This window comes from Syngnathus acus, chromosome 1 (genome assembly GCF_901709675.1).
Source record: "Syngnathus acus chromosome 1, fSynAcu1.2, whole genome shotgun sequence".
NCBI lineage: Eukaryota > Metazoa > Chordata > Actinopteri > Syngnathiformes > Syngnathidae > Syngnathus > Syngnathus acus.
The window spans coordinates 9,784,812-9,838,537 of NC_051087.1; the positions used below are offsets into that span (position 1 = coordinate 9,784,812).

A 53,726-nucleotide genomic window follows, 5' to 3' on the forward strand; every position below is an offset into this window, starting at 1 on the left:
TGGCACACCAGTGTGCCACAACACAGTGATTTATGTCAGATTTCCCTCCAATTATTGCGCTCTTCTCATCTCTACGGTGGAGCAGGTCCCTCCTTTCTCGTCGTGTAAAAAAAATAAAAAATAGGACACGTGGTTGTTTCGCGCCCTCTCAGCCTCAAACGTTCCACTGGGGAGCCAAGGAAGAGGAGGAGGGGGAAAGAGGAGGAGGAGAGATGCAGGAGCAGGCAGGAGGAGAGAGGACGTGCTCAGAGGGGTGTCTGCTTTCTAACCACGGACATTGAGCTGCGGAGCATCCTGCGCCCATTTGGAATTAACACTTATGAGCACCTCTCACTTTTTACTTTTCTTTTCATTTAAGAAGAGACTTGCAGGGTGTGGAAGATGAGCCAGTGGAAAGAGAAGCAAAAAGACATGCTGGATGTATTTTTTGACTGTCAAGTCCTAATGTGACATTGCTTCACGATATGCATGTGACTTTTTAGGAGAGTTCACTATACACCAAGATGGATTTCTTGAATTTCTCCTCTTTAGAGGAAGGGATGGAGGCAGACAACATCTCCACTAACAACACCTCTCAGAGCAAGTACACCCCTCTCGCCATCTGGAGTCTGGCTGGACTTGTCAGTTTTCTAATCCTGTTTACGATAGTGGGCAATGTCTTGGTCGTTATCGCCGTTTTAACGAGCAGAGCTCTGAAACCACCCCAGAATCTTTTTCTGGTGTCTCTGGCTAGTGCAGACATCCTGGTGGCCACGCTGGTCATGCCCTTTTCTCTGGCAAACGAACTTATGGGTTACTGGCTTTTTGGTACGATATGGTGCGACATCTATTTGGCTTTGGATGTTTTATTCTGCACCTCCTCTATTGTGCACCTCTGTGCCATTAGTCTGGACCGCTACTGGTCAGTGACACAGGCGGTAGAGTACAACTTGAAGAGAACGCCAAAGAGAGTCAAAGGGATGATTGTGGTGGTGTGGTTGATCTCAGCTGTTATCTCCTTCCCGCCGCTGATATCGATGGACAGGAGCAACAACGAGACAACCCCACAGTGCTTTATAAATGATGACACCTGGTACATCCTCTACTCCAGCATCGGGTCCTTCTTTGCCCCCTGTGTCATCATGATTCTGGTCTATATTCGGATCTACCAAGTGGCAAAGACCAGGACAAGAACCATGTCAGAGAAGAAAAGGGACGTGGATTCACCACAGGAGAACGGTCGAACCGACACGGACAAAGCCGGTTCGTTTAAGTCTGAAAGAGGGGGAAGTGTTAAAGAGCTTGATTGTGAAAACGGCCATTGCAAGGAACACATGGCCAGTTCGTCTGTGACAAACACTTCTAAAAACCGACACCACGACGATTTCGACGACAGCAGTTCCTCTGACGAGAAACCCAAGAAAAGCTCCACGTCGTCCAAACATCACCACGATGACCGAAAAGACAGGAAGTCCAGCAGGAAAAGCAGCTCTGCCTCGAAATTCTCCAGCAGGAAGTCGTGTGCCAGTTCCAAGTCCATGGAGCTGTTCTCATCTCGCCGCAAACGCAGAAGCACAGTCAACAGGAAGAAAGTGTCGGCAGCACGAGAAAAGCGCTTTACGTTCGTCCTGGCTGTGGTCATGGGGGTTTTTGTTTTGTGCTGGTTCCCCTTTTTCTTCTCATACAGCCTGTATGGAGTCTGTAGGGAGAAGTGCAAGATCCCAGAGACTCTCTTCAAGTTCTTCTTTTGGATCGGCTACTGTAACAGCTCTCTCAATCCGGTCATCTACACCATCTTCAACCAAGACTTTCGCAGAGCTTTCCAGAAGATTCTCTGTAAGTCATGGAAACGCTCTTTCTGACGGGCTTTAACAGACATTTCATCGGGCAGATTACCGTTTAAGCGGTTCTTAGTTGTAGAGAAAAGTGGGGAAGTCTTCCCACCTTTTACTGTCAGGGATTGTGCTTGAAATGAAGGGATGGCGACGGATCAAAGGCTAAAGGTGCAGGAAAATGCACCGCTTTTATTCCCAGTCGAAGCTTTCACTGAATGCTAGGCAGCTTTTTACACACAAATATTTGCTTCGACTAAACCACTCACATTGATTTATGCTCCCTTCATCGAAATACAATAAACTGACTCATAACATCCACTGTGATGCACACGCAGGGCGACAATTGCAACTGGATGAACTGCTCAGGAGACGAAGGGTTTATTGAGGAGACACTTTACTCACATGATCATTGAACATAATGCCAAGACCTTGACAATCTCCAATTGTTATACATAGATAAGACAAAAGACAAGACGATATCGTCTATGGCTCTAAATCTGTTTTTCCTTGACCTTTGTTGTACGTTTCACTCAATATGAGGACCAATGGGACGAAGGGGCTCCTTTCTTACTCTTACTGTGTCAAAATGAGGGAAAAACAGAACCACTTATAGAAATCTATACGTGGAATCTCATACAGAAGTAATATATCTGCCTCCGTGAGAGGTTCCTGCCTGTTCATATACTGAGAATGAAGTGCCAACCTCATCAGAATGTGTGACTTTTTATCCCGTACAAATTCTGTGGACTCGGTGAAATGTAAGGCTCTGTGGCACAATGGGAAAGTCATTCCGTGCAGGGCATCTCTCTGGAACTACAATATCTCATGAGTCTGAAACAATAGATGGATGGATCACTGCCTCCCTGCTGCGGCAGATGGACATGGCTCCTACTATGTGTGTGAAAAAAATGTCAAAAAGAGGTGAAAGTGTGGAATGTGGAACTATATTGTTGAACGGTGTTAATCCACACTGCCACTGTGTGTGCGAGTGTGTGTGTGTGTGTGTGTGTGCCCACGTGTGCGTGCATGTGCGTTTGTGTGGTGCAAGCCTGAATTTGGCACCAGGACTGATCCTCTCTGCTCAAGTGTCTTTTTGTCCTCCTTGTCAGGCAGATTTGATGTTTTCCACCACCTCACCAAAGTCAGACACATTAAAAACCTCTTACAAAAATATTGCTCGCTTTTATCATCTGCTGCTGGCACACATAAGAATGCACATTAGACACTCTTCTCATTTACAATATATTCCTCTTGACATGTCAAGCATTTATAGCCAGGAGGTTAAATGATTATTTTCCCTTGTAAATGTGTGGAAACAGTACAGTATTATTGTGCGGTGCTTCATTATCACCCACTTATTGCTATGATCAACAACATGTACTGTTTGCATTATGAACAATGCGCTCATGGATTTTCACGCCACATCAAACAGTCCTTTTGTAATGTTTTAGAAGAGAAACAAGAACAAGTGTTGATTTCTCTGCTTTGTGCTCATTCTAACAGATCAAATAAATCAAATTGAAACTGTGTATTGGTGCATCGGCTGTATTCTTCATTAATGGTAAATGGCTCTGCATGTGTGCCACAATGCCTTTTTTTTTTTAAGTGTTGGTTGGATTTCCAGCAAAAAGTTACATTTTGCAGTTGCCTGCTCAGAGTGGAGTCAAAGGCTATGTGGCTAATTGTGTGACCATGTGCGATAACCATAGAAACAGAAACTTGACTTTACTGAGACATAGGGCTACTAATGGTGTTTCTGAGCAGAAGTAGGGTATTTTTTCTATTTTACAATCAACAACGTTGACTTTCAATTTTTCAAATATCCAGTACTGAAAAGCGTCAGCTGAACATGACACAAGATGACTGCAGATTAACATTTTTGCAGTATTTTTTACATTTTATTACACTCCTTTTGGCCATTATAGCTTCTATGCTTGCGTCGTTATTACATGCATAAACTTATGACTCCTATGACAGTATTAAAAAACAAAATCAAATTATAGCATTGACTTAAGACCGATTGTCAATTTTGCGCCGGTTATGAGGCAAACTCATTAGCCTTTAATGATGTACAGTTACGTATGTATGTGCTTGAAAAGACTAATATAATAGCCTCCGATTCAGTCACAGTTTAGATCATTACCAGTGACCCTGACAAGGTTTAATACATCCCAAACATCCTCCACCTGTCTCATGCCTATTTACTTATTCCCTGAAAGCCGAGTGGCGTCACTTCAGTGACCAAGCAGAATGAATTCTGTCAAAGTGTTCATAGCATGCTGTGTCAGCAGGTCACATTTCCACACCACTGACACTTCTGATAGCTACAGTGCTGCAAATTGGAACGAGATCCCATCAAATGTCCATTTGAATGGCCAGACTGATCACCTCCATAAAAATGGTCCTTGGAACAAGTTAACTATTGTACAATCTTATGATTATGTCAGAGGTCCTATTGCACAACAACCTTGTCGAGTATGTGCAACCATTGATTTTTTGCTAATCCCAGTTGTCATTACTCAGGGCACATACAGAGATAACCAACCAACCATTGACTCAGATTGATGCCATCACTGAGTGGGAGCTGAACCCATGCAGCCTGCAGCGAACCGACTTCAATTCTATTTGTTGTTGTACATCCATGGGCTGTATTTTTCAGACCGTCACTCTTTTTTGGTACTGCGACTCGGTGGTTCTTTGATAAAATGGGCCGGCATTGTGACATGAGAAATGAAATTATAAAATGTCTACAATTTTTTGCAAAATTTGCAACAGATTGGCATATTTTGGGTAATGCGATTGGCTGGCAACCGGTTCAGTGTGTCCCCTGCCTACTGCCAGTAGTCAGCTGGGATAGGCTCCAGCATGTCCACGACTCTCGTGAGAAAAAAGCACTTCAGAAAATGGATGGATTTTTTTGGATCTTCTGAAATGTGATCATTTTGGAGGTGCGAGGATTCCGGCCGGCTAAGCAGCGTTATTTAGAGTAGAGTCAAAGACTGTTCTGCTTGCTTTCTTTGATTCTTGACTACATTTGTACTATAAAATACAACTGTTGAACAAAACACAACATAACTGACTCAGTTTTGCAAGCATCTATTTTATGTTCTTCTCACTGAAACAATTCTCAAATCTTCTCGCTTACAGGTTTAGTTCTTTCCACGACTACCGTACTTCAATATTTGTGAGGCCACGTATAGCTAATCTGGTATATTATTTGAATTTGGCTTTGCAAAGTGAGAACATTACTTAGGATCTCTTCAGCAAGGATCCAGCAAGAAAAACTGATTTCAAAATAGTATACCTCTTTGAGAATCTTCACACCAGTGACTCCTCAAAGTTTGGCTGAACATATATCATATGCCACTACAGGGAGTAAACAAAACTGTGTTAACTAGGTTAATTTAATTATCGTTAGGACATATTTTAGTGTCCTACGTACATCCTAAATCCTCGTTGTGGCTTTTGTATGCTAAAACAGAGATATGTCACACATTGGATGCTGTGGATAGCAGCATTTATATTTATTAATTTTCATCTTCTACTCTGTTTTTGCAATTGGCAAATACCGGCGCATTACCGTTATTGCACTTTTTGGTGCTGTAAATAGTCAATCCTTCTTGTGGCGGATGCAGGATTCTACCGTTGGCCACAATACGAAATGGGATTTTGTTTAAGGTAAGGCATTTTAAACTGAAAGGATAATGATCCCACAATTAGAAGTGGACATTTTGAATCCAACTGGAACTGGCTCGCTGCCATCAAGAATTAAACAACAGGGATTTTGGGTATCTGACCTAGACCTGTCTTGGTCTCTTTTTTTCCAAATATTTGTTTCAAAAATGTGACTAAAAGTACAGTATGATATATCACAATGCAAGTTTGACCGGTGTGACTTGTTCTCTGAAGCATTTTATTCTGTTAAAAAATATATATATTTTGGGGGGACAGAGACTATTCTGAAGATTATTGTTTGACTGGAAGTCATGGACATGATAATAATCATTTTGGGAGGAAAACTAAATGGAAAAATGACAGTGTGGATTCCGATGATCAATCACCCCCAACTATGGGTTAACCCCCAACTATGGGTTAAATAGTACCACTGCCCAATGGGCTCCTCGGGAGAGGAATGGGCTAAGGGAGTCAACCCCTACAGAAAATCAATTTCCCCTTGGGTTGGAGTCAGGAAGGGCATCCGACTGTAAAAGGTTTTGCTCCAAAAATATTCTCAGCCATATCGAGAACCTAGTCCAACCCAGCGGCGCCTGGAAAGCGGACTTTAAACCGATGATGATAAATCACACAAACAATGACGCCCACATCTCATCAGGACAATTGGACAGGGAGGGAAATGTCGGCGCTTGAAGCTATGTGCTCAACAACAAGCTGCAGTAAGATAACGCCTTTTTTCTGTACGGTGAGAGCCATGTAATGACAAAGTGCGACATGCACCAGAATGCTGGCCGAAGTTGGGAGGAGGAGGATCAGGTAATGCTGCCGATGGGTCCAAAATGAACATTAGTTATTGTAGGTTATGGGTCAAGCTGGATGGTAATGCACTACATTTATACTCAAATATCTTTTGGTACAAACTACTTATCAGAGTAGTTATGATGCAACATATTTTTCAGTTTTACTTAAGTATAAATGTCAAGCAGTAACAATATTTTATTCAGTTATATTGAGTTGCTCGCTACCTTTATTTCTATCAATTTAGTAATTTATTTCTTTTGCAATCGACTTTTTTTCCTTTCTGTCAAATAGTCAGGCATCCACATGACCGCACACAGTCTTGATGAAGTGACTCAAGGTGATGAATTTTCAAGAAGAATGTCCCTACACTGACATTAAGGCAATAATGACATTTCAGTTTTTGAAAAACAACTGCTTCATATTGAGCTGTCATTCATCTGCCCAAATGTGGAAATTTCAGCAAACAAAAGCTTGATGTCTATCAAGAGAAACCATGTTGCAGTAAGTTGCAGATATTTCTTTTTTTAACTCGTTTTGGCTGTGCATGGTCATATGTAGCCCAACTGTCAAATATGCATCTTTTGGAGAGCGAGTTGAAAGCAATCTCAAAGGATGGATGGACACCCTCGCTTGGCCATCAATTTACCACATTGCTCCGGGACACATGATCACATTATCATATTTTTGTCATTGAATACTATTTCAGCTCTTAGATCTACCCCCTCTTTGCTTTTGGGTCCACATATAGAGAATTGTAGTCAGCCATAACAGGAGGATAACTCTTTGCTTTAATTTAAGTCAAGTTATTCAGAATTAACAGCAGTGTGAAGTCCAATATTTGGCTAACCCAAACACCTCTGGGTATAATGAGGAAATTATTAGTTAAAGCAACTTTAACAGTGGTGCAATGGTAACGGTAACTGGTGATGGCAACTACAACAGAGCCCGGCATCCTTTTTAAATCCCTCATCTTTGCTGCCTCCCTCACACATGTCAGAAGCGATTTCAGCAGATCTGCATGAGTGCTCAGTGGGCGAGAAGTGGCAAATCAAGTCAGGCTGCATGGCAAAGTATCTCATTTTGTACATTATGTTGCTGTATATATGAAGAAGAGGTTCAGTTTCTCAGATATTATGGAAAATAATTTTCGGGTGCTGGATTGCTGCGTATTTCTATCTTCTTATGGAATAAAATAAAACTGATTTGGATTACTCTCATTTTCCTGAGCTGTCCAATTTCCCAAATGTTTTCTGTTTGTGGTTCTTTATCAGTCAATCAAATCTTTATTTATATTGCACTGTTTATCATATTTCATCTGCAATGGGGTTTGCTGGCATTTTTGGTTGAGCTCAGTTGGCAGTCACATCGGAGGAGGACAATCAACCAGTTGTTTTTTTTTTTATGAGGCAAGCCATCTGCACTACTGTTGGGATGTGGATTCTGCCCCAAGAGACCGGGACACGGATCTTAGGGTATTGTTCACAACTCAAGAAAGGATTCATACCGGCGGGTGTAGAAGCAATGGAGCCAAAGAGCAAAACTCTGATGATTACTTGTCATTTATAAATTCCCACTCTCATTTACGGTCATGAGTATTGGTAATGACCAAAAGAATAAGATAATTTCTTGGTACAAATGGCTGAAATGAATTTCCTCAGCAGGGTGTCCAAGGTCTTTCCAAGTGGTTTTGGCATCTACTTTAGATCCTAGACGCCTCCCACACACTGCGACAGAATGTCCCCTGACTAGCCTGGATCCTTCCGGAAAAGCTCAATGAAATCTGGGATTTCCTGCTGATAAGCAAAAGATCGATTGATTGATGGATGGATGGATGGATGGGATTTCCCATAATGTCTCCTCATTATTATTGTACAGGCAACTAGTACAAATAAAATGAGGTGTCTGTTTGATGGATGATTCTCTTATTTGTCTGATGAGTCATTTGAGCCTGACGCCAAAAAGGATTGCTACTACAGTATTTGTTGAAATGCAGTAGATGCAAATTATGAGATGAAAAATACTTTACGAAACGTTTTAAGGCGAATGTCAAACGCACTTTATGTATGATTATATTTGTATGCTGTAGTTTTAGTCAAGCATAATGAAATAAACCACACTTTGCAATTTTATGTGGCCTTTAGTCCAACAGTTTCCTTGCAAAGAGATGAAGGCAAGGCAGTCCACATTTTTAAAAATCTGCATTTGCGTATAGTCTCCAATTGGATAACTTGTACGGTTAGAAAGTTGAAGTAACCTGACATAGGACTATTGTAACCTCTGATCGCTTGGCAATAAATAAAGCAAACTGAAAATATGGAACTTTTGACTTTTAAGATGAATTGTGAATCATAAATGGTCATCTCTCACCTGTATTTAAGTATTGGTAAAAAACAATGATGGATGGATAAAATAAATGGATAATGCAAGTGATCTATTGTAGACTTACTGCAGTGTTAAAACACAGATGAGGTGGAGACATTGCGCCACTCCATCGCAGTGAAAATCAATTATTTAATCGATCCCTGTGTCCTTTTATTTCTTCTGGCTCTCGACATTCCGTCCAGCAATGATGAGAACGAAAAGGATTCTGTCTCTTTTTGGTCATCTGCCATCACTCTCAGTTCTCATATCAACCTTGGTAGATCGTCCTCCTTCATTCCCTTCCTGTATCTATCAACTGGAGACGTGCCACAAGTCATCTGTGTTATGAACCACCTTCGTCTTGGCGGAAGACCCAGCCTCAAATGTCAACACCACCATTCACTAGTTGAAGTATTGGAATTTGGTTCTCATAAACTATCTCCCAATAAAATATTGGCTGAAGGTGAAAGAAGTCACCCGTGTGGTCTTCAGTCTCAAAGTTGTTTATGAATTTTTACAAGAAAAATCCCAAAAACTTTCCAACAGCGTTGCCAGATGGTCATCTTTCATCATTCGCCCCTTAGTGCTTTTGTATTCATAACAGCTCAATGCTCACAAACTGCAAATAACAAGCCGTGAATTACCTTAAAAATAACACTTCAAAGTCATTAGGGTGCCCGACTGGCTTTCTGTAAGGGGAATAGTGGCTCTGCTGTTGCTATAGAGACCTAAAGAAACCTACCATATAAGGTCTATAACGTTTGGTTGACCAGTCTGGACAACTTTGCATGATATTGTGAGTAACAACACAAAGTTTTAGCATGTTTCTGCTTTGTAACTCCCTCTTTTACACTGTCCATTAAAAAAATGTATGGCTTACACAATGACATCGGGCGAAAAGCAGACTACACCCGAAAAATGGTCGCCAGCCAGTCGCAGGGCACACATCCACATGCACACCGCCACTGAGCTGGAATCGATTCCATGCTATACGTACAAAAGTCAGGCGAGTGTACTATTACACCAGCAGCGACTTTAATATATATCCTTTCAATCAGGTGTATTGCAATAGAGAAACATATATAACACGCAGGACACAAGACCCCAAGGACCGGAATTGGTGACCCCTGCTGTAAACTGTAAATTTTCCAGCAATGTTTTACAGTATTTAAAAAGACATTTCAGAATGCACACAGTAACAACCAGGTATGCTGTGTTCTGATTCAATACTATCTAAATTAAATTGTGTGGTCCTGCTGTAACGTTGAAATGAAATGCAAATAGCAACACTCAAGTTGAACCATAAACTACAAATGAACTCTCTTTTTTCATTTTATATTACAACCTAAAGCATCTAATGCCCAAGTTTATCTTTCAGTCAGTGCCGAGCGCTCACATCAAACAAGAACTTTACATTCAAATAGCCTGATAATGTACAGCTTGGCAGCCCGGGATATTACCAAACAGTAACAAATGATGCATATCTCGTAAATCTGCTGACTGGTGTCATTATAATCAATAAAGCGAGATGAAATTTTGTCTATGAAATCCTTCACTTTACGGATATGTTTACAGTGTGCTTGGAAGTGTGATGCATGAAAACAAAACATTTTTTCAATTTGTAGTCACACTACATTATCTCTTTTTATTAACCAGGCTTTGCATTTTATTCACTCTCTGCTTTATGGGTCTGAGAGTGTTTAAATTGAAGCAGTGAGTCATTAAGCGCAGCAATCTTCATTTATTAGTCAGTTAATCTGTCTAATTAATTTGCATCTTGAGTAAACGGCAGCATATGGATAGTCTCTCTTGAAGGAGCTACACACGTCAAAGCATACACATTTATAAACATGCATTTTCATAAAAGCATTAAATACCTTCTAAAATGTCTTAAGGATTTTGGAGACCAACCAATATATTTTATTTTCTAAATGTTGTATAATATATTTTATTATATTTGTATTTTTTCAGGCTTTTTTTAGTAGATGCGTTCTCAACATGTTTATGATTTTTTTTTTTATTGCATCTTTGAAGATGTTTGAGTCGTCACCAAGCGCTACCCAACTCTGCCTTTGGTTGACTAATGTCTGTTAATTGACTTCCTTTGATTTACACTCTTTATACTATTGTTGGATTAAGACTTTTGATTATAGTGAGGATGAAATACATATAGGGCAGATCTTATCCAGAAATCCGGGTATTTTAAACCATCAAGGTTTCTCTAAAAGAGCAGGAAAAGAAACTTTCCAGGCAAAATTGAGAATCCGAAGAGGGCCCATATCTCAATCTCTGAGCATGCCTCAAATCCCTCTTTAAAGATGTATATCGCGGGTCAAAGGTCAGGGCTCATGAATGAGAAAGAGGTGCTTTAAAACTTCTTATTAGCACTCTATATAACCTGCACGTAAAATCGGAAAACTGACTGCCAAGTGCCAGACCAATAAGGAATTTCAATTCCGGAGAAAAACAAAAACAAAGGCAGTAGTTTTGTCTAGATCACCGACCGTCATGTGGCAGCCGTCAAGACCTTAAAATATGTGTCTAAATCATGTTGGTCTTCTCAATGCACATTAAAAGTTGTTGACAGCCGCTTAACATCATTTGCCTACAGTTTGCAATGGAGCTCACAATCATGAATTTAAAAACATTTATGTATTAGAATACGCCATCAGATCAGCATAAAAATAATTCCTTCCTTGGCAGACAAAAACAACTATCACACTAAAAATTGTGAGTCCTCCTGGAACACTCTCTGCAAATTTGGCAGGTACAGACTTTGATTTAAAGGATGAGACACAAAAATCCACCCATCCATTTTCCACTACTATTTCTGTTCAGGGCTGCAGGAAAGCTGGAGCCAATCGCAGATGACTTTGGACGGGGTACTTTCTAGACTTGTCTCCAATCAATCATCGACGATCAACAACTACTACTACTGTACACCATCAATCACTTTAACTGCAAAATCAATATATAGGAATAATTACATCTGATGGTGCATGTAGAGATGTTTGAATGGTAATTTTCTTGTCCATTCCTTTTCTCTGATTTTCTGTCTTTGCCTCTTGGTTACCATGGTTATCATTTTTTGCTACTTTTTGGAGGGGGGCACTCAAACACTGATGTGGCCACAAATAAGATGCTGTGCAACAGCCTATATAACATTCAATTTCAGGGGTGAAGTTGTATTATACATAAAAAATGTGTAGTCTGTGTGATACGTAATATTTGTATTAAATAAAACTGGATCTTAAAAAAGGCACGTAGCCTTAAGGGAAGCATACTATAGTTTTTCTTGGATGTAGTGTTTCAGGTTGCACAGCACTATTTTTTCCTTCGAAAAACACCTGTGGCTGAAATACGTAGGAGCGTAGCATTATAGATTTGTGACTGTGCACAAGATGGTTGTTTTTTCACATTTCAGGCCCTCTCTGACAGTGTTGACCGTGAAATTGTTATATCTGTACTGTTCATGCAAGTTGAAAGACACAAACCAGACGGCCAAACCTGTGTGGGTGTATGTGTGGGGATAAAGCTGAGACCGTAAAAAAGCAATCAATTCAATTTGAAGTTCAATGGGAATATGAAAATAACATGTCCGTCTATGAAGGGTAGACAATATCATGTCAATGACACATTCTAAATTCCTTCCTTTATTCCATTCTATAAATGACATGAGATGACACTCACTGCACCATCTGACAACATAACATCAGGACAAGCCATCTGTCCAATGCATGCGAGTAGATAAAGCGAGCATTTGTTGAGCCACAGGTGGAGCACATCTGTAAAGTTTTGTTTACAATATGGTGTCAAATTGTTCCGCATGAGCTTCACACATGGTGAGAACCGTAACGTAATATTTTTAGGAGTTTTGATGGAATAGAAGCACATTTCAAATACATCCAACTCTAGCCTGAAAGCAAAATCATATTCCCATTAGATTGTATTGGATTTTGTTGATCAATATTTTTATGTCAGCACTTTTGTCTCACACAAACACTGACCCAAGGCAAATTATCTCGAGCATCTTCTACCCCCTTTAAATTCATTTTCTACGTCTGCGGTGATGTGCTGAAAGGTCCACAGCCGGTCGAATCAAATAATTTAACTGAAGCGCTCCCGCAGTCAGTACAAGGGAGCATCGCAATGGAAATCTCAATTTTTAAACATCAGCAAAATGAAAGGGGTTTGGCGGTGACTAACGGTAGATCAAGAAGAGCCGTGACTATAGAAAGACACCAGCATTGAAAGAGGAGGTCTCCGATTAACAGGAGACAAAAGAACATAATGGGATGTGCAAGTGAATGATGAAAGATACAGTTTTGCTTTCAAGGCTATTCCTTTAAAAATGTAAAAGATTTTTGTGACCCATCAAAGATTTCAGGCATTTAAACTAGTAAATGGAATAAAGAAGTGAGAAACACTATGGCTGTTTTTTTTTTTAATCTTAATTTAATAGCAATGTTTCTTGTTTGCACTTTTTGACTTTGTAATGGTTTCCATCAATACTGTCTCTAAAATAATTTATGCTTGCTCAACACCTCCATCACTCTTTCTACAAACTCCAATCTTGAACAGAGTGCGAATAAATAATCTGCCTAATTATTTTTGCAGAAGTAATGAATCGTTTCATTTAATTAATCGACAGAGTTGGCGCACTGCTCTCAAAAAGCAAACACTCTTCAAGAGTGAGACCTGGAATATTTAGACATAATGAAAATCTAAAATCTTTTTTTAACTTGGCTTGATTTTATTTTTTCTCAAAATGCATCAAATTGATGTGTATAAATATGAAAAAAAGAAACATTTGCTTCCTGGGGAACATGCCTGTAGACCCCCATAGGTCGGTCCTATACTTCTCACCTTTTAAACATCTGACCTGTTTTCCTCCATGGAATGGCCATGATTGGTTTTATTTGAACTTTCTACTGTTTATTTTTAAGCCTCCATTTCCTGCCTTCATACGTATTTTGTGTTTGAAAATCTCTTCATGTTTAGACAAGATATATACAATATATAAAAAGAATCGGTCCAAGATTTGTGCAAAATTTTCATTACTTGACCGCAGTCATTTTAAGCATAAAAGGTTTTCCATCAAATGATTATTTTTTTCTTCAATCCCTGAGTCAGAATCTGAAGACTGAGATGGTCAATGAAGGACCTTGACTCTGCATCTGGTGAGCCATGTCTACAATTTTCAGTATGAGAGTATGCTTTTGCAATAAAAAACAACAACAATTCGTTAATTCAAATCTTTTAACACATCTTAACCAGGGGAGCCAATAATTATTGAGGGAATTATATATGTATTCTCCCATTACATTTCAACTTCAAGGGTGTAAGGAACAACAGGAAACAGCAGTCAGTGTACTGACCACGCCATGTCCACTTCATCCCATGCCTTTGTCACCATACAAATCCCAATTCAAGCACAACCCATCATTTTGTCAATTCATTGTAACTTTAGCTCTCACAATTTATGTCCTTAGGTGTTCACAAACAAAATGAAGGGACATGCCTGCGTTGAATTATGCTCACTTGTTGACACGGGCAGACGTGAGAAGACACGCTGGATCTTAATCAATTAATTGGAGTGTGTGTGCGTGTCGAAGAATGTCCTGTAAATTGAGTAAAGCATGTATTTTTAATGAGAATTCATGCATCTGTATTTGACAGCGAGAGCGTGTGTGTGTGTGTGTGTGTGTGTGTGTGTGTGTGCATGTGTGCATGTGTGCGTGCGTGCGCACCCATGGAGTCGCCTCAGGTATTTTTAATCAGTGATCTCTCATTTCCTCTATCAGCTACATATTCCAGCATGCAAATACACAGGAAATGCATTTTATTCATCTTGATTGAATATTTACTCTAAAATAAATTGCTTATTTACAGCATACATATTTTCAAATTACTCGAGTCCAATTGGGAGTTAATCCCTGCAGGAATGTGACCAAACAAAAGTGCAATTTATTTATTTCAACCACTGTATAAACAAATTCCTACACCGCTTTAAGATTGACCGATAACATAAAACAGCCTCTAATCCAGTCAGAAGTTGTTCGCTCGATTAACAGTTTCCTAATATTATATTAATTATTATATTAATATGATATCTAGTACAGATGGCCGACTGAGTGTACTGTCCATTTTAAACAAAGTTAACAAAAAGTGTGTTCTTCTTAGAGAATTATTACATATCCTCACTTGGGACCGATGTGACAAAATATCTAAATAAACAGAGGCAGTTATTTTTGTTTTGCTCTGGACCCTTAACAATAGAAATATGGTCTGTTCGATTTATTTTCCGTCTCTGCTGGCCTCCGTGAAATGTCTCTGTGGTAGTCTTAACTGCAATAAATGTCCAAAGCCACATATTTGCAGACAAAAACAAATGCGTGCAGAAGGTTGAAAAATACAATGTGGCTGCTAAATCTTTTTAAATGACGGTAAATCAAGCTCATAAATATTTGATGGAAGCTGGCGCTGAAGCAAACATTTTGACTGATTACTTGAAATACTAGCAGAAGTGACATGAATTTGGAAAAGCACATTAAGCATTACAGAGATAGTAATGTAGTTGTTCTGGTATGGATCCTACTTTAAATTGGAATCTGTCCCTCCAGTGAATGTATAAATAGGAAATCTGCCATTGACTGAATTATAATCTGACAGGTGGGCGATACCTTGTCAAATATGAGTTTGATGTTCTCTTCTATTGAGATGAATATTTATTGGACAGTCACACAGTCATACATAAGGGTTGGGGAGGGGGGGGGGGGGCAGGCGGAGAAAAGAGAGAAAAAAAGAACTTTTTACAAGAGATGGATAAAATCTATAGATGAAGAAGAAAGGCAGTGCTACACGCTGTGATCATTCAAAAATGGAACATAATGAGAAAGGGCAGGCTAAGTAGTGATGGGGGTGGCTATGCAAGTGCACATGAAGTGTTTAAAGAATTTCTGCAAACTGTTAAGCCCATTAAAATATTTGATTAAAAATATGCAAATGAATGGGGGAAGTAAAAGATGAGCTGTAATATAGGACAGTATTAAGGTTTACGCAAAGAAAATACAGTCGTACAATCGTGCCAAACCAAACATTTCAAACAAACTAAGCATCAACCCAATTTAGAATTATGGCATCCAAGTTCATTTCCTACCTGTTGACCAGGGACTGAGGAGTCTCTTTGGTTTTTTTTTTTCTTCTTTGCTTTCCCTGTTTAAGCTATTTTTCTTTCACTAACAGGCTTTCCCTTGTTTGTTCCCCCATCTCACATGTTGGTCTGTAGGCAATATGGCCATCCCTGGCATCTGACAGGAAGTTTGGTGAATTGTGATGCGGCTTTTTCTCTGCCCTCTGCAGGGCAGGAGGAGGACTATTGGCTATTTTGCCTCAATGATATTGATTTTTTCTAATACCAATACTGATGCTTTGCGTGTGATTTTTTTTTTTTTAACCCCATGACTCAGAGTGGGGGATCAAACTTTTTCCATTGCACAGCATTCCCTCCCGCTAGACATTAGGCATGACCCATCTTTGAATACTTTAAATCTGTCGAGCTTCTGTATATGGAAGGTGACTTTAGATTTGCAGACTTTAATTTAGACTGTCGAAAGAAGTTGAGTGTCAGCGAACATAACAACAGAACAACGGTCTGCAAGAGCAAAATTGTGAATGCACTTTACACATGTTTATACTCCTAAGGGTGCGATAGTGTCAAGTAGAAGATGAGTGACAGTATGTTTCATTAGGATGCGAGTCGGGTTAGCCAGGCTGAAACGAGCCTGGGGCCGTGTTTTTAGTCAAGGAGCAACAAGGCACAAGTGGGGAGGCAAATATGTGTGAAGACACAGCACTGACTGCTCCTTAGGACAGTGAATCTTCAGGCTCTGGACAATGCCTCAAGAGCCTAATGTATAATATATTGGTTCACCAAGTCAAACGAGGAGAACTCGGAACACACAAGTCGCATGCCATATAATTATCAGGATTCTCCATATAGAGCGCATCTAATAACTGTACAGGCTGTACATAATAAAGAATATTCATAGAGCTCAAATTAACCTTCAGTTTTATTTAACATTATAAAACATCTGCAGCCAATCTCACACTGGCCTGATTGTTATGCACATAAGGCATCATTTTGTCAAGTATGATTTACTTTGTCATTCACCTATTCTTGTTGAGCAGCTATACAAACTAATCCCATTAACTGACTGATGTAATTGAACCTAGTATATGTCAGTGATTGTGTGCAAAGTGAGATTTAATTGAGGACCATAAAGCTGTATAGTTCTCAGTAGCAATCTCCAAATACCTTGTACATGGGAAAACCTGAGAGCAATTTAATTGGAGGCTTAGTAAGTGGTATGACCTTCTGTTGATGCCATGACATCTTGTTTCACTCTGTGATCTTTCTTCCCTGCCAAATAAAAACTCCAATATTTTGTGTTTTAGCAGAGAAAAATTATGTTCCAAGATGAAGTCTTTGCCTTCACCTTTTTATATGTATTAAAAAAGACAATCTGCTAATTTAGGCATGCCACGTGGATGACATCATTTGCGCTTCTTATTTTCTACCACCATTAAAACACATTGTATTCATGTCACTCAGCACCTACCTAATTGTGCTTTCTGTCTTCTGCTTCTGTCTTTTGCCATATTTATTTACCACTGCTTGTGTATTTCCAGCAAGTATCCCACCTAGAAACCTTTAACAATATGTCATCAGTTCCCGAACACTTATTCATCATATCACAACATATCCCTTTTTGTGCTCTTTGAGAATGTACTGTAGGCTTCAAACTATATATTTCCCCCTAAAAAAATAGCATTGATCAGATTATAACATTCAATATCTTAAGTGTACACAATTAAATAAAATTTGAAAAGGATTTGCAGATCATTGTATTCTGTTTATGTTTACATTTTACACAATTTTCAATTGTGACTGAATTTGTGGTATGTAGTACATGCAAACAAAACATTGCATGTGTGCATTCCTATTACAATGCTGATGGTGGCAGAGAAAAAAAATCCGCGCTGAGGTGTTGTGTGGTTGGAGTGACAGCAGACACTTGCTTCACTCTCCATATCTGGTTGTCACGCTTTCCTCTCTTCATTTCATCTGGGAACCCAAACACTACTCAAATTTCAGGGACAAATAGCGTGCTTGTTGCAATTTACTCACCAGGGCAGCAAAGGGGTCATGTTGTGCCTCCACAACCGACACGCACACTTACTGAAGTTGGTGAGACCATTGATTATACTTCCTTGATTAACTTTACAGCATACACAATTAACCTCACCCTTCATCCAGTCAGCATTGAAATAAATTGTTTTTATCCCTGGCTCTGACTTCCAAGCTGTGCTATTTCAAGCTATTAGAATTTCAAAAACAGGACATTTCCATTTTACTTCATGCTGTATTATATCCCATGTCCATTTAGCCAACTATTTTCTATTCCGCTTGTCCTCGTTGGGGTTTCTTATGAGCTGAAGCCTATTCGAGCTGACCTCTGGAAAAAAATAACGGCAAAGATTAATTATATTAGAGACTGGCGAGGTCAAAGTGCCTATTCAATTATTCACCTCGGTCAACAATGAATCTGTAACAGCAATAACATCCGCACAATTTTTCACAGTGATGATATTCAGTATGAAAACAATGTAATATAATAGTGCAAGGGGATAAAAGGGAATATTAGATATTGCCGTGAGTAATATGGTGAAATAGTATTTGCTGCGGTGCCAAACTGATTATCAAATCCTCCTCGCAGCTCAGAGTTCATCTGCAGTTTGTGTGTTTTCCCTGCGTGGGTTTTCTCTGGATACTCCCAATTCCTCCCACATCCTAAAAACATGCATAGTAGGTTAAAGACTCCCAATAATCTGTAGGTGTGAATGGTTGTTCGTCTATGTGCCCTGTAATTGGTTCAGGTCGTTCGTTCCCTGCCTCTCACCTAAAATCAGCTGGAATTGTCTTCAGCACACCCGCGAGCCCCGTGATATCATGAGGCCTTTCGGTTCTTATTAGAAAGTCCCTGTGCCCCCTCACATTACCGGAACTCCCCCTTAGTTCACTTCACACCAGCATCTAGTGTCCCCCGGCTTCCCCAACTCTCCTCTGAAGGAACAGTGACAGATGCTCAGGTGAGAAGACGGTTGGATAAAACACATCATCACCAACACAGGCTGCAGAACCTGATTGCATTAGTGATCGGGGTCATGAAGGTTTGTGCCTATCAGCAGGAGCTGCGGAAAATCGTTTTGTTACTTTGAAAACTTCTTGCACCCGTACCAAAGAAAGCTATTTTATCTTGCCACAGCAAATACAGACCTGTTGCTCTGAAAAATGTCACAAGGTAAAAGAGAGGGTGATACTGGTCCATTTGCAACCACAGATGAAGCATGCTCTGAAGCCTTCAGCAATTTTCCTATCAGCCCCATCTTGGAGAGGATGATGCTGTCACCTATCTGATGCAGCATGTTCATTCACACTTGGATGATAGTGAAGGCACTGTCAGGGTGATGTTTTGTTTTGTTTTTCCGTTGTGGTGCTACAACATTCCTGATCACGGCATCCAACAGGGTGTGGCCTAATTTGACATTTTTATTTAGTGATCCAGGAGACACAAGTTGATGATATACCCATCCGAAGCAGCTTTTAACCCAGCAGAACAGGTTGGATGGTATTGAAAGCACCAATATGGATGCTGTTCACAAGATTGCCGTTTTTTGGTGTTTATTGGTGTGTGTTTTTTTTCTTGCAGGTGTTTTATCAATTTAATATAGGTGCTGAGCTGAACTATGGTCACCTCTGGTTGGAAGCAATTTATGCACACGTAGTGAAATAAATTTCACAAACATTTTAATATACACAAGGTTCTCAAACAATTGGCAATTTGCAAAACACATTTTTGTCTCTTTCTACCTCGGAAATTCTGCGTTTGGTTGATTTAAAAGAATCCATCTGAAAAAAAGTTGATGAAAAGTTTTTTGGGGGAAAAATGTGATCAGACGTGTAGCGGCACTTGTTTGTTTAATACGACAAGCAAATCAGTAATGGGAACTGTTCTGGTGATGCTTTCTCGATGGCACTCTGCTTCCACTTGCAGAGATTAGCAGCTAGCTGCAGTAGCACTCGGAGCTGAGTGAATCTGAAGAGGAGATGGCTACACGTGGGCAGGGAAGGAATGGTGTGATCCAGCGCTCTCATTGTCATTCTAATGGAAGACATGCTCACGACAGGCCCAGCAGTAAAGGGGCGGGATGAGACAGTCCCTCCAAACCGCCACTAACAGGAAAATAACAGACCGGATGTTTTCGTGTAAAAAGTTCGTCGTGCAGGGACAGTTTTTTTTTTTTTTGTAAAGTAGGCTTCTGTAGTTATAATCATGGTGGACTACAATGAGGAAATGTCATCCAGTCACAAAGTTCTAAAATGTCTCAAATGTTCTATCTTTGCTTTTAGGATGTTGTTACAGATGCTTTGATCTTAGAAGGATGAAAGCCATTGGAGTCGGACAGTCACACAGAAGACGATGACCCAAAATACCTGCGACTCCTCTTCCTTTCTTTTATTTCATACGTTTTCATCTTCTGTCTCATATCAAGCATGTTCTTTGCATCTCTTATGGATTTCCTCCATGCTGTTGTTGACATTCTTTCGGTTAAAGCTATTTCTGTCACCGTTGTTCACCTTTAGACTTCTGTTCCTTCTTCTTCTCTGCCACAATCCATTGAACTATAACAATCAGCCAATATGATGTTAACTATTAGAGCCCCAATTGGGTAACTGCCACAACTGCAATGTTAACAGAGCCGCTTCACAAAAGGTGAACTGTTCTAATAAATGAATCATATCCCTGTGTTTGACTTTGTATGATTTGTGAGCATCCTTTCTATTATCTTAATTTCCTCCATTTGGTGCTTTAAACATGACACAAAGCTAAATCACAAGCTGAGAATGGCTACTGAACTCATAAATTAGACTAAATGATGTGTCAACCGTAAAGTCTTTGAATGAGTAATGGACAAGCACTTGACTTGACTTCTCAATAGAGCTACTGTTACATGAAATAAAATACTTAAAAATTCAAGAGTTGAGTCTTGAGATTTTAAGAGTCCATGCATCATTAGCTCAGTTCCTCTCAAACCTTCAATCAAAAGTGACATTTTGCATCAATAATCCATTTGGGCTGCTACACCCATTCTTCTCTTGTGATTACATTCAGAAATAATTTAAAAAAAGACTGACATCTAATTGGTTATCATTTACACAAACCTCTCTGCAGGTCGGTGTGTGAGGTAGGCATGGCAACAGGCCCTGGTAGCTGATGACAATAAAAGTCACAAAAAATTAAGAAAATCATTTATGTGTTGGAGGCAGTGCATCACAGTGAGAAAACATTTCAAATCCAATATTATATTCACGTTGGCTTCACTAAACTCAGTGTGGCATCGCGATTATTCAGTCACATTGAAAAGTAGACTCTTGTACAGTGCCATTTGTTACCAAGTGGCATTCAGTAGCGTGACAATTCATACAGAATCCAAATCTCTGGGCAGCAAAATATTATGAATAATGCAACCACAGCGGTGTGGTCCAAAGAGCGGTTATCCTGGCTGCATGTGTGTGCTCACCATAGAGGGTCTCACAGCAGACGGGGCTACCTGCATGAATCAAAGCTGGGCTGTGATGGTCCGTGGCAGATGGAGCGGTGATGTTGACAGTGATAGATTCGAATATCGACCTGTTTCCGTTGGACATCATTGCTTCCTTCACATGCTAGAAAACACCATTACTGCACTGGACGACAAACTCTCAATGAGCTGCGCTTTCATTATTCCATAGCCTACACGAGGGTTCTACACAAATATTGGCTCGGTCTCCACACTGTATGACATCTGTGGCATTCATATAATGAGGTTCCGCAATAAAATTGTAAAAATTCTATTTGGGATTACGACTAATCGGCCTATTCTTCTATGAGTGGGGCATCTGTGAATGTCAGACTATTTCTCTGTGTGCGACAGTGAGATGAGACTGTCATTGATTGTCCCCTTTGGAGTGATGCTGGATGGAAAGAAGAATTCTTAATCACTTCATTTGTCATCCCAGTGGTGAAAGTAAAACCCAAGCAAGCAAATTAACCGGCATAGCTGTGGGCTGCTAAATCTCTATGGCTGCACAGAACAGCTGCTGTGTTCCAATTGAGATTTACACGTAGCTAGAGTTAAGAGACGACACGCAACTTTAAAAACTACATTACCTTTGTCTGCAGTGCCTCTTTGGAAATGTGACGTTGCATTCTTCAAACACAAGTTGCAGTACTGTTCGCTGTAGTGCATGTGGATTTCACCACACAACACGCCTCACACAAATGAGCTCCTATCTTGAGGCTTGTCTCACCATCTGTAGTTTAACAACACAAAATGGCCACAGCAATATGTCCACCTGCAAGAGGAATGATGTTGCCATGGTATCTTCCAATCTTTAACAGTAGTTACAAAATTGAGTTTAAAATAAGAACATTTCTGCACAGGAATTAGTCCCAAAACCTCCACGCACAAAGTCAGGGTGGTACCAACTGGGCCACAAAGACAGTTAATCAGTTTCGGTTTCTTTGACTTCTGCTCACGTGAGAACACAGGCACATGGCAACCATGCTGACACTTCATCCGTGCATGTTGTGGAAAGTCAAGTTGAGGAAATACAGTATGATATAGTTTTGCGTTATGGATTGCATTTGGACTGGTTCCAATAAAAACAATCCAATAGCAATCCAGCCATTGTGACCTGGATCAGACTCAATACCGATCCAGTGGATCATATCAAACCATCTATTTACGTATGCTTTATATAATACATACTGTAATACATAGTACATAGGGAAATGATGCAATCATAATATAAATTAAAAGACAAATTAAACAATTTTACCTCCATCCATTCATTCAGGTTTGATATTCAAGCTGCTCCAGGCTTCTATTTCCTCAGTTACAAGAAGAAGACATTCCCAAAGAGGGTGGAAATCAATTTGTAGATGTTAGGCCAGAAATGTACACATGCACTATCAGGAACCTGGGGACATTCATTAGGAGATGTCAAGTTAGGTTTGCTGCACACAGCAAGTGTCCAGAACAGTTCCTTACCATTGAGTGTCAAGAAGAGAAACTCAAACTCTTTTCATTTTAAAAGACATTGCGCTGTCAAACTAATTCTCTCGTGCGCATACTGTGAAAACATCTAAAAAAACAAGTGACATCAAAGACGCTGAAATTTTAATTGCCTTTTTGAAATCACTCCAAAATGTGAATCTTAGGTAAAACTGTTTTTCATGCAACCCTCAGGGGGACAAGGCGGCTTGGCATCTGAGCCTTTTAATTGAAAACTGACCCACGTGTGTCTTTACGCATCACTGCAGTGCTCACAAATCATCTTCATAGTTCTCCTCTGAGCTGTTGTGGTACAAATGGTGAATGATTTGAGTCATCTGGAAGAAAGGCAAAAGTGGATTTGGTAGTGCACACACCATTCATCCATCCTAAATATTCTCACCACCTTTCCCATTTATCAGAGCATATGTGTGACCACCTCTATTAATTGCTTGGTCAAACTTCAGAGCACAGAGTTTGACAAACGGCCAAATCTGCTCACTCAGACTGGAGGCAGTTCATCTAATGCAGTGCTGTGTGGTCCCCTTCAAAATAACAGTAATAGGTCTGAAATATCACTGTCTCTTGCAGCCCCAGGGGAAGAAAAAATGATGTAGCGCTTGATGGGCTACCATTCTATTGAATTTCCTCTTTTCTGCAAATCCCCAAAACATTGCCGTATATCAGCATATTTGAAATGCTGCTCGTCATTCAACGCACATGCCGGCATTACCTCTGTGGATTAGGTTAGATTGCAGAATTGGGAGACTGGCTCCAGAAAACAATATTTGTAAATAATGCAAGACCATTTGAATTATTTCTGAAGCTCACAGGGCAAAAGAAGGCTGTTGAGAGAAGTGAGAATGAAGAGTTTCCTTCGAAACCAACCCGTTCAGACGCTCATTAGAAGTGCCATTTTGACGCCTTTGAATGTAATGAGAGTTCAAAGCTGTCATTGGAGGTCACACTCGAGGATTGGGTGAAACGCCGGCTGTCATGATGTGAGACATTTGTGTGTGTGATGACTCATCTGAGTGGACCCAATGCTTCCAGTTAAAATGTCAAATGCTCGCGCAGGGATGTGGAGGATATTCAGTCGGAACTCCTCCTCCTGCTGCCTACAACATGAAAAGAGTGTACTGTCTTTGATACATCTCGAAATAGTTCAAACAATTAGGTTAAACTCCACATAAAATATACTTTTACATTTGTGTATTATATTTGTTTAATATTGTATATTATTATTATTATTATTATAATATTTAGTGTCTTTGGCTAGTGACATACATGTCCATGGTTCATTTTTTTATTAATGTCAAGCAAATATTGATTTTGTTTTTTTTTCTCACAATTCAGACCAATCACACCTTTGTTTCACTGTTTCTGTACTTGCACAATATGCAGGTGCAAAAAAACAAAAAACAACTAGAAATGACCGTTCGATATGTTTCCTCCATCAGTCATGCTGCCTTTACAATTGTAAAATTCATTTTTCCTTATCCTCTATACATTGATTTATGAACTGGGCACATTGTTAGTTACTGGTGCAGAATCGAAAGAGATTCAGGCTGCATAAAAAAAGTTAGAAGTTTACAAAGATAACAATGTCCAGTTTGATTGACGTAACACTATGATTGTAGGTCAGTGTTGAAGAACTCTCTCGCATCATACTGAGGGAGTGTGTAATTTATCTACTACTTTGCCACCTCTACTAACTACAAGCACTATAATAAACATCCCATGAGATGTGCAAATGTAACTATGTCATGCTAATTCACTTTGTTCTGTTTCAATCACCAGCAGCCAGACACGGATCAATATCACTATGTAAGTAATTGGACTGGTGTCATTTTCAAAAGATGCGTTGCATTTACATTCCCTTCGCAGATTAATCAGCCCTAAAATATATCCCAGTAGGACAAAAAGACATCACAAATTACTTTGAACTTCCTTTTTCATATTTGAGATGTGGACATGTAAGAGGACAGCACGATCTGTCAAAGTGAAGTTTGGACCCATTAGCCTTTTCCAAATCCAATCAAAGAGGTGAGAGGGACCTTGGAAAGGGAAACCAGGTAGAGCACGATACAAGAATTATTTCATCATCCCCGTTGCCATGTCAACCAGTGAAAAGAAACCACGAGAGTTGCTTTCTCACAAGTAAGGTGGTTACCTTAAATTTTACTCTGCTACCATCTAATGGTAGGTTTTCACTCACACAAAATTTAAGCAAAACAAAATTTTCAGTTTTTGGCTGCAAAAAAGAAAAACCCAATTATTTAAATATGCACGATTTTAAATAATTGGCAGCCTTCTCGGGAGTAAATTACAAAAGCCTCAACACACAGTGCCTATGTTGTTATTTCACTATTAAAGGAAAAGTAAGAGATTGGCGCCCCCTTGTGATATAGAAAGCGAGAGCGAGAGAGAGAGAGAGAGAGAGAGAGAGAGAGAGAGAGAGAGAGAGAGAGAGAGAGAGAGAGAGAGAGGCCGAGAGAGAGAGAGAGAGAGAGAGAGAGAGAGAGAGAGAGAGAGAGGCCAAAAATGTGTGGAAAATGAATTAATACTAAAATACTGTCACTATAAGGTGCAGTTGACATTCACTTGGCAAGATTCAGTTAGCAATCTAACAACAAATGTTTTTCAAAAGCAATTTTCTGAAAGCATGTTATCCACCCATCCTGAGTGTTTATCCTCAGTAGGTAGGGGTGCAGGCATGAGCTGAAGCTGAACAGGGATAGGCTGAGAGACGGGGTGCACCCTGAAGTGGTCACAAGATAATCACACACCACATATGTAGATGTTTAAAATTACCAACCATTCACACTCACGTTCACATCTATGGACAATTTAAAGTTGCTATTTAACTAAAGAAACGTGTTTGTCACTGCACTATTAATTATGAGAATTGAATACACGGTACTTCATCAAAAGGATAATTTTTTTACCAAATAGCTTGTTGTGGATAGTACAACTATGTTGTTGTTGTTTTTTAAAAGTTGACTTAGTATCATTTAACTACCTATTAGCCACACATAGGGCACATTAAAATAATGTACAGCCAACAAGGAAAATTGAATTAATAAAAGGAAGCATTTTGTTAGAAATGGCCACTTAGACAGCCTAGTGTTTCATTATTCTGGTACATTTTCATGATGGCTGAATGAGTTGGATGAAGACACCAAAGAAACTTAGACTCAGCCAAACTTTGGAGGAGGAAAACAAAAGGCTTTTGTGTAGACAGAAGTTCTGTTTTCACACATTCACTCATCCAATTATAAATCTAACAACACAGTGTTGCAATTGTAATTGACAGATGGCAGCGCCCATGTTTGCTGTGACTGGTTTGTCTCACAGGGTCCATCATCATGATCATCATGATCATCATCATCATGGTCACATCTTAAATGTTAGGCAAGCACCCTTTCTGTCCATTTTTAAAACTGGTTTAAAGGCCTATTTGTATTTGTTGGCTTTCGAATGACTTGCGACTGTTACTCTTCTGCTACTGTATATTCGTTTGTGTGTCAATTTACAGTTTTCACTGTCTTTGTGGTTGTGCCATTGTTGTAGGAAGCGCTTTGTTAGGTTTGCAGCTTTTGTAAAATACGCTCTATAAATGAAGTCTTCGTCATCATGTTAGTGGGCATGTGTTTCATGTATTTTTAAGGATACTGCAAGGTTTGAGAATGTTTATGGGTGAAATGCTAATGAAGTCTTTGGGGAGTATTACTTGTTGTATATTAATGGTTAAAATGACTGTATTATTATCAGCAATTAAAATGAAAGTAGGTCAGAAATTATTTGCAGAAATTTGCTATTTGGGGTCAGGTGCCATCCTTATATCACCAAACTGTACCTCTGGTTTCAAAGAGATGACAGTTACGGCCCCTGTCATTTATAGACATCATTGGCTAGGCAATAAGACCTCAACCTTTGCACATTGAGGGTGGATGATAACCACTGCAGTCATGCACAGATCGAGCTACTGAAAATAGGCCGTGTGTGCAAGTGTGTGCGCAAGTGTGTGAGGGAGACTGTGGAAGCCTCGAAGTGAAAGATGGGCGGAGCTACAAGAAACATTGCGTGACAAGACTGAAGAAACCAGGGTTCTCTGGTATACAACGCGCGCGCGCACAGTAAATCGCATCGACAAATGTGTGCATGTCCAAAATAATTGTATGTATCTTCAGGATGTCTTTACCTGCCTCCTCTTCACTCTGGTCATCTCTCCGGCTTTTCATTTATTTCACTCCAAGTCTTATTTCTGATATTTCTGAGTCTTATTTCTGATGTAAAATGGAGGCAAAATAAATGCTTTAACCAACTAAATACATATTTTAATTAATTAAAAGAATATGTATGTATATATTATGTATTAAATATATATCACACACACACACACAACATTGAAATCGATACATTCTTCCTCAAATATTAGATGTGTTTTAAAGAACGCAATCAACAAGATTACTTTCTGAATAGATTAACTTATTATAACTAGTTTTACTTCGGTCGTTGTAGGTGGCAGACGATCAAACGTATAGTTCTCGTTTAATTTATGCCGCACCGATAATGCGATCCATCTAATTAAAACGTGCACAATCGATTTGTAGTTAAAAAATACACATGCGCGCGCACACACACACGGTGTTATATATTAGAATAAACGATGCGTATTGTTTAAAAAAATACTATACAATATAAAATACTGGAAAAAGAAAGATGAATATGGCTGCTTTAATTTAATCGTCTCAATATATCCACCTACATTACAATGTTTATGACAAATTCCCTTGAACAGTGGTGATTGGTAAAATCGGAAAATTAAAAATTAATACTTGTTTACACCAACAATTATATGGGCAACATAGAGCGGATGGTCAAAACAAAAAACACTTTTAATAATCACGAATGAGACGCAAACGACAACATTCTGCAAAGATGCTTGGAAATAAATAAAATCACGGACCTCAACAGAACAGTGCCATTGTCCCATAATTCACTTGCACGAGTTGCGTTCATAAAAATAAGCCATTTTAATCGTGATGGTATCCTAAATCTTTGTCCCGCTACTTCTCTCTCGCAAGTTTTGCACGTTTGGTGCGATGTAGATGATTATATTTTATTGCAAAACTGTGGAATGTGAATGTTTTTCCGCGAGGGTGCCTGCGTGTCCCCGCAATCAGCGAGTGCCAAATAGACATCCATCATCCATATCCAGCAAAACGGGCATTATTGTAATCCGTGTATTTGATAGAGATACTGCCTTTTTTTAGTATCAATTGATCAAAACGAATCTTTTTGCTGGAAAACATCCAGTAAAATTGGAAACAATTTATATCTAAAAGTATGATGGCAGGGCAAGGAAAGTGGAGAAAAGAGTAGTTTTCGGAGTGTTTGCACTGAGCTGACGAGAAGGTCGTGACAGGGGTTAACGTGCCGTGAAGGGGTTAAACAAACGGACATTCCCCTCACAAATCCTCCGCGCTCATGTGGCCTTATAAGAGGAGCAATTCTATTGAGTTTAACCTGCCACGAACTTTTCTCATTAAATCATTTATACACGTTTAGCTTAATGATTGCTGTACATCCTTCCACGAAAAGCTGATTTGAGTGGTAAACATGGTCTTTATTTACATTTTGGAGGTGATAAGCCTCATATCAATCTCAAAATGAAAGCCTGACCCCCAAGATGATAATCAATGTATCAATAAGTGTCACATTTTATCTATGACATGAGAAAAAAAAAAGATGACAAGCCTGTTTCAATTCAGATGTGTAAAGCAGAATTTTGCAGCAGTTCTAATGAGAACAATGAGCAGCATTAAGACATAAAATGGTGTTCTTCACTGCTTCTAATAACTGTGTCTTGAGATCACAAATTTAACCATAGAAGGAAAAGAATTTTGTCCCATGGTGTTATTTTGCTTCCTGAATACATGACTGTAAATCTGAAAACACTGGAGCGGGTGTAAAAATCCCTAAACCCTCTTAAGTCCTTTGATTTGTGAGTTGAAAATCTCCTCCAAGCATTCCTGCTTTGTGAGCCTTTCGCTGATATGGAGTTAAAACTGTCCTGCTAAGGTCTGGCATTTGTAGGCTATAGAAGTTGTTGACTTGCACTGAGGGGAAAGAGCACGGTAGAGATTATGGGCAATTAAAGCCCACTTTATGCCGGTCCGCTGGCGTCACGGAGTCTGGCTGAGAACGCTCACCTCCGCTAATACTATCAATGAGAACAAACTCTGCGGCATCAACTTATTATGCACAGTGAATTATTAATACCAGAGCAAGCGCATTCCGGCTCGGCTAGCTTGATAAAGGGGCACAAACAAGATTTGGTTACCTACTGAAGAGTATAAGAGTGCATGCTTTGTTAAAACAGATGGAAATGTTCATCGAACAGGTTAAATGTGAAAGGTGGACATCACTTAGATTTCATGAAAACTCAAATACTGGATGTATAGTCAGTGTGTCCATGCGTGTGATTGGTAAGAAACTGTACAAAAAGGAACGTACTGTTCTCCATTCAAACAAGAGTTGACACCATGAACATAAGGATATTTTGCTTGCGAGACCTCTGTTCAAATGTTTGAACCCCCGCAGAGCAACACTTCAAAACAAAGGCGTGGCATGCAGCAATACAATCTGCAAAACATGGCGGACGTGCAGAAATGAAACCTCTGATGTGAAATGAGTTTGGAGTTCTAACATATTCGCCAGGAAAATTACACACACAAAACTTGCAAGTAGAACGGTCATCATGAACAACATTTGCAAATCGAGCTAACTTCAGCAAGTTCCATATTGCTGCTTGGTGCAATGAGGTTGAAGAGAAAACAATGGCTTGAAAAAATATACATCTACAATAAAATAACAGCTAACTACGTAAACCATCAAAGTTACTGCTATGTACATAATTTGAAATTTATATGAACCTATGATTATTTTACACTCATATAACAATTTGGAATGTTAAAGATGAGTAGTTAATGCGACTTAAGCAATCGCCAATCTTCACTTTCATGTCTGCAGTATTATGTAAAACATTGCAATCACAGATTATTTTGCCATAATCTCTAAAAGGTGATTGGGTTATTACTTCTGCATTACTAGTAATGACTTGACATTTTGTCTAAAATCGTACTAAATTCCTACCAAAACAGTTTTGGTGTTTTGCATGGTTTCCGGTGCATTTCACTTTGTTAGCCATCAGAGGGCCCCCAAGAAAGCACAGACAAATATGTTTCACAAGTGTCATTCATTAACCACAAGTTGGAGGCCAATGTTGAGTATTTTTACACAATTTGATGCAATGCTGCTGCTTCATGTCAAACAGGTTAGCTGAGTTCGATGCAGTTGAGTGAATTTGAGTGTTTTCGTGTAAAGAGCTGTGAAAGGCCCAAGAGGAGATTCTCCTGTCTGTGTCTCTCCGCCTCCAGTGGAATTAAGTGGGTCAAACTGTCTCCACTTTCATTGACTGTACGAGTCAAAGAGCAGCAAAGCCCACAGCCATTACAATCACACTCGATTGACTAATGGCTGGTATGAAAGTGTAATTAGACATGTGAGTAAAGGAAAGCTGCAACCCCAAAGAGGAGCGAATGGAAACAGTCGGGGTTGCCAACTTGACTAAATGTTTGACTCTGCTTCAAAGTAAGATTTGCACAAAAATGTCCGGCAGTTTTCAATTTACTCTTGCTGTCGTGCTCAAGACGACTTTGTCGTAGCAGATGCTAATCCACTGTGTCCAACATCAAGAGCTGGTCATCAAAACAAGAGAAACACGCTCAATTTGCTCCCACCGTGTCCCGGAGCAGATGCCGATGATATGATTTTGTGTGACGAAACATGGAGCGCGGATGAGAGCCGATGTCGCGAGCTGTGGCGGCACGGAGGGGTCGTGGCTGCGGAGCGAGCCGGCAGGCCATGAAAAGCAAAGGGCACGTCAAGATGGATGAGGATCAGAGGAAGAAGAGAAAACGAGTGTAGAGAGCAAAGTGAGAGGAGCCTCTGGGTCTGTGGGGCCCCCCCTGTGCAGGCGGCGTTGGCCAGGGAGCAACATCACTCACATGGCCCAATGTACACACAGAAGACTGATCTAATGTGGGCGCTTAACAAGCACACCCAAATAAATTTCACAGATGGCAAATAAAAATGTCCTAAATTTAAGCAGCACTCTGAAAGCTTCTCTTAATTTGTGCATTTGCCAGGAAAAAGAAGAACCTCCACCCTTTTAATTTTTTGTTGTCATTAGATATTTCGGACCCGTTTCAAGAAATGAAGAGACAAAAAAGGGCTACACTTGGGCTCCTCACCGAGAAGACAGGTGGAATACTCAGTTGTTCGGCGCAGGGCTCATGTTACCGATGTCTGCGCCGCGTGCTAGTTTGAAGAGCAACATTACCGCTGATCCTGTGTCAAAGGCTAAGTCTAACCTGCGGGACTGTAGGAGGAGAAGAAAAAGAGACTCAAGTTAAAGGTCATAGCCGCTGACTCCATTGAGGGAAATAAAAAGCTCAAATGTCTTGCCATTTGCACTAAAAGGGTAAAGACGCCCGTCAGCACTTATTTCAATCTTTCAGATGATCAAACGATGAAACACTTATCCGATGAAGTCTTAATAAAGTGATTTTCCTTGGAAACTGTATCTGGGCATATCCAGTAGTTGAATTTATGGACAGCATTTTAAAAATGTAGCCTACTTTAGAAACATATTTATATTGAGTCTTAACTCAGCAGAAAAACCTTTAAAATATTCAAGTTGGCAAGTATGCTAACAACCATCTGACCAAAGAACAGTTTTTTTTAATATACTTTGGTGCAATCTTTTTTTTTTTTTACTTGTTGGGAAGTATTTCCTCAATAGAGGGACTGGGGGTAGAATGCTGTCACTAAATTGTTTTGGGGATGTTGATTTGGAGTCAAACTAACTGTGGCCCAAAATATGTCAACAGGAAGTTGTTGCCAGACTCCTTGGCCCCAATTTAATAGAAAAATCAATACAGAAACTTCATCATATTTATGACTCTGACACTTATGATGTGTACTGTACAAGAGTTAGAACAAAATATTGTAATGCTCAGTATTGACTGACATTGTGAGAGTAGTATTAGTTGAACAGTTATACGATTGGTATTTGCAGGATGAAAAATACACTGCATACTGCTGAAAGATATTTATATCATCTTGTGATCTTATTCAGTGAGTGGGAATATTGAATTATTAGCCACTGCTCTCGATAATAAGTGTCGATTAAAACAAATCATACTTGCGAAGACAGACTTTTTATACGGTTGTTTCACTGGATCTCATTAGATTCTGCAAGTGCAGTCGTCAAACTACACAAATTTGTATAACGACACAGATACAGGTATCAAACTCAAGGCCCCCGGGCTGGATTTGACCCTCAACGTCGTTTTATGTGGCAGGCAGAAACTTTTTAAAAACTACTAATAAAAATGTTAAGAACCAAATTGAGGGCAAATCGTGTAATGTTTTGGGCCAATTAGTGTTCCTACATATTGTTTTATCATCACAAGTGTCACGTGTATACAGTAGGAAGGAATAAAAAGTGTCGAAGGTGCGTAGCCCAGCTTATGCATGGGCAGCACACATCATGACTGGCTGTATATATTATTACAAAAAATGCATCCTACAGTTGTATTTTAAGAGCCTCTTTTAAAGGAGCTAAAGCAACAACCAATGTCAAATGTTTTCATGTCATAATGTGTTATAGTTGCACTTTTCTACACTGCTCACTTTATGAAAAAAAGTCCTGCTGCACTTTCATAAAAAGAAAACAATATCGCTTATGATATTTCATTTTATACTATTGATTTTTTTCAGAATTTTGTTCCATAATTAACTAATATCGCATTCTTACATGCAGCTTTTGCAATTATTATTATTATTTGCGTTCACCATTATAATCGGGTCGGCCATTTCCTTCATGAAAAAGTTAGGTATGAGAACTTGGAATGCAAAAACTCCAACTCCGACCGTTTAAAGATCTCAACGCTGCCTTGTGTACACAATATGTTGGAGAGATGGATGCTTCGTGTGGATCTTCATTCGTGATTTGGATTCTAATTGACCCAAATATGGACTGAGCAGAGCCTGCGGGGGCTTTTACAGTAGCAACAGTCACTGCACAGTGTAACGATACAGCGACTCGCCTTTCCTCGGAAAAGCCCATTTGCTATTGTGCTCGTCCAATCACTGGATGGCCCCCAGTGCACGCCAAGCGCGCGACTGGACCTTTCACTGTACAGTAGTGCTTGTCCGTCGCCCCGTCCCTGCAGCGACTCTCCGTCCCAGCACAGCAGAGATGCTTCACGTGCCTTTTTGGACTTTTTGGACGCTGTTTTAACGCTTAATGGACTCGGGATCGGTTTGATTTTTTGCAAAATTTGGAAAACATGCAGAAGAAGCTGATGGACACCCACACGCCTCTATTGTCATCACCGAGGGCGTCGTCTTTTTTCATTGAGAATCTACTGGCGTCGGGGCCACACGAGCGGGATTCTCCTTCCGAAAGCAGCCGGTATGGAGCTGCGGCGCGCTCGGACTCTGCCAGCCCGGTCTCGCGGCGCGGCGTCATAAGCGCGGAGCCGCTGGTAAACTGGTACCCAAGAGTTTTGACTACCCCGTGCAGTAAGTATCGCTCAAAACGTCGTTTAAGATAAAGAGCAAAATGAATGTAAGGATGGAGGTTGCAAAAAATCGTATTGCACTCACACACGCGCACACACACACACCGCTGATAAATTCTGAAACAGCAAAATAATCGCTCCTTCTTGTACACCTGTCAGAGAGCGTCCCAAAAGATGGAAATCAATACATAACTTCTATCACGTTTGCATCAGAAAAAAACAAGCCAATCAATAGCGTATTTTATAAAGGTGACATTGCACGTTGACTTGATTGCTCATGAATGCATGCATGCGCCAGGGCGAGAGGTGTGCAAATCGTTTCATTTTGGTCTCAGGTCCATCTGTTAACACGAGGTCCGAGGACCACTGCTGCTCGGTGTCGACCAGTGACAGAAGTTCTCCCGCCGTCTCAGAACCGATTACAGACGACAGCTACGAGTCGGACAGGAAATTAGGGGACGGCAACCTGATTGATATCCACGACGAAGCTCAGAGTGGCTTTGATGCGCCCCCTGACTCGAACACCACCAGGAAGAAGAAAACCCGAACTGTGTTCAGCCGAAGCCAAGTGTTTCAACTGGAGTCCACCTTTGACATGAAACGGTACCTGAGCAGCTCGGAGAGGGCCGGCCTGGCCGCATCACTCCACCTGACAGAGACCCAAGTCAAGATCTGGTTCCAGAACCGCAGGAATAAATGGAAGAGACAGCTGGCGGCGGATCTCGAGACTGTACACATTCCCAACCCGAGCCAGAGGGTGATAAGAGTCCCCATTTTGTATCATGACGGACCTCCTGCAATGGCTTTTAATTTGAACGGACATCAGGTCTTCTCGAACTCTATCGCGTATCCCCTGTCCTCCCTGGCCCACTCCATGAGCATACTGAGGTCGCAGATGAGCGGCTTGGTGTAAAGTACAGTATCAAAGTATTATTTCGATATTTCTACGACAATAAGTGCAATAACACGCAATGTCACTGGCAGTCGCAGATAGCATTCGAAGGAATCAATATGACACAAAATGAAGTCATGTTTGTGTGTAAAGTGTGTGTTTGTCTGCTACTGCCAACATAAAATAATAAACCGAGTGCCGTGTACTCTGTTTGATAAGCAACTATTTTTGCCAAGATTTTATATTAAAAAGACATACACGTTTTCAATGTTATCATTTTTTCCACTCAATAAATGGATACAAATACTGACTTGTTTTTACTCTGTGTTTTCACTGCTTAAAACGCAATTTATTAAATAGCAAGGTTTAGGAACTAACTTTCAAGTAAATATTTTATTATTATTATTATTAATTATTATTATTATTACTACTTTACAAAGTCAGAATTATTGTTTTTCAAAAATCTTTTTTGACCGCAGGATCAGAGAAAATTTACAAAACAGGTTACAATTGTACTGCACTGTTTTAATTAGGCTCAAATGGGTATATAAATATATTGCCGTTTCCAATAATTATGTTTATTTAAAGCTGTTGTGTATGAATGGAGTTGCAAATAAAAAAGACCTTTATTACCAAATAAATCAAGCAAATCAGCAAATAACAGTGGCATCTGAATTGGGATTAATTTTTTTCCAAGAAAATCTTACACTACACCCAGTCTGAATAAAAAGTTTAATTATGTCCTAAGGCATGCATCTGCACAACCAAATGGGATAATATGAAAGATCAAATGTCTTTCTGGGATAATTCTGTTTTGAATATCACCATGCAGTAACACATATGACCACGTTTCTAAAATTTTGGGTGCCTTATTTAGCAAAAGTGTTAGAGAGCATCCGTTTTTCAATTTTATATTTGGAAGAGTTGAGCAAGTCACCGATACACGATCGCACGCACAGCACATGTAAATGCATACACTTTAAAATATATATCTATTAAATGGGAAAAAAAATCCCTCCTGAAAAGCGAACAGCAAGTTTTGATGGGGAAGATGTAGCTTGGGCAAAGCGAGGAGGGGAGCTACAGTACAACGCTCTCGTTCTTGTCGCATCCCTTTGCTGTGATTGGTCTACACCGCTTGTGGTTTGGACCAATCGGCGCGAGCCTGTAGTTCGCCCCATCCAACGTGATGTGAGCGCTGACATTACACACTCAGACTCTCCAGCCAAGCAGCGTGTGCTCAGTGGATGCTGCTATGGTGTGTACACCATCGACACCTTAGTGCTTGCGTTTATCGAAGAAGAGAAAGAAACAAAGGGGGAGTTTACGCATTGGAGAATATGAGTAAAGTGGACGCAACATGTCGTCCCAGCGCCTCTCTCAAATTCACCATTGATAACATCCTAAATCTGAAAACAAGCGGGCGCGCCAGTGACAGCTGTCATCCCCACGGAGAGCACGATGTCTCGGCCACGGCGAAGTGTAAAGGCCGCATCCTGCAGAGCAAACTGGAGGGACCCGGAACCCAGCACAGGCAAGATTCGGACGAAAGTGGTAAGTGATTATTTGATTCCGATCACAACAACGCATCACACGTTATACGCACAATTTCGGATGACACAATCGGATAGGAGGTTCAAGTAGTTGTTGTTGTTTTTCTGTAGACTTTTCCCACGAGAATAACCGGGCCAGCGACTCGGCCATCGACAACGGTCGGGCTGCGGAGGCGCGCTTCGAGAGCGGAGACAGCAGCTGCGATGACTGTAGCTCCACCACCACGACCACGGAACCTCTTAAAGCGGACAGTCCCACGAAGAAGAGTAAAATGATCACGAAAAAGAAAACGCGCACCATTTTTTCCAAGAGACAGATCTTCCAGTTGGAGTCTACGTTCGACATGAAGCGCTACTTGAGCAGCGCGGAGCGCGCCTGTCTCGCCAGCTCTCTGCAGCTCACCGAAACGCAGGTGAAAATATGGTTCCAGAACCGTAGGAATAAATTGAAACGGCAAATCTCGAGTGAAATCGACGGACCAGTGAGCGACTTCCCGGAGACGGTGAAGCCCGTGGTGGTGGGTCAGCTCCCCGCCTTGTACAAGGAGAGCAGCCTGCTGGGGAGGTGCCTGATGCCCATGCCATTGCCCGTCGTGTACCCGGGTTCAAACACGCCTTACCTCTGTTTCTCCAACACCAGCAAGTACTTCAGCCTCTATGATGGGGACGTATGACGCTGTCATCAAGCCTGCATGTGTAAACAGACACTTTTGTTAGTGCCAACTTAAGCATTTATGGCGTTAAGCCTACAGTATACAGTTCAAAGGGTCGGACACTGGCCCTTAAGTGTTTAAAAGAAGGCTGTAAGTAGTAGGAACATATCACTTTCAAATGAGCTTCCTTTTTTTTTTTTTTTTGTATTATTTATTTATTAGCCTGGCTTTGGTGTAGGCCTAACACTTAACACCCGAAAAGAGAACATAGCAGGCCTAGCAAATGGTAGCCTGGCCGTGCATGGCCTATACATTTTCTTGTTTACATGATAGTCCACTATCATTGTTATTATCATTATTAATATTATTGTTATCTTTATTATTCTCAACAACAGCCTATGCCACCAAAGAAATTAATATACCTTGCATGCATTTATAATATCATAACGACTTTTGGATTACAGAAATTATATGTATTTAAATGAATGTCATTAACATTTTATTCACGCATGTCCATTTTTTTGTCCTTAAGTATCTTACACTTACGTTATTTTTACATTCGCCTTTAGGCTCATTACAGCATTTACTGCAACTGTAATTAAAAACTCTTTATTCCCCCAAAACATTTACCACTGATTCAGTAATTTCAGGTGACTTGTTGTCTTTAACTCAGCTCTTAGTTTTATTATTTACGTACATCAATTATGTTTTCGATTTCACATAAAGACAGGTGCAAAATATGGTTTTGTTCTCATTTAACAGTAGTGCATGCACACTTATAAACCTGGCATTCAGTGAAGAAGAAAGAAAACGTTGATGTGATTAGGTTTTATTTAAAAACCTGTAAATTAGATCTACCTAAATTTTGGCTAATAGCCAACCATTACTTGCATGTGACACATCTGACCATTTTCTTTCATTTTGATGTATTTGTAAGGAGAAAAAAGGATGAATATTATTACAACTATTTGAAAGAAATGATTGACAATAAGTAATGATCAAAATCCATACATCTGCATTTATAATAATAATAGTAATAATAATAATACATATTGAAAAAACACTTTGCTCTTATTTTGTGTTGAAATAATATGAACAATTTATACCATCAAATGAAGCATCTTGGAAAAGAATTATCCAGGTAATCTTCACAGACATACAGTACACTACCCTTCAAAGATTTTGGGTCACTTAGAAATGTCCTTATTTCTAAAATAAATTCACAAATTTTCAATGAGGATAACATTAAACTAATCAGGAATACACTCATTGTTAGTGTGGTAAATGGCTATTGCAAATGTTTGTTTTTTGATGCAATATCTACATAGGCCCATTTCCAGCAACCATCCCTCAAGTGTTCTAATGGTCCATTGTGTTTGCTAATTGTGTTAGAAGGCAAATGGATGATTAGAAAACTCTTGAAAATCCTTGTGCAATTATGCTAGTTTTCATGGAAAACACTAAATTGTCTGAGTGATCCCAAACTTTTAAACGGTAGTGTATACTGCCCCAAATATTATAAATACGTGACATGGGAGAAGTTGACCTCTAACTCTAATGCAAAGCTATTCTGTAGGAAAACTATGAGCTGTAGCTTTGGAATATCATCAATTTAGCTCAATTAACTAGTGCTTAGCCAACAAGAATTCTGTACACATGAGTATAAGGATACAATTTAAACTATAAATCCTACTCTAGCAAGCTAGTTTGTATAACCTATACAGTAAATTAGCTTTAAAGCACAACATTAAAAGAACTTAATATTCTATCTCTACTTTAAACAACACTCAAGTACTTTTTAATGTTGTTCTTTTTTCCTGAAGACCTCCTGCCTTGACTTGGAAGTGCATCTGACCCCATCAGTGCAGTCCTCTGACCTCCAGTGCACTTTGCCACAACACTTACACTCCACGTGTCATGCTAGCTCCACTCTCTTCGATTGTATATGCAATCAATAGACAACAAGCATGCAAGCAATATAAATGGTGAAATCATTCTATTTATTTTATAAAAAGGAAACATCTTAATGCATTTTAAAGCTATCAAGCACACATAGTATATAATTTGTTGTTGATGCAAATGCATCTAAACACTATTGAAGTGACAGGGAATATTTCTGATTATTTTAACAAATTATAACACAACTTTTATAAAGATGTCGAAGTAAACAAAGCGACAATAACACTCACCAAGGAGTAAAAAAAAAAGTGCCAAATGTGTGCATGTGTGAGGGTGTGTATAAAGTGGAAAAAAGGAGGTCGGCTATGTCCGGCAGGCTGTCTCCAGTTTAAGAGCTTCACTGCTCACTACCCACAGTGCTTTGAGACTATTCACTCAGACAGCAAGAGGGCATATATATATATTTTTTTTTAATAGGAAAACATTACCTCTAAAATATAATATTCAAGCAACTTAAAATATGCATCGCAAGAATTTACTATACCAGGCATGAATGACTATACTCTTCTAATTGCTGGGTAAAATATTACCAAAATGCAATAATGCTTAATATTATACAAGCACATATTTTCATTATTTAGTCATTACATCCTTTTAATCCGAGTTTGTTTTTGTAAAGTGTACTCAGAGCCCTGACTTTATATGTACTGTATGACTCAATGAAAGTTAAAAAAAAAAAAAAAAGTGCATAAGGGAGGGGGAGCTCAGTCAGAACCATTTGATGAGTGTGTGTTTGTGTTGGAAATAGTACGATCACGTTTGTATTTCTACACGGGTCTGCGCCTCTGTAAAGATGAAGTCTGGCTTCTCAGAGGCAAGGAAGTGCTGTTCCTAATGGTTGCAGAGTGTATCCAAGAGTGACCAATTGAGTGTGTGTGGGTGCGTGTGTGTGTGTGAGTGTGGACATTATGCCCGTGTAAAAGTTTCTGGCAGCCTCTTTCTGCATGACTAGAGGGGGGGGCCCTCCTCTCTCTCAGCTCGGCCGTTTCTTTAACCTCTGTTGACCTCTTCTAGTCATCTGACAAAGGTCGTCACCCAAGACTAATGGAAAGACTGTCCCCTCAACATATGTTTGAGAGACAATAATATTCTCACCACAATCTTACAATGGTCTACACAAAGCAAGCAAAGCCTAACCTTTTCCATACACTTCACAACAATGGCAAGTCTTGTTGCAACACACTGTACAAACATGGTGGACATGCTGCAGTGAAAACATTTGGTTTAACCTCTGACGTCAAACACAGTCTCTTTCGGCATGCTACTTGAACCTCATAATTAGAATCCAATTTTCTCAATAGAACTAAGGGAAAATAAAATAAAAGGTTCCAGGGTACATTGGGATGTTTGTCACCCACCAAAGTCAAACACCATATGTTCAGTTACATGGTTGACTTCCAAGTTGTTGTAGGACAGTGTTTCCCAACCTTTCGTGAGCCAAACTACACATTGTACATGACATGTCACTATACATCGCTGACATAGAGAGACGGATATATAAAGCAAACAACTCATATTTGATTAATCAATTGGCTAGGTATTTTTAAAACAGACCCGCAGGTTACTCATGTGGTCCTTTGAGGCTACTTGGTGCCCAGCCACCAAGTCAATGATCCACGTTCTACGGCAGGGGTGTCAAACTCTTTTTTTTGGCGGGCCGCATTGTAGTCATAGCTTCTTTCGGAGGGCCATTATGACTGTCAACCCAAATAAATGTATGAGCACCACATATTATATACAGTAAAAGCTACAAAACAAACTGACAAATAACTAATTCCCAAATCAGACGAGTAAAAACTGGTCAAATATTTAAAAAATATATATTTAAATATTTTAAAAAATATATATTAAAAGTGAAGACAATTTGCAATTCTAGTAAAGACACACGAATTTGATGCACAATTTGTCTTCGCGGGCCACATAAAATGATGTGGCGGGCCGTATCTGGCCCCCCGGGCCTTGAGTTTGACACCTGTGTTCTACGGTAATGTTGATTTGTCTCCACATTGAAAAAAAAAACATTTTGGTTTGATTGAATTCAGACATGTACATCGGTTTTGTATTACTGATGATGTATGAGGAAAAGAATAGAAAATTACGTCCGTTGACCACATTTTAAACGTGCAACTGAAAGCTAAGTACTTAATTCTTCTGTGTAATTGAGACAATAATCAGTTACCGCTGGCTGGAAAAATGCACAAAGCAATCCTCTCAAAAAACAGTAAACTAGTTGCCCGCTAAACTCAATTTTTTTATGTGTAGGGTGAAGTTTAGTCAACCCCTTACCTGCTTCACTCTCAGTTCTTGACTCACAAATCGATCAGCAACTGTGTTAGATTTGTGATTGACATCCAGCAGAATTAACTGGATAAAATAGCTATGAATGAACTAAACATGACATCAAAATTAGCGGAATGTGTTGCAAAATGAGTGTAACAAAAAACAATTTAAATCGGAAAATCAGTTTTAATTTAATAAGAAGCGAGTGCATCAAATTGCACCAAATCACATGAATTGAACCAAATCATTCTGATTTAATCTCTGGAGCTCCCACATTGAAGTCTCGATCGGTAAAGAGAGCAATATTGTAAAGTTAAAACAAGGACATGAGTTAAATATTCAGCTGGCTATCATTACACAGTTCCTCTTTGCCTGGTAGTCATTCATACTAACCAATAAGTCACTGATCAAACAAATTTGTCTGTTTTGTTGAAAACGTCAAAGCAAAACAAAATTCCATTATACATGCTTTGGATGCGCTCACAAGAATCCGGCTAAATGCATGAAAGGAATTTGACTTGTGGAAGCAGCTTTTTCTATAAAAATGTGATAAAGAATTGAATTGTATGACTTCAGGAGCATTTATATTTGCAGGTTTTACCGTACTATCTGGGCTAGACAATGTTATTCTCAAAAATGTACATCAGGTGGATTGTCTTCTAATTATAGTGCACAGGATATATCCTGCAAACGAAAAAGAAACATATCTGAAATAAGTGATTTGGTCTATGTGCTCTTTATCAGACATGCTATGGATTCTCTGGTGTGACCCAATACACCAGAGGGCAACCCGAGAACGAAACGACATGACACAGCATATAGTAAAGTAAACAACAAGGCTATTAGTTAGAGGCGGAAACCTGACACAGGAGCTCTGCGTATGTGTCACACTTAAAGACTGTTTGATGGCCTATTGATCTGCTGATTTAGGAGAACCCCCCCCCCCCCCCCCCACACACACACACACACATGCCCCCGTCCCCCTTCTCCATAATGCAAATTGCTTGAGGAAATTGAAAGATAGCAGACGGAATGGATTTGGATGAAAGCAAAGTGATACAGAGGGGGATTTGGACCATGGCCAAATGCTAATTGCTGAGCAAGCTAAGTGAGAAAAGAAAAATAAATAAATATAAATGCTTTTAGAACTGAATGCAGTTGTTGAATTATAATAAATATGATAGATCATGGATGTAATTAACAAAGTGTGGGTTACGCAAATGTTTGGCAGACATAAGGCAAAGTGAAACATCCAATTTCACAGTAAACCATCCCAAGTGTAAATTCACACTTCAGTGAAGTCACAGGATCGACAGGGTCCATCTTCTGGGAACAAAGTGCATGTCATGACAACCACTGTGCTCCTGCACCCCTATGCACCTGCCCGGTGACCCCTTCTATTAAAGTTTTAATAATAATAATAATAATAATAATAAAATATAGGTAGTATAAACTAAAATTGAATTCAAGTTTTGTTTCCCAAATTAAAATGATGTTTTTCTATTTCATTTCAGTGACACATGGCGCATGCGCACGCATACACACACCAAAGCCGTGTATCAATTAAACAGCATCGTGTTCAATGCCCTCCCTCATGTCCTGTCCCCTCAGACACCCTTGTCAGGATAATGTGCCATTAATCTACCACTGAAAACACATTATTGGCCAATCAATAGGTGATAGCGGGGGGAAAGGGAACAGAGGAAAGAGGAGAAGCAAGGAGATGGACAGGAGGCAGGGGAGGAATGCTCTAAGTCTGGGGGGAGGCGTTTGAGCTCCACTATACGGACATGGAATACTCTGTGCGGTTTCATACTAAATGTCAATACAGGTCCATTAACAACAGATAGAGTTGTCAAAGTGCCCAAACTCTTACAAGGATTGGAGACAGGTGGGGCAAAGTGCATTAAAACCACTAGACAAATCATGTTTTTGTAATAACCAATAAACTAGTACAAATGATATTCCATCAGATGAATAGACCAAGAATGGCACATCAAATTCAACCAACATTTCATAAAGACAAAGGAGACAACAAAAACCTTAAAATTAAGTAACAAAATTTAAGTGATGGTACGCATCAGATCTTAACCAGAAAACAAAAGGGACGTAGTGTTTGTTACTGACTGAGGAAAGAAAAGTCAGAAATAATCACTTGAATCATGTAAGACTGATGAGACAACATGCGACAAAAAGCAGATGGACAAGCCGCAAGCTTAGACTTAGAGTTCAACATCACCAAGGCCAAAGAGAGCAAGACGGTGGAAGTCCAAAGTCGTGAAGGCGTTCTTCAATGTGAGGGATATCCACTGTGAGTGTTTCTCAAGGCCAGATAATCAACCAACAAATCAATAAAGAGGTCCTGTTTGTTGCTTCATTCTTTGTGCAAGAAGAGGTGAGTGTTGTGGCAGGAGCATCTGACAGTTCCTGGCTAAGAAGAACATTGCTATGGTGGACCAACCTCCTTACGCACTCAACTTGTCTCCTTGTTATTTTCTTTTTTTTTACTCTTTCCCAAGCTCAAGGGATTCACCACTGGGACCCATTTTGAACGTTATCAAGATGACCAAGAAAACGAGTCCTTCCTTCATCACAAGAAGGCAGACAAGGTTGGGAAACAGCGTTAGGCTCCAAGGGCATTACATCGAAGGAGAACACCTGCAGTTTGTATTTTGGACTTCAAACATAGCATTTGCCAGGTCAGTCCTGGAACTTTTAAATATAATTTGGAAGCATGTGAAGGGAACCTTCATTTTTGTCCCTAATTTAAAATTGTGTAATTCTATTGAACTGTTAAAACAAAGCAATGCCTGAGTTTTATCTCGCAATATTGATTGCATTTATTTTCTTTGAATGACTTTTGTCTGTTTCAAGTTATTTTAGTGACTGTTTTGAGTTTTCCTCTTTAAAGGAGGGGTCGTATTAATATACCCTACATCTGTTCAGTACTTCTGAAGAGATCGAAGTGTTTTACAGGAATGCCATGCAGCTGGAAATGTTTTTGAAGCATGATTTCATTTGAGGGCAGCACAGTGGTTGACTGGTGAGCACGTCTGCCTCACAGTGCAGAAGCCGTGGGTCCGATCCTTGTGAAGATAAAGCGCTTCGGATAAAGGATGAACTTATTTTGATGCATGAATAATTGTAAAACATTTAGGCTTGTGGTGGCCGATAGACTTTTACATCACTAAAAGGAACAATGGAGATAAATGAAACAACATATACATTTGGAAATGTTTTTATCATATTTATATATATATTTTTTTTAATTGATATTTTATTGATATTTTATTTTTTGTTTTCACAACAAGTAATATGATAAGACCTTGTGTAGTGGTTAGATGCCCTCAACTGACCAGCACTCGGGTTGCCAGCTCAGCACACAGCGCTACTGCAGGACCAATGACAGAGTCAGGGGAACATAAAACAATGCATGAATACAAAAATAAAATAAAAAATCAAGAGCGTTCCTATTGGTCCACTAGCAGTGTCTTGATTTCCAAAATGTTAGGCCGATCAATAAAAGTGACATCAAACAAAGCACTAAAAGCTAGCTCAGGTACAAAATGCTCACACATGCACACCAAAATGGCAACTTACAACTTACAGTACCACAATTCACACCTCGTTAGCCATGTACTACGGGATTCAGTCAGCCAAAGATAAGGAGGGCAAACCAAGCAATGTGCATGCATCTGAGCTGACCTGCATGCCTCTTTAGTGAGATGACAAACCGGAACACCCAATGACTCTTCAGGGAAAACAAGCTGCACTGAAAGCTAGAGCCCAAACAGTGTGATGACACTGCTACATGCTGCACAGGTGACCCATGAAAGAAGTTCCAGAAAACCAATTTCCAGAGTACCAAAAACAATTGCCTTAACAATGAGCACAGTTGGTCACTAACATTAACCAAGTGCATATTACAGTAACTATAATAACTCCCCCAGGAAGTGCTGCAGTATGCTTGAGCAAGAAAATGAGCCTCTAATTGCTCCTGATGAGCTCCACAGGGCTCTGTTAGATGGACAACAGAAGGATCAAGCCAGCAGTGTTTTGCCAGATAGGTCTTGTGAAACCCAGGAGACCACAAACTGATGTTACAGCTCATGGTATTATTGGTTAACTAGTAGGTTGGAAGGGAATGTATTTAGCCCAAAATTGGGGGATTAGTGTACGTTGGGCATCCGTTTTTTTATTTATTTATTGTATTTATGTTTTCTCATTACAGTTTAACAAAGCTTCTACTTTTCTGGATTTTGGATTAAGTTTGGTATGTTTTTTCATCCAGAGGTCAGAGCTAAGATAATTTACGCAAATACCATAATTGCTGTGACGTATCCTTAATGTGTAAGGTCACAAAATGGTGCACGAGAGAGATAGTAGTTTGTTTAATTCAGCATTAAACTTAGTTTAAAATAACTAGAAACACACAGTCAGTCATTAAAATCCCTATGGCAGAGGAAGCATTTATCTCAAAAGAGGTCATGTCTGCTCTCCACTGTCTGTTTGCTCAGGTTTGCTTCGCCTCAGAAATGCGCATCGAAAGCCAACGGCAGTGCAAAATGTCTCAGGATCATGCAGTCTCAGTATTACAGTATGACATAAATTCAACCCTGATTCGCTTCTATGAACAGATAGGATAATGCACTCTTAGGGAAATATGATAAGGGAACTTCACAAGCTGTTATTGAAATTATTGATATGGATGACCCCCACCCAAACCAATACGGGGCCCAAAAAAACCTGAAAAAAAAATCTATTTGTGCATTTATATAGGCAAATATTGTTACATGTATATATTCTATAAGAGTGAGGCCCAGTAACCTGGAATGAAACCTGGACACCGGATGAGTAACTGAGAAGCCAGGATTTCGATAAGCTGGTCCACATGAATCTCAGCAAACATTGTTATAAAATGATCCATAGGGGCAATGAAAACTGCCACAACTGAGATTTTGTGTGGTACAGTGTTGCCTCGCTACTTTGCGATTCAGTTATTGTGGATTCACTTTATCACATGTTTTCACTGGTTACCATGACACCCTGCAGTTTTACGTCACATAGTTTGTTTTTTTTTTTGAAGGGAAATTGGTTTTACAAATATTTATACCGTGAAATATATATAGTACATAAAGTAAAACTCTTTTTGTGGAAATGCACTTGGTGGGTCTCTATCTTGAAACGTACCACCCACAAAAAGGGAGTGTATACACCTTGACTCAGACCTCACCTGTGAAGTCAGCCAAGCAAGGACTGCAGCCAAATGAAATCAAGTGCAACAACCTTTCATGGAAAAGTATTCATTCAATAAGACATGATCCGTTTTGAGGTAAACTTGTGCAAAAGCGTAACAGAATTCATAATTAAGTGTTAGTTTAGTTCGCTCTCTCACTCCGCAAGGTCTGTGTGTTTTTCCCACACACTTCCTCATACACAACAAACACACCTCTTAGCCCTGAAGTGAGTGGATCTCTCGAGAATTGTGCTCCCCTCTGGCCAGTTCTGGGGATGCTCTAAGTGCTCTGTAATAGTCAGCAATCAGCGCTGATGGATAGAAACCAACGTCCAGCCCTCAGGAAAGAAATATAAATAAGTAAGATGAATAAATAAAAGCCTCATGTCCTCACAACCGCATATTGCATTGGGCATGTGTTTTATAATGAATATAGATTGAGAGGTTGAAATATTTATAGTTCAGGGGCCGTGTGTGTGCATGTGTGTGTGCATTTGTGTGGTAGTGGGGTGTGAACAGACATCCTAAGTGGACAGGAATGAATAAAGAAAATTCTTCCTGTGGAAGCTTCCAAGCAATATTTGTTTGTGATCGACGCTTGGGACATGCTGTGTGGGACATGTACACACACACCTTTGGAATTCCGATCGTTTAAAAACCCAGAGTGATGATAATCTTTCTGGTTTCATTTGAAGCTTGCTATTCACCTCCAATGATGCCATAAATAATATAAGTTGTCCACTGGTCCATTGAAAGGTGTCTGAGGAAACGTGGCTGGTCATGAACAGCCTGGGGCCCAGGTGAGGAGTAACTGCAGGAGACTGAAGAGAGACGAGACATTGTCCGCGACATGAACAAACATGAGCAGAATCACCAAGTGTTTAAGAGAAACAAAACAAAAAATAGTAGTGGAAGTGGACTTGAAATGAATGGTAGAGTTATAGAACAGGATTCACCAACCATTTTACATTGTACATGGGATCAACTTCGGGAAAATAGATTGAAAATTGTATTATCTTTTTTTCTCTGTAATCCAATTTACTGGAGCAAATTCATAGTTGTGAAAAATGTTTTTATTGGCAACAAAAATATATGTAACCGGTTCTTTGGAATGCCCACTGCAATTGCAGATGTGCCCACCTCTTTCATTGCTTATAAAAAGTCTACACACCCCTGTTCAAATGCCAGTTTTTGTTGATCTATAAACACGAGACCACCGCAAATCATTTCCCACAACCCAGAATTGAAAAGAAAATGATATCGTTTTCCTAAGGCAAGTAAAAATCATCAACCGGCTTAATGTGATTGCACAAAGGTGCTCATATGTGGCTGTGTCCAGAATGAACTGACCACATTACAATTAATGTTAACTAATAGTCATCACACACCTGCCAGCATTTAAAGTGCCATTGATTAACCCCCAAAAAAGTTCAAATGTTCTGGTATGGCTTTCCTGACATTTTGGTAGTCACATCTTACAGCACAAGCAATGGTCTGTAAAGACCTTCCACACCATCTAAGAGATCTAATTGTTTAAAGGTGCCAGTCAGGAGAATGGTAGAAAATAATTTCCAAGGAATTAAATATAATAAAGAAAGTGAAGAAATCGTACAATATGGCTCTAAAATGACAAGAACTGTCTATATTTGATGAAAAGGCAAGAAGAAATCTGGTCAGTGAGGCTACCAAGAGACCAACAGCAACGCTGAAGGCGTTTCAGGAATTTCTGGCGAGTACAGCCTGTTTAGTAAAAGCGACAACAACCTCACATGTTCTTCATAATGTATGTACAGGCTATGGGATAAGGTGGCAAGATGAAAGATTTATCTTATAAAGATAAACCATCCAGGTCTGGCTGCATTTAGCAAAATGTTTGAGAGCTTCCAAGATGTGAATGGTCTAATGAAACCCAGGTTCAACTTTTCAGACCATAAATCCATTTTTGTTTTTAAACACTTCAGTTCATCACCAAAAGAACGTCATACAATAGCAGCAGAAGCAGCAGCATCTGTTGGGGCTATTTTCTTAAGTTAGAACTGGAGCAGCAGTCAAGGTAGGGAAATTCTGAACACTTCCCAAAAACAGTGTCAACACAAAACCTTGTGACTTCTAATAGAAAGCCAAAAAAAAGTAACCAATGATGTTTAAACTCAAATCGGTAAACGAGTTAAATTAATCCAAACGTCCCTTTGGCAGCTATCGTAGAGCACCGTATAAAGCCGGGAACCTTCACAACCTCCCAAAGCAACCTGAAGTGCCATTTTCCTCACTCTGCAGAGCGCCTATTACATGAACAGACTAGAGAAGTACATGAGAGCTAAGTTGACGTTAACAACTTTTTGCCCTGAAGCGCTGAGATTGTGTTTCAATAATGATACACATCATTCATGAAAGCTACTTTGCGCTCGTGGCAATGACAAAAGAGCACATCATATGAGATCTCTCTTTTTCAAGGCTGTAAAACTCCCGGCACTTTCTCTACTTAAGAGGCATAAAGCTAGCTTGTTGTCACAAAGAAAAAAAATGAAGTAAATATTTTGTCCTTCATTTGGGGCCAGTATCAAGACTAAGTGTTTTAAAGTGCCGTTTGGGGCTAGGGGCCGTAGATGAGTGCCTGAGAATATTTAAAAGTGGCAACTTCTGTCAGCAAGTGGAATAAAAAGTTGATAGTCTGTTGGGAGGGTTTAATAATGAAACGGGAACATGTGGAGTTACTGGAGTTAAGTACACTTAGGAGTGCACTCGGAAGTGTTATGGAAGAGATAACAGACGACAAGATGGAATGAGGAGGTGCCAGGATGATGGTTAACAAACCTTTGAATCTGGGTCGTCTCTTGGTCAACAGGAACAGATTTACTTTTGGCGTAGGTGAAATTAAACTTGCATTTGCTAAGACACAATTAAGCGTGAGGCTTTTGTACTACGACATAAAAATCCTAGAGGCACTTTGTATGAATGTATTACTTTCATAAGGTTAAGCACACAGTGAAGGGAGAGCGAGTGTCTGGTTGTGACAATGCAGCAGACTGAACAATGTGCTCAAGTGCATTCACCTTATTTGTGTCTGAACATGAACGTGCGTGTTTGTATGTGTTTGTATGTATTTGTGTGTTTGAGCGCATGGATATGTGCTCCCGCTCTCTCTGCCATCAGGAGGTTTTAATAGCGTAGAATATTCCTTTGCATTTTACATGACTTTAGGGCAAGCTACTCTCGCCTGTCTGCTTTGCTCAGATCAGATGCTAAAATGGGAACACAGAGTGGACTGCAAGTCTTCATATCTTGCTCTGGAATCTTTGTGTGTGCCTCGATGATATTTTACATATAATTGTACACTTACAAATCTCATGTTGTATTTGTCAACAAGATCAGAGAGCTCATTTAGCTTCATTATTTAGGTTGGGTGTGTAGTATAGTGCACTGTCATATGAATGATATTTTTGCCCTGTATATATGTTCATAAAAACTACTACAATTTACAGCAAAGCGGTTGATGGCATCCAACTCAACAAATTTGGCAACCATCCTGAATCTTTCACATTACCTTTCTTCTGTAGCTCTCTTGATTGTTGGAGACGGTGTTTGATTTATTGGTTGTTTTTTCAATTTACAAAACCTTAAACTCCACAAGACGATTGCATTACATACATGAGAAATTCAGAGTCTAAGGGTCCTATTTTCATGAGCAGCACAAGTCTAACTCAAAGTGCAGTCTAACACACAGAGCTGCGTCATCTACATACATGGCGGAAGGACTCACTGAAGTCGTGCCATCGGCATGCGCTGAATGTACTCATAGTAAAAAGGAATGATAAAATGTCCCACACATGTTAATCAAGCTCAAAATGTGTCTGCCTGCACCTTTTTTGAAGCAACCAAAATCACTTTACACCACCTGCGCCACAAGTTAGACCTGCTTTTTGGTAGTCTCAATTCTAGTCTACTTTTGGTCAGCAAATCGCCAGATGCATTAGAATATGTCAGAATGCCTATCACGGTGCAGCGTAGTCAACCAAATTAACAAACACTAGACTGACAAAATTACAATGAAATAATTATTGTTGTTTAAAAGCTTTGTTGGATGTATAGCTGCATCCTTTTCTCTCAGTCTGCAATTTAGTTGGTGAAGCTTAACGCAGTAATCAAATTCCACCCGCAATATTTGTGACATCTTGACCTTTGCATTTGACAGTAGCATTTTTTCACTCTTTACAATTTAAGCATTGATTACTGCAATACATACAAACATTTAGCGAATTTCACCTTGATGAGGATAGTTGCCTGGTTGAAAATATTTGTGAGAGTCCCTTGTCTAAAAACAAAGTTGTAGCATCAGTAGAATCTAAGAAAAGACGTTAAAATATCACAGGTGAACGCTTCTCTCCATCTTCTGCATCTTTACTAAATTGAGATGCCAGGCGCAACTCCGCTCAATTCAGAGACTCCAGGATGAGTTTGGCTAATAAATATTAGATGGCTTACTTTTATTTCTAGAAGCTTGTCGTGTTTGCTGTTGCTTACACAGCAAATCACCGGACAGAGAAAAAGGGGGGGAAGTAGTGAGGATACAAAACACACAAATAGATAAATAGTTAGAGTAACACGCCACAACATGGATAGAAGAGAAGAAAACAAAATGCTTTCTGGATTTCACCTGAAGCAACCAAAGGGGTGAATTCCATTTTGTAGCTCCAAAAAGCCTGTGCTGTGGAATCTTCTGCTCCAATCAATATTTCAAGGGTGCTGTGGGGATAGATAAATAAATAAATAAGTAAATAAAACACATTTTAAGTCTGAAATGCTCTTATTGCCGGAGCGCTTCCATGTATGCCCTCTGGCAAAGTAGTAGAAGAACATGTGTCCCATCAAAGACTTGCACTGAGTAGACGAACCCATCTGTTGTGCAATAAATGAAATAGATCAATAAATGGTGCATCAACCCTTATTCGACAATTGAGCTGGATACACCTACACTTTCCACGCTCGTTCTTTGTGGCTCGCCTTTAAATTTCTTGAAATAAAAATTGCGAAATGAACAGAATTTTTTTTTTTGTCTCATGAATGTCTTTGTATGTCAAACCCAAATGTCGATGGGAAAAAAATAATTACCCCAACTTTTCCACTACTTTTGAAAGGGGGTGTTTAAACAAGTATGGTATATGTGATTAAAATTTTGTCAGCCCGACTCTAGGGTATACCATGTCTCTCCTCCTGTGAACTGGCAGAAGCCTTTTGGCTCACTGGCCATCTGGGTCTGCTTTTTTCTGCCTCTTTAATATTTGCGGTTCAGACATGTTATTCCATTTAAAAAAAAAAATCCTTTGGCCATTGTATAATATAACAGTTGTTTTATACATAAGCTTCTATGTGTTAAAAGGAGTGTGATTACATGTCAACACAATAACTATACTCAAACTTCATGTTACAAATCTTTATTCTACACACACAAGCTCGGTCATGCGGGTGGGCTGGCGGTCATGAGTGTGTGCCAGAGATAACATGTATGAGCCTAACAGAAAGTTTAGCACTGTGTGCATGTTGATTTATGAAGCTTTATTGGTAATCAATACGTTCTTTTTAATCATTTAGATACAGTGATTGATACTCGGAATGGTCAGCATATGGGTTTGGAACTCGAGCCGTGTGTCTGACCATTCCCATATGAGTAACACTATCTTCACTTGAGCCAATACATTTATTGTTTTGTGCTCAAGCAAATTAGTAAGAAATAAAAACAGAAAAGAAAAGAAAAAGCGATCATGAAATTTGTCTGCTGAAGTTGAAACTTTGACTTTATTCAATTGAACTCCATAGTTGTGCACAGTTTCTTGTCCCTCCATTATGTGCATCTTAATTTGACAGGAGGGCAGATGAAGATTAGAAGAAACAAAGCCCTCTCTTTGGTTGTCTGTCAGCACAAAGAGACAAGAATCCCTCCAATAGGCATTTCAGACAGCGATAGGCAGAGAGGTAGCTTTTTAGGGGTGGGGTGGGAGGATTGATTGATCTTTGATTAAATGTTGTTAACAATGCAGAGTACAGGTTTTGCCCTGTCCTAAATTGGGGGTCACATGGGTCAAGACGTGATGTACAAAACTTACTAAGAAATTGCAATAATGCGGGGGTTAAAAAAACAAACACATTTTGATTCTTTTTCATATTCATTCAGCCCTAAATACAAGTTATGATTTGGATCTACATTGCCATCACTTTTATCCTCGTACACTTCTGTTTGGGCTTCTGAAGAGCCTCTAAGGTTGATCCAAAGTATTAGGAAAGAATGTTTCATCCAAGGTGATGAGAGAATTCACCTAGTCTAGTCTTCACCTACTCTAGTCTTATCAGATCTTGGTGATTTGGACGTAACATGAAGGATCAGGCAGGACATTATAATGCCATGACTCTGCAGACGCCACATTGACGCCACACACACTCGCACAAACACACACGCACTCACACAAATAATTCTAAAATAAGATGATGACAGACTAAATAAGCCAGAGGAGAGTGCATCTACCACATAATGAATCTGTTGATTTAAAAAACGTCTTCAGTTGAGTGAAGGCTTTTGATTGACCTCGCAGCTAACAATCATCAATATGGCATTGTGATTGAAAGCTTTTTTGTCATATGAAAATATCCTAGACATACAGCCTACCTGGAGCCACGGATTATAGGCAGAAAATAAGATAATTTATTTATTTTTATTTATAAAGAGCAACCAATTTTTTTAGCACCACAGAGAAAGACAAACGTTACAACGATTTGATGCTCCTCTTTAAATTGAATCTTTGTGCATTTACATTTACCAAAATTTGAAACTGTTTTGGGGTGTGTGTACAACTTAAAAAAAAAACAAAAAAAACTAATATGCAGCACAAACAAAGAAATCATAATCTTCACAAATATTTATGGGTTTTAATTATACTTCATCTTCAACGTTTAACTGAAAATCAAATGTTGCACGCACACACATGCGCACACGCCTTCTTACACATACACACCTCGGCTGTCTGGTGTGCATTTCATCTCCAGTGCTGCAATAGATTTCAGATGAGGATCAACACTTATGACCTGAGGGCAGAAAGACAGAAAAAAAGCATAAATAGCACAGAATGGAGAAACAGTTGAGCGAAACCAAAAATATTGGGCGTTTCAAAATCTACCGGTCGGCGTGTTATGTCTGCATGTAATAGGAGTCACATTAAATCATATAAATAGCCCTGACACATTCACGCCTGGTTGTGTGTGCAATCGAAGAAAGATGTATTCATTACTTAGCGTTCATAATCCAATCTGTGACTGATTTAGCTGTCTGCTGCCCAGGAGCCAGGCAGGCGCTATGGGATACCCCATCCAACACTCTATTTTCCCACACCAGGAGAGCAGGACACTGGGATACCCCCACGGGGCCACAACTGGGTCTGAGTGGACCGATCACCTTAGTCTAAACTGACATGTCTGCTTAACACACACGCATACACGCTCCAGGTAGCGTGCAGCACAGAGATTTGGAGGCACTGCAACATTAGGAAAGATATGTGCTTTGGCCTCTGGTGTAGAATATCATCCCTGAGGGGACTCACAATGTGTTTGTTTGATCTGCTCTATGTAGATTCTCTGAATATGTCAAATTGACCAATATGTATTTTGGCATGTTCCCAGCATGTAACGGAGACAGAGG

General features: G+C 39.7%; 3 protein-coding genes across 3 annotated transcripts; all 3 read left to right on the plus strand.

The window, feature by feature from the left end:
• The first annotated feature begins 213 nt into the window (after positions 1 to 213).
• On the plus strand, positions 214 to 3,343 carry adra2c (adrenoceptor alpha 2C). The gene has a single exon (XM_037259896.1). The coding sequence runs from the start codon at positions 504 to 506 to the stop codon at positions 1,839 to 1,841; it is 1,338 nt and encodes a 445-aa protein (XP_037115791.1). The 5' UTR covers positions 214 to 503; the 3' UTR covers positions 1,842 to 3,343.
• A 29,733-nt stretch (positions 3,344 to 33,076) lies between these two features.
• hmx1 (H6 family homeobox 1) lies at positions 33,077 to 34,624 on the plus strand. The gene is made up of 2 exons (XM_037260838.1): positions 33,077 to 33,470; positions 33,805 to 34,624. The coding sequence occupies exons 1-2, from the start codon at positions 33,236 to 33,238 to the stop codon at positions 34,380 to 34,382; spliced, it is 813 nt and encodes a 270-aa protein (XP_037116733.1). The 5' UTR covers positions 33,077 to 33,235; the 3' UTR covers positions 34,383 to 34,624.
• Positions 34,625 to 35,570: 946 nt separating this feature from the next.
• hmx4 (H6 family homeobox 4) lies at positions 35,571 to 37,307 on the plus strand. The gene is made up of 2 exons (XM_037260052.1): positions 35,571 to 35,915; positions 36,026 to 37,307. The coding sequence occupies exons 1-2, from the start codon at positions 35,609 to 35,611 to the stop codon at positions 36,586 to 36,588; spliced, it is 870 nt and encodes a 289-aa protein (XP_037115947.1). The 5' UTR covers positions 35,571 to 35,608; the 3' UTR covers positions 36,589 to 37,307.
• Positions 37,308 to 53,726: the final 16,419 nt, after the last annotated feature.

Coding starts and splice junctions, on each gene's coding strand:
- adra2c (XM_037259896.1), top strand. CDS start 504: ATGGATTTCTTGAATTTCTCCTCTTTAGAGGAAGGGATGGAGGCAGAC.
- hmx1 (XM_037260838.1), top strand. CDS start 33,236: ATGCAGAAGAAGCTGATGGACACCCACACGCCTCTATTGTCATCACCG. Junction 33,471..33,804: donor AGTTTTGACTACCCCGTGCA/GTAAGTATCGCT, acceptor TTTTGGTCTCAG/GTCCATCTGTTAACACGAGG.
- hmx4 (XM_037260052.1), top strand. CDS start 35,609: ATGCTGCTATGGTGTGTACACCATCGACACCTTAGTGCTTGCGTTTAT. Junction 35,916..36,025: donor GCAAGATTCGGACGAAAGTG/GTAAGTGATTAT, acceptor GTTTTTCTGTAG/ACTTTTCCCACGAGAATAAC.